Source organism: Sapajus apella, unplaced genomic scaffold (assembly GCF_009761245.1).
Source record: "Sapajus apella isolate SASKATOON/1434 unplaced genomic scaffold, GSC_monkey_1.0 scaffold40, whole genome shotgun sequence".
Lineage (NCBI taxonomy): Eukaryota > Metazoa > Chordata > Mammalia > Primates > Cebidae > Sapajus > Sapajus apella.
Window position 1 is genome coordinate 11,079,766 of NW_022436980.1, and position 72,089 is coordinate 11,151,854.

Below are 72,089 nucleotides of genomic sequence, written 5' to 3' on the forward strand. Positions count from 1 at the left end.
TTTCTCTGATTATTAGTCATATGGTTTGGCTGTGTCTACACCCAAATCTCATTTTGAACTCCTACATGCTGTGGGAGGGACCCGATGGAAGGTAATTGAATCACTGGGGCAGGTCTTTTCCATGCTGTTCTTGTGATAGTGAATAAGTCCTGCAAGATCTGATGGTTTTAAAAAAGGGAGTTCCCCTGCACAAGTTCTCTTTTTGCCTGCTGCAATCCATGTAAGGCATGACTTGCTCTTCCCTGCCTTTCACCATGTTTGTGAGGTCTCCCCAGCCACTTGGAACTATGAGTCCTTTAAACCTCTTTCTTTTGTAAATTGCCCAGTCTCAGGTATGTCTTTATCAGCAGCGTGCAAACAGACTAATAACAGTAAATTGGTATCAGCAGAGTGGGGCACTGCTTTAGATATCTCAAAATGTGGAAGCAACTTTGGAACTGGTTAACAGGCAGGGGTTGGAACAGTTTCGACAGTTGAGAAGAAGACAGGAAAATGTGGGAAAGTTTGGCACTCGATAGAGGCTTGTTGAATGGCTTTGATCAAAATGCTGATATTGACATGGACAATGAAATCTAGGCTGAGGTGGTATCAGATGGAGATGAGAAACTTGTTAGGAACTGGAGCAAAGGTGACGATTCTTGATATGTTTTAGCAAAGAGACTGGCAGCATTTTACCTCTGCCCTTGAGATCTGTGGAACTTTGAACTTGAGAGAGATTATTCAGGGTATTTGGCAGAAGAAATTTCTAAGCAGCAAAGCATTCAAGAGGTGACTTTACTGCTGTTAAAGGCATTCAGTTTTATAAGAGAAGGAGAGCATAAAAGTTTGAAAAATTTGCAGCCTAACAATGCAATAGAAAAGAAAATCCCATTTTCTGAGGAGAAATTCAACCTGGCTGCAGAAATTTGCATAAGAGACAAGAGTTGAATGTTAATCACCAAGACAATGGAGAAAATACCTCCAGGGCATGTCAGAGGTCTTCATATAGCCCCTTCCCATCACAGACCCTAAGGCCTGAGGCCTAGGAGGACAGAACAAATTTTTGGGCTAGGCTCAGGGTACCTATGCTGTGTGCAGCCTAGGGACTTGGGGCCCCGTGTTCCAGCCAGTCTAGCCATGGCTGAAAGGGGCCAACATAGAGCTCAGGCCATGGCTTCAGAGGGTGCAAACTCCAAGCCTTGGCAGTTTCCATGTGGTCTTGAGCCTATGGGTGCACATAAGTCAAGAACTGGGGTTTGGGAACCTCTGCTTAGATTTCAGAAGATGTACAGAAATGCCTGGATGCCCAGACAGAAGTTTGCTATAGGGCCAGAGCCATCATGGAGAACCTCTGCTAGGGCACTGCAGAAGGAAAATGTGGGGTCAGAGCCCACACACAGAGTCCCTACTAGGGCACTGCCTAGTGAGGCTGTGAGAAGAGGATCCCTGTCCTCCAGACCCCAGAATGGTAGATCCACCAACATCTTGCACCCTTCACCTAGAAAAGCCATAGACACTCAATGCCAGCCCATGAAAGCAGCCAGGAAGGAGGCTGTACCCTGCAAAGCCACAGAGACACAACTGCCCAAGACCATGGGAACCCACCTCTTGCATCAGCATGACCTGGATGTGAAATATGGAGTCAAAGGAGATCATTTTGGAGCTTTAAGATTTGACTGCCCTGCTGGATTTCAGACTTGCATGGGGCCTATAGCCCCTTTGCTTTGGCTAATTTCTCCCAATTGGAATGGCTATGTTTACCCATTGCCTGTACCCGCATTGTATCTAGGAAGTAACTAACTTGCTTTTGATTTTACAGGCTCATAATTGGAAGGACTTGCCTTGTTTCAAATGAGACTTTGGCCTGTGGACTTTTGAACTAACGCTGAAATGAGTTATGACTTTGGGGGTCTGTTGGGAAGGCATGACTAGTTTTGAAATGCGAGGACATGAGATTTGGGTGGTGGCAGATGTGGAATGATATCGTTTGGCTGTGTCCCCATGCAAATCTCATTTTTAACTCCCACATGTTGTGGGAGGGACCCAATGGGAGGTAATTGAATCATGAGGGCAGGTATCTCCCATGCCATTCTCAAGATCATGAATAAGTCTCATGAGATCTGATGGTTTAAATGGGGAAATTCCCTGCACAAGCTCTCTTTTTGCATGCTGCCATCTGTGTAAGGTGTGACTTGCACCTTTGCCTTCTGCCATGATTGTCAGGCCTCTCCAGCCACTTGGAACTGTACGTCCATTAAACCTCTTTCTTTTGTAAATTGCCAGGTCTCAGGTACACCTTTATCAGCAGTGTGAACACAGACTAATGCAATTAGTGATGTTGAGCATTTTTTCATATGCTTGTTGGTCACTTGCATGTCTTCTTTTGAGAAATCTCTGTTAAGGCCCTTTGTCCACTTTTAAATGGGGTTGCTTTTCTTTTCTTGTTATTTGAGTTTCTCAGATTCTGGATATTAGCCCTTTGTCAGATGCATAGTTTGCAAATATTTTCTCCCATTTTGTAGGCTATTTACTCTGCTGATTATTTCTTTTACTATGCAGAAGTTTTCTAGTTTAAGTTCCACTTATATTTGTCTTGTATTTGTTGCATTTATTTTTGAGGTCTTTGTCATAAACTTTTCACGTAGGCCAATGTCCAGAAAAATTATTCCTAGGTTTTCTTCTAGGATTTTTACAGTTTCAGGTCTTACAGTTACATCTTTAATCCATCTTGTATGATTTTTGTATATGGTGAGAGAGATGGGTCCAGTTTCATTCTTTTGCATATGGCTATTCAATTTTCCCAGCACCATTTACTGAATAGAATGTCCTTTCCCTGTTGTTTATTTCTGTTGACTGTCAGAGATCATTTGGCTGTAATTATGTAACACCTTATTTTCAATAGTCACAAAATAAAAAGGCATGTATATTTTATTAATTCCTGGTGATAAAATTTGGTTGAATAGCTAATAAATGGAGGAGTCTATGTACCTTTCTCTATGCTGAGATGCTCCTCACCTAGTAAAAGAAATATAATGATTCTTCATTGATTATAATTTACAAAAAAATTGACTTTGTTTTCTATAATTTGCATGTACTTACACTGGGCATTTGAAAGGACTCTTCTAAATAGTAGGCATAAGGTAAATACAAATACATCATTCTACATGCATAACTGAGTGGTTAAAAATGTCATTACTTAACCTTCTGTTATAGTGAATTTGCCTATACCCATTATTGAGATCCTTTGAATGAGACAGAGTGAGATATTGAAAATATTACTTAACCTGATAATTATGAAAGCAAACATAATAGTATATAATGTATAATTAAATCTCCATGTGAATTTTCTTCAATCATTAATAAAAAATTAAATTTTGTTTGTATCAGTTATCTAACATATACATGTATATATACACAGAGAAAGACAGAAAGTGAAGAAACACTTGATAAAGGAATATTCTAGATTGCAGAAACAGAACAAGTGGATTTGAACACAGCTAACGTGTAGTGTCTTTAGTCTTTTCTACCTCTTTTAAATATAAATTACCAATAATGAACAATTATACAGACTTTTCATTTCTTTCTTTTGTTGGAAACAAACTGAATGTCCTTTCTTTTTTCTTTTATTTTGTTTTGCTATTTTTATATATCTAGCACCATATATATATAGCCCCAAATTATATCATGATCAATCTAAAAATCAGCTTAACTGGTGTCATTTATTGCTATTTTCAAATTGGAAATGGTGAAATTACGATAGAGAAAACTTGAGACTGACAAAGATCCTGAATCAAATGAGGAAAACAGAAACAAAAATACTTGCTTCAACTCCAGGATATGTATCCTAAAGACTAAAATAAAAAATGCTGATTACTCTTATTTTTAATGCACTGTCATACCTGTGAACTGCCAATTACAAGTAATAATATTTAAGAGTAGATGTTTCAAATATAAAACAAATTATATATATATATCTTATTTCTACAGAAGTTTAAATTTAAAATAATTATATTAAATTTAAGCAAAGGCAAGTCAGATATTAAGTATAATATTAGATTATCTGTATTTGGATTTTATTTACCAGTAATTGAAGTAGAAAGAACACACATCAAAAAAAATCTGTTTATCACTGCATGTTCTCACTCATAGGTGGGTGTTGAACAATGAGCACACGTGGACACAGGGAGGGGAACATCACACACTGGGGTCTGTCGGGGGGAATAGGGGAGGGACAGCAGGGGGTAGAGAGGTTGGGGAGGGATAACATGGGAAGAAGTGCCAGATATAGGTAATGGGGGGATGAAGGCAGCAGACCACATTTCCATGTATGTACATTCAACAATCCTGCATGATCTGCACATGTACCCCAGAACCTAAAGTGCAATAAAATATATAAAAACTAAACTGTTTGTATACTCTCTACATTATTTGTGGGGTTTGGACTGACCTTAATAAATTAAATATTATGAATACATTGACACTTAAAATCAAGAATGAAGAAGACGTAAGCATTCCCTTGCAAATCTATGACCTTGCTTGCTTGCTTGCTTGAGAGATTCAGAAACTGTCATGGCCATGCCAATCTGAATGATGGATATGTTTAAATGTGCCAGGGAATACAGAGCAGGGTCCTTTACTGAAAGCAACAATGGCTTTACATAAAATCTGGCCTATGCAGAGTTCTCAAAACTTAGACAGGAAGAAAGATAAAGAATTCAGGTAAGTTGGTCATGGGTTTAAAGTCCTTTCTACATCTTAGTGAGAATCAGATCTTGGGCAAGTTATTTCATTGCTTTAAGCCTCGATTCCCTTTTCAGAAAAATGAGACTAATAATGCTAGAGTTGAACAGTTAAGGTAAGAAAGAGAATCACTTGGTATAGACAGAATTGCTGATTTCATTCATTGTACAACTGAGTCTTCAGGATGGAAATTTAACTGCAGCTCAATTGTTTATATGACACATGTCAAGTCAAGTCATTCCTGAGTTTCTCCATCTAATATGTCAACTCCCTCAGAAGTATAAAGTAAGAACTTCTTGGGGTAATAATCTACAGAAGAAGATTTCTATTGCATCTGACAATAGTTGCTTTTATTATTATTTATATTTTAATAGGGATTATAGTTTTTTCTTTAGGAGTTTCGTTAGGCCAAAAAATAGTCCATGAGATTTGCCAGTTGGATTTTGCGTAATTTAAAATTTATATGATTTATCCAAATCATACCTAATGACCTTCAGTAAATATCTAGGGCTATATAATTATCAGCTATCAGTAGGATATAGCAGCCCTTTGCTAATATATCCAACACTTTTAGATAGTCTCTTTTGAAAAGTTTAATTCCCTATGATAAACAAAATTATTTTCATCTCAAAATCTGAGAAACATGTGATATGCATCTAATTTTGATTCACTAACACAGTGATCAACTAACATCTCAAATCTAAATGTTGAGCATTTTACTTTTTCTTGTGTGCTTGTTTGCCTCTTTGTTTACATATTAATTCTTTTCTTCCTCATAAGTCAGAGCCATTAAATGCAACAACAACAACAACAAAAAGGAACAATTATTCGCACTAAACAAAAAGAGTTTACTCTGAGAGCTACATCGAACAGTGTATAATGTTAACTTTTCATAGTTTTCTTTTCTTTTCTTTTTATTTTTGCTGTCAAATTCCAGGCAAGCAATTAGAAGAAGAAGGATGGGAAAGAAGGCAAAAGAGCCCTGAAAGCACTTGGCTGATTTTTCATATTGAGCTCTGCTCCCTTCCTGTCTGACTCAGCAGTAGAGACCAGCTCCAGTAATGGGTCCCTGAAAAATATGAGATTCCTCAGTCACAAGTGTTACTCCACACAGCTTCATGAAGAAAAAAGGGACCAAAAGGCACCTTGGCCTGCTATACAGTTCCTTAAAGACAAGGTCCAAGACTTACCATTCATCACTGTACTCTAAGCTCCCAGTCAGGATTAGCTGTTTGTAGAATCAATTTGAATGTAATTATGTATTTTGGGAGGGTGTTAGGCAACAAGACCCTTTAAATGCCTTATTTATAAAGCATATTTTTTCCATGAACAAACTTTATCAAATCTATTGACTGTGTTAATCGATCCATGAATCTCCCCCATCAGATACATATACATTTGCTGTAATCAATTCTTTTTTCTCACTGGCTTATCCCCATCTTTAGCTTATTAATCATCTACTGTCAGATGTCCTTGCCTGTCCAGATGTTTTGGCTAGTTTCAGCTTACCTGGGATATTGCAGTGCCCAGTCTCTAAGATTATCTTTGATCCTCTCTTCCTAAATGGTACAGGAAAGTGAACCTAAGAACATTCTTCCAGTAAACTAGAGGCTGGGTTTGCTCTCTCCAGCCAACCCCTGCTACCTCTGGCTGGCTGTTTAATGACAGCATGGTCAGTAGGAACTCAGTCTTCTCCACACAGCCTTCTCCAGAAACTCACCTGCCCGACTTTCACCAATTTACCACCAAAGCTCTGAGAGAACTCTATGTCCTCCAAACTCTGTCTGGGTATTGACTTAGGGTTGAGTTTGGGGTTTGTTTGTTCAATTTGCAGCCATGTGGCTTTTGAGCAGTGGCAGTAGTAATGGGGCCAATAATGTCCCAACAAGGCAAGCTCTGAGCAGCGTCACTGCAACTCAGGTATTGAGGATTTAACGGCATCTTCTTGTTATAGGTGTTAAAGGCTACAGCATACAGTATCTGTGAGCTCCCCATCAATCTGCCATGAGACAGAAAGTGTTTCAGAAAGCTGAAGTTCAGACCTTATGCTAAGCGATTTGAGTCAGTAACTACTGACTACGTTGTTCGTATCAACAAACTCTCAACAGGCTGGTGGCCCGGAAGCACCTGCTACCACCACAGATGTCACTGCAATGGAGCATTCTGCTCAACAATTACATGTCCACAACCCAGAATGAAGTTCTCCTGCAAAAGTGACATTTTAATTAGACTTGATTCTCTTTGAGAAATAATGCAATAAGCTAAATTCTCCCTGTGCCACCTATCTTTAAAGTCATCATTCTAAGCCAAATCAACTTTTAGAAAGGAAAACAAAATTAGAGGGTTAACATTCTGATTTCAAGATTTTCTATATAAGCTGGTTATTCTAGTTAGTAAAAAAAAAAAAAAAAAAAAAAAAAGATTTATTATAAAGATACATGAATCCAGACAATATGGTATTGGCATAAAGATAGGCGCGGGGCAAAGACAATTTGGTAGAAAAAAAGAGTGTGCTCAACAAATGGTGGTAAAAGAACCGCATATCTATAAGTAAAAAAAAATAATAAACTTTAGTCTATACATCATGCCATGTACAAAAATTAAACCAAAATGGCGCATAGATATAAATACTAAACCTAAAATTGTAACAAAACTTATCTAAGAAAACATAGGAAAAAGTACTTGTAACCTTTAGCTAGCCCAAGAGTTTTTAGATATAAAATAAAATTTTATATTTTATGTATAATAATTCATTTATTCTTGCAAATATTTACATAACGTGGCATCATTAATTTCCCCATGTCTTCACAAGGCTTCATAAGAAGAGGAAGAGAAAGATCTCTCCCTCCCATGTGTACATGCCAAAGAAAGGCCATATAAAGACACAGTGAGAAAGTGGCTGTCTGACGGCCAAGAAGAGAGCCCACATCAGAAACCAAATTTGCCAGCACCCTGGTCTTGGACTTATCAGATTCCAAAATTTTGACAAAATAACTTTTCGTCCTTTAAGCTACCTAGCCAATGATATTTTGTTATGACGGCCCAAACAGACTAATACACAACCCAAATGTCCATCAACAAGTGACTGGATAAACAAATTGTTGTATGTCTACACAATGGAATACTAGACGGAAATAGAAAAAAATAAACCATCGATATATGCAAAATTATAGATGAATATATAATTAGGTTGAGCAAAAGAATCTGTCAAAATAGAGCACATGCCATATACTTCCATTTATATAAAATCTAGGAAGTCCAAAGTAAACTATGGTGATCAAAGCAGATCAGTCATTGCCTAGGAGAGAGGAATGGGGAAGAGTGGAAGTAAAGGATTACAAAGATACACGAGAAAACCTCAGGAGTGAAGAATATGTTCACCGTCCTGATTGTGGTGATGTTTTCACAAGTGTATACTTACATCGAAACTCATGAAATTTTGGCCAGCTATGGTAGCTTACACCTGTAATCCCAGCAGTTAGGAAGGCTGAGGCAGGAGGATTACTTGAGCCCAGGGGTTTGAGACCAGCCCTGCCAACACGGGGAGACCACCCTCCTACTCCCTATATCTTAAAAAATAAAAAATAAAAAAAAATAAAAAAAAAATAAAAAAAAATTTTTTTTTTACACTTTTTTGAGTTTTCTGTTTTGTTTTTTTTTTGACAGAGTCTCACTCTGTCGCCCAGGCTGGAGGGCAGTGACGTGATCTTGTCTCACTGCAACCTCCGCCTCCCGGGTTCAAGCGATGCTCCTGCCTCAGCCTCCCACATAGCTGAGATCACAGGCGTATGCCCCAACATCCAACTAATTTTTGTATTTTTAGTAAAGATGGGGTTTTGCCATGTTGGCCAGGCTGATTTCAAACTCCTGGCCTCATGTGATCTACTGGCATTGACCTCCTGAAGTGCTGGGATTACAGGTGTATGCCACGGAGCCCAGTCTAAATCTTATATTTTAAATAAGTGCAGTTTCCTCACAAAAGAAAGTAGATGAGAGAGACAGAAAGACTCCCACCATTTATTGCTAAGTGTAAAAAGCAAAGTCCAGGGTCATACTACTAATATGAATAGCAACTCAGCACTTATTTGTGGTAGATATTCTTCTAAATTATATATAATAATTCATATATTCTTGCTAATATTCACATTCACATAAAGTGGCATCATTACTTTCCCTTTTGCAAATGAGGGAACCGAGGCTGATTGCAATTACACAGCTAAAACTTGTGAATCAGGGCTGCTAGCCCTGCAGTTGGATTCTAATCTGCTCTTAGTCACCACACTTGACTGCAAGATCTTACTAAGTAAAATAACTGTGCTTGCCAGGGCAGATGTATTGGAATGGGGAAGGAGACGGAACTATGGAAAGGGTTCTGGTGAAGGGAAATTTAATACTCCCTAATGTAAATACTATTTTCTTGCTTAAATATTACAGCAATCAGCCCTGTGTCAATTGGTCCTTCTGGAAGCATATGCCAAGATGACAAGCGAGAAGTACAAGTGGTTTATTGGGTAGCAATGCCTGTGAAAGGTAAAATAAAATGAAAGATAGGTCAGGGAGAGCCTCAGATTATCAAAAAGATCAGCCTAAATCTCAGTCAACCCAGTGGGGAACTCTGAAGCAAAGAATACCCTTTAGAGGTTTTTCACCTCATGTTGAGTAGAAATGACTAGACCCTAGTAATCCTGTGATTCTGTCATTGTTGTGGACCCTCAGCCTGAATGAACGCAGGAGATCCCGAAGACACTGCAGAGGAAGAGTGTCAATTTCCCACACTCTCTGTAGGGAAATAGCAAGTTCTCTCCTAAAGGAAGATATGAACAGCTCTCCTTCGTGGCTACCACACTACCAAACGGGAAGAATATATTTTCTTACAGAGCTCTTAATGTGCAGTAGGTTGCCTAATTATTGATAAAAATGGTTGAGAAAATATCCATTTTTTTAGTATGTTTTTTCCCTTTGGGAAAAGGAAAAACAAATGATATGCCCAAGTGATACACTGAATCTTCTGCAAAAGACATTGTTTCTTTAACTCAGGAATGGAAAACCAAACATCCTATGTTCTCATTAATATGTGGGAGCTAAGCTATGAGGACACAAAGGCCTAAGAATGATACAATGGACTTTGGGGACTTGAGAGGAAGAGTGGGAGGTGGCTGAGGGATAAAAGACAACATGTATGGTGCAGTGTATACTGCCTGAGTGATGTGTGCACCAGGATCTCACTAATCACCACTAAAGAACTTATGTAACCAAACACCACCTGTACCCCAATTACTTATGGAAAAAATAAAACAAAATAATAATTTTTTTAAAAGACAGCTTCTCTATAGCTATCAAGTGTGGAAAACGACTCAACTGCCCTCTCAAATTCTACTCAAGTAGGCTTTATATGTTGCTGATTATACTATCTCAAGTAGGAAAGCTATATTGGTATTTATTTACTATTAGTATTATTACAGCACAATAACAGTTTTCATGCAAAGGGGAACAAGTCAAGGTGGAATTAAAAGTCATCAATGCAAAAGATTTCCCTTTTATTTCCAAATTCAATTGAAGTAGATATACAAGTCAGCATTCTCAAAAAGGAAATGATTTTGCTATTTTGCTACTTATCCAATCAAGAGAAAGGAGATAAATCTCCAGCATATTGAGTGAAAAAGATCTAGTGAAATACCGTGGCAGGTCAGCTGTATTTGAGAAGTGGTTGCATTACTAAGTCACATGAATAAACAACTCTTGCCCCTGGCAGGAAACAGAAGATGAAGGATAATATCAAGTACCTCTTAACTCTAACTGGAAAAAAAAAAAAAAGTCATTTTCCATAAATTTCAGTAGTTCTCACTTGATAAACTGGTACCAAAGTATTAATTCCCTATATTTGAGAAATTAAGAGATAGCACTTTTTAAATTTTACCTGGTGGCCTTTGATGGTTATATATTCTTTTCCCTATGGTTCTCTTTTTCCTTTTTCAATAAATTCTTCTCTCAGCACGTGCGCGCGTGCACACACACACACACACACACACACACACGTTCACCTATAACACTACATTTTAAACTTGTAATGTGATTATGGAAATAGATTGTGAATCAGAAGAACAAGGTTTCATAGTCACATCTGCTAGCGAATATTCTGCGTTAAGTTAGTCAACAAATTTTTCATTTAAATTGATTTTTAATTCAACCTTTGCAAATGCCCAAGTAATGATTAACTAAAATATAAATAAGCAAAGATAATGGTTCTGTGAAATGACAATGTTTTCAGCCTCCAAAACAACAGATAGAGTCTTTCTCTTCAAGTAGCATTTTGTCTTAGTCTAAGAAAAAGCAAGAACCAATAGAAAGTCTGTGGGAAAACATTAGGGAAAAGGGAAACCTCTAATGAAGAATCCTGAGCTCCTTGCCTGTTTAACTGAAGTGGCAATAGTGAGACCTCAGTTTGAAACACCTGCTGAAGATGAATTTGATTGTGCAAACATCAAAAAACAAACAAGAAGTTCAAGAATGTGAATCAGATAACACTGAGCTTTTGCTGTTTCAGACTGTGCTAAGCACTTTACTGGCATTATTCTACTTATGCCCTAACAACATCTTAGGAAGTAGGTATTAAAATCCTTATTTTAGAGATGAGAAAAATCAAACCATAAGGATTAAATACTTGACAATAAAAAACCTAGAATTTTAAAGTAGGGTTTATTTTGTTTGTTTTTAGAGGAACCATCATGTTGGCTCTCAAACCTTAGTGCCCCTCAGAACCACCTGACAGATTTATGAAAACAGACATCTGTGCCCTCGCCTTAAAGTTTCTGATTTGGTGGATGGGGCCAGAGAAGTTGCATTTCTAAATAGCTCCTAGGTAATGTTGATACTGCTAGTCTAGACACCACATTTTGAGAAGCACTGTTCTAAACCAGCAGCTCCCAGACCTTTGGATTTCAGGCAGCAATTTTTTTTAATGAAGTTTGAATGGGCAAAGAACACAAATTGACATTAAAAAAAAAAAGACATAAATGGCAATGAATATTACAAAAAAAAAAAGATTAACATCACTAATCATTAGAGAAATGCAAAGTAAAACCACAATGAAATATTACCTTACCCCAGTCAGAGTAGCTATTATTAAAAAGACAAAATAACAGATGTTGATGAAGATGCAGAGAAAAGGGAAATTTTATACACTGTTCATGAAAATGTTCACTATTGGTAGTAGCACAACATCTGTGAAAAACAGTATGGAGATTTCTCACAGAGTTAAAAATAGAGCTATCATTCAATCTAGCAGTCCCACTACTGAATATATACTCAAAGGAAAAGAAATAAATGCACCAAAAAACACATCTGCACTTATTTGTTGCAGCACTATTCACAATAGCAAATATATGGAATCAACCTAAATGTCCATCAGTGGAGGATTAAATAAAGAAAATATGATAAACATACGCAATAGAATATTATTCAGCCATTTGAAAGAATGCAATCAACAATATGGATAGAACTAGAGGTCATCATCATAAGTGAAACAAGCCAGATACAAAAAGTCAAATATTGTATTTTGTCACTCATAAATGGGCGCTAAAAGGTGTGTGCACACAGATGTACAGAGTGGAATGATAGACAATGGAGATTCCAAAGGGTGAGAGAATGGAAAGGGTAGAGGATGAGAAATTACTTAATGGGTGCAATGTACATTATTTGGGCAATGGATACCCTCTAAAGCCCTGACTTGACCCCTATGCAGTCTATGAACGTAACAAATTTGTAGTTGTACCACATAAATTTATACAAATTACAAAATTAAAAAGTTTAACAGACCATGGAGTTTTATTGTGCTTGGTTGTTACATAAATAACACAAAAAAGACAAGAAAACTGTATTCTAATACCTCTATAATTTATTTTTGTTTTTTGAAAATTAAGGCATAATTTACATATAATAAAACTTAACCTGAAAGTTTTGACAAACATATATAGTAATGTAACCAACATGACAATCAATATATAGGAGGCAGAAGCAGGGTCTCACACCTCTAATCCCAGCCCTTTGGGAGGCCAAGGCAGGCAGATCACCTGAGGTCAGAAGTTCAAGACCAGCCTGGCGAACATGGTGAGACCCCATGTCTATTAAAAATAGAAAAGTTAGCCAGGTGAGGTGGTACGCACCTGTGATCCCAGCTACTGGTGGGGAGCGGGTGAGGCTGACCCACAAGGTGGAGGTTGCAGTGAGCTGAGATCACACTGCTGTACTCCAATCTGGGTGACAGAAGGAGTCTTCTCCAAAAAAAAAAGATACAGAATGGTCACATCATTACAAAAAGTATCCCCATGACTTATAAAAAAAACAAGAAAAAAGAAACTCCCTCCTCCATCCCTAGACTATAACAACCACCAATGTTTTCTGTTTCTGTAGTCTTACTTTTTCCAAAATATCATATAAATTAAGTCAAACAGTACGTAGCCATTTGAGTCTGGCTTTTTTCCCTTAGCATAATGTATTTTCATCTATTTTGTTTTGTGTAGTTGTTTCTTTTTATTGCTAAACAATATTTCATTGCATGGATATATCACCATTTGCTTAACTAGTCCCAAGTTGAGGAGCATTTGAGTTGTTTTCACTTTTGGGCAATTACCAAAAAAAAGCTATTATAAACATTCATATACAGGTTTTTGTGTATGTACCTAAGATTAGGACTGCTAAATGACATAGTAAATTTATGTTGAACTATATAAGAAACTTCCAAACTATTTTCCAAAATGGTGGCACTATTTTACACCCTCACCAGCAATGTATGAGAGTTATTCCACATCCTCACCAAGACTTAATATTGTCAGCTTTTTATTTGTCTTGAATCCTGGCCATTCTAATATATAAATAGAAAAATCTCATTGTAGTTATCATTTTTATTTCCCTAATTACTAATGACTTCAGCATCTTTTCATGTCTTCCAACTTAGTTCTTTTTCAAAATTGTTTTGTCTATTATATCTCCTTTGTCATTCCATATAAATTCTAGAATCAACTTGTTAGTTTCTGTAAAAATATCCTGTCATAATTTTGTCATTTCATTCACTCTATTGATCAATTTGGGAAGAATTAAGATCTGAACAAAATTGGGTCTTTCAGGCCATGAATATGGCTTATCTTCCATTTATTTAGGTCTTTGATTTCTTTCATCAGTATTTTCTTGTTCTCGGCATTTAAATCTTGAATATATTTTGTAAGATTTATGTGTAAGTATTTTATATTCTTGTAGTGGTACTTGTTAAATTTCAATTTATCATTTTTCATTGCTAGCCTATCAATAGGTTAATTTTCAAAGATGTTTTAGTGCTAAAAGAGGGAATGGTGCACAGTAAACTTAATAAATATTTTTTGGTTTAGTGAATAATAAGTAAAATGAGAGAAAAACAGAATAAAAAAGCAGTATCCACTTCTAGAGAAGAACATAAACCTAAGGAAGTAAACCGTCAAGATGCCTAATTTGCATCTTGATATTAGTCAAATATCCTCTGGAGTTTATCTCGTTTCTTAGACCTTCAAATATGCACCTCATTCTTGACATTCAAGTCTCAAGTTATGTGAAACTCACTCAGACAGTCCAATCTTTGCCACCCCCTTAGTCATTTTTTGTCAGTTCACCTTGTTTTAACTGTTTCATAATGCTTTTTATTACTTGCCCTTTTCTTTTTATTGACTTATTCGATTATTTTTGGTCTTCCCTCACTAGTTTTCTTTATTGCTATATCAAAGCACTTAGAACAATGTTTGATACACAGATGGCACCAATATTTGTTTACTGAATGAAAGAAGAAGGAGATGCATGGCTACAGGAATGAGCTGGAAAAATAACCTTTTATCAAAGGGACAAAAAATAAAACCCACTCAAAAGAGAAAAAAAATATCTATCATAAGCTACTAGAAATACATTTTTTAGGTATGCAAGACCTTAATGAAAAAAATATAAAATATTGCAGGATATAAAAGATGTAAGTAAATACAATATTCATAATTGAGAGACTCAAAATCACAAAAGGTACTAATTTTTCCTTTAAAAAACTGTAAATATATTATACCTTTTAGGATCAGCCCTAGGGTGAGGAGAGTAAGGTAAGTGAGGGCCTTGGCTGGGGTGCAAAATTTTTAAGTCCACCAAAAAGCACAGACATCAAGATAAGTAATATTTTAATTCTCTGTGTTCAACAATTAAAATCAATGCAAAAAGTCAATGATTAACAAAATGTAAACATTTTCAGAAAATAATAAAAGACATGGTCGTTCCTGATTTTCCATTTCACCTCTGCCTCCAATATGGTTTGGCACAGTGCTATGACAGATCCTGTCTTTCCCAAAATTGTTGATATAGTGTTAAAGACTTTGTGCATTAAATTTTATTTTTAAAATATTGCATTAAAATATGATTTATCTCGATTACTAAGTATTTCTGGCAACTCCTTATATTTTGCACCTGAGGAAAATACCTTATTCACCTCAACTAACTCACCCTAGTTTGGGTTCAGATAATTTCTATGAAAATGACATGGGATTTTTTTTTTTAACTTACTAAACTGATCCTAAAATCTATACGTAAGAACACAGGTATTAAAATAGTCAAAAGTTGCCGGGCACGGTAGCTCATACCTGAAATCTCAGCACTTTGAGAGGACAAGTCTAGAGTCAGGCCTAGGAGTTCAAAACCAGCCTGGGCAACATAGAGTGACCCCATCTCTACAAAAATAACAAAATTACCCAGGTGTGGTGGTACTTGGCTGTGGTCCCAGCTACTTGGAAGGCTGAGGCAGGAGGACTACCTGGGCCTAGGAGGTTGAGGCCACGGTAATGTATTGCACTCCAGCTTGGAGCAAGACTTTGTCTCAAAAAATATAAATAATAATAAAAAGAACAGTCAAAAGGCATTGAAATCTAAGAGTTGGCAATCCTTGAAGAACCTAGTAATTTTTTATCAGAAGGTCACTTCCTCTCTCAGTTCACTGACTCACATATTCATCTCCTCTGAAAACACCCTCACAGACACCCAGAAACAATGCTTCACCCTTCATCTAGGCATCCCTCAATCCAGTCAAGTTGATACCCCTGAGAGGCTGCTGTTGCAAGCCTCAGAGTTCAAAAGCCAAAGAACCTGGAGTCTGAAGTCCAAAGGTAGTAGGAGTAAAAGTGTCCTGCTCTAGAAGGGAGAGAGAAAGTTGAAAGGGAAAATTCCCCTTCCTCTGCAGGATTGTTCCAGCCGGACCTCCAGTGTGAGGGCAAGTCTTCCTCTCTCAGTTCACTGGCTCACATGCTCATCTCTTCTGGAACACCCTCACAGATAACCAGAAACAATGCTTCACCCTCCATCTAGGCATCCCTCAATCCAGTCAAGTTGACACGTTAAATAAACCATCACAAGCAGCAAGGTCAAGAAAATAAACTCTGAAGTGCTGTCAATCAGCCATACAAATCACACTGGTGGCACAGAAAAGCAATGAAGGGACCTGAGTCACCCAGGAACAAGGTGGACAAAGGACTTGAAACAGTGAGCCTGGAGTCCCAGTTACTTCATTAGATAATATCAAGAAAACAAGAGATATCTTTAGAGCCATACAAGAACAAAACTATCAGTTCATAGATCAATTGAACAGAACTGCCAACTAGATTTACATCCCTCACAAATCTTCTTGTACCCACCCTTGCTACATGGTAGCTGCAGATGGTTCCTTTGGATTTGACTTGTGCTATTTTTTTCCTTCTATTCTGAATTCATTCCCATGCCTATGAGAGCCTGAATCATAGCTTCATCCCTTTTGACTTTCAGGTTTCCCCGTCACCTTCCCTAAGCAATTAACTCTACCCACTCCCTCACCTCCCACTGATAACTCTCAGTTGGTTTCTCTCTCCCAATTATAATCTTCACCTTTTCCTATTTCTAGCCCCTCACAAATAGTCAGACCCAAAGCTTTATGGCCTCAAGAGAGAGAACTGTATGTATTTTCCTATCCAGTCAGTGAAATGTAAAAATGAATTAACAGTAAAATACAAACTTATTTTTGTACTATGGGACATGAGTTACTACTAAAAAAAAAAGAATAAGACTAAACTAAAAAAAGAAAAAGGCCAATTTTATCTGCTATTACACTGAATATGAACTTGAAAAGGGATGTTAAGATATAGAATTCCTATTCATTATTTTATCAGCACCTAATGCTAATACAATTCTAAGAAGTGACCATGTACAAGTATACCAATCATCACAAAATTGAAGAAAATGTCTCTGCAGTAAAGACAGCTTTTTAAAATCTTATTTGGCCCCACCAAACCCTTTTTAAAGCCTCTTGTAAACATGAGAAAGACAAGCAGATTATGCCTTTTCTACTGTCAGATGAAACTCTGATTTTCTAAGTGTAGACACATCTCTGTCATAACCAAAGTTCTTGCATTATGAAATTTAAACCATGTTAGCAAAAACTGACACAGTTAGCACACTTACAACCGCCTATACTTGGAAAAAACAAGGTAAAAAAATGAATATTTGATGATATCTATTAATCCTCTCAGCAGTAACTTTACCAACTTTCTATATTCCCCAAAACATTAAAAATCTCATTTCTCAGTTATTACACCTTTATATCTAGTGAATCTCTCTTTGATTAAATTAACATTGTCAAACCAGTGATAGTCTGAAAAATGCAAGTTACATAGTGAGTGTAGTTACAACATAATACCCAAAAGAAATTTATTGTCCAATGTTAATTTTTTGCTTGACATAAATTGCAAGCACAAGCCACATAATATAGCCATAACTAAACATGCTGGAGGCTTTATGATGCCTTATCCACGGTGTCCTGAACACATTCTAGAGCTTATTTATCTTTTTCCCTATTTCTGATCCCCTAAAAGATGGGTTGCTTTTTTATCTTCCACTTTGGGCTGCTTCATTTGCTTGATATTATCAAGAGGAAAATGATAATGCATTCTATAGGTCACAGACTCCTTTATTTCTTACGCTCTTCTCAGAACAGAAGCCTGCACATTTTCAATTAAACAATTCCAGAATCACAAGACGAGGTAACATTGTTTATGTAGAGACTAGGCTGGGAATACTAACAAGCTTGGCTCATCAATTCATGGTAACTTGCTGCATAGCCAGTAATTCTAAAGTTCACCTTGAAGTTTGTATTGCATTTTGTCATTCTGTTTAAATGTGTGTCTTTGCCAAGGGAGAGCAATGGAACTTTTTACTTCATTCTATTAGGAATCCTTAAAGACCAAAAACTAAAGTCAGTACAAAACCACAGCTTTGTCAAATGCTAAATTTCAGTGGTATATATTTGTTTGGTCCAGAACATTTTTCTTTCTTAATTCCTTTTCTTTACTAACGCATTCTAAAATTGCATGCATATCCACTTTCTTTAAAAGGTACAAAAACTAGTCTCCCAGAAAATATTTCAATAGGGTAATATTTTAGCTTCTTCTCTAAAATACTTTTAAGGGATTTGCACTGACTAAATAATAATGGTAGCTCTATATTCTGGTAGATGGTAGATATAGCAACTTCCAAAATTATAAATATTATTCAAATTTGGCAATATGATACAGCTTTACTATTGCAAACATGTAATTTGCAATTCAATCTAACTTCCATCTTGTAAAATCCATGTCTTAGCCATATCAAATTGGCATCTTGGTGCAGGTTCTCATGCTTTTCCAGAATTTGGAATTACAAATCCATTTTCATTTATCGTAAGGCAGGTCAAATCTTCACAGAGTATAGAAATAGTAATATAAGATTACTATCTCTATAATCAAAAGTACAAAATATGTATTGGTCATTTACTATATATTATGCACAGCTCTAGGTATTAGAGCACATGACTGATGAACTAGATCCCCAAAAAAACTTTTTTTTTTTTAGTACTACAGTTAGACTGGGAGGAGGAAAGAAAATAAATACTAAGTTAACATACAGTGTGTTATATGGTATTAAGTGTCATGAAAAAAATTAAGTAGGGAAAAGGGATTAGGACCACAGGAAGAAAGACTAGATGCATTTTTAAACAGGCCAGGGAAAGAATTTCTGAGATGATACGTTTAAGTAAAAACAAAATCTGTAAAATGCACAGAAGAAGCCATACATATTTCTGAAGGAGAAGCAGAGAGCACAGCAAGGTCAATGGCCCTGAAGGGTATTTAGCATATTTGAGGAATAGCAAGCAGACCAAGGAGACTGGGATAGAATAAATGGAATAAAAGTAATAGGAAGGAAAGTCAGAAAGATAAAAGGAGGCATGGTGGGCTTAGAGCTGGCGTGTGACACATGATTTTCTATATGGATGACACCCCCTGAAGTGGTGCAGCTGTGCGTGACAACTGCAGGCAGGAGGAACTCTATAGGGCTTGGTGGGGTATTGCAATGATTGTGGCTTTTACTCTGAGTAAAATTAAAAGACACTGGGAAATTTTGAGGAATACAGTGAAATGTTCAGACTTAAAATTTAGCAGAATTACAATGGCTGCTTATATTTTTAAAAAAAAAACAGACTAAGTTGGAACAACAGAGGAAGCCAGGAATTCTAATAAGAGGTTTTTGAAACAATCCAGGCAAGAGATGATGGTGGTGTGGATAGGAGGAATAGAAGTAGAGGTCATGAGAAGATATTCAAATTTGATTATATTTTCAAGATTTGCTGAAGGTTTGACAGTAATTTGTTCTCCTAGCATCGGTTGAGTCCACTTTGTAGTAGTCCAAAACTTGTAAAAGCAGCCTTATTATGTGCCATCAAAGACCCTCAGGGACAGCTAGCCACCACCCAACTCCCCAGTGGGCTAAATACAAGCCTCACAGACCCATCCTCTGAGCCCAGAGATAGTACCACCTGAGAAGCATGCCCACTGCAGGGCCAGGATTTCAGTTTTATGAGCCCCTCCTCCAACCTTCTCAGTTTAATCGTTGTATCCTCTTCCTTTTATTCTCAACTGTAGGAGTGGCAGCTACTTTCTGCAATTACTATTCCCATATCATCATGTTCTTTTTTTGTCTATTTTCAGTTTCAAATATCTAGTCAATAATTCTTATATTGAATTCTCTCCATTAAAATAGCTGATATGGCTTCTGTCTCCTGATGACCACTGACCTTTATAAGGCATGGAAACCTTGACTTGCAGATAGTAGACTCAAAATATTTTAAATAAACAAACACACAGGGGAATTTTTTTTTTTTTGAAGAATGTACTTTAAAACAGATCCTTTAAAATAACATGCATAGCTGGGTGCAGTGGCACATACCTGTAATCAGTACTTTGGAAGGCTGAAGCAGGAAGAAATTGCTTGAGGCAAGGAGTTCAAAAATAACATAGATATTCATCACAAAGTCCTAATAAATTAACATTACATTTTTAAATAAATCTATTAAAACAAGGTAATTAAGGGAAGATGCTAAACAGAAAATTTTGAAAAATTGGAAAGCAGATAAATAGCAACTGACCTTGAAAATCTAAGAATGCTAAAACTTAAGCCCCTGGGGAAGAGAAAGCACAGAAGAAAACCAATATAAAATTTGAAGCAAAGAAATGTTTCACTAATTGGAAGGATGGGTACTTCTAAGTAATAAATTCTCTACATTTCCGTTTTGCCATATACATCCCAGACTGAGTGCTGAAGAAGCCAGTCACCTGGAAATACCAATAAGCCAAAAATGCTTCCTAAAAATTTTCCCTCTCCAGCCGAATAAGGAGGTACCTTGCATAGTAGGAAAAACAATTAGACAATAACCACTATATTCCAGCCAAACACCAGAGAGGGAGAAAAATGTAACCCCATTTGCACCCCCACCACCAAAGCCAAGTGACTAGGCTCCTACCTTCACTAAACTGTAACAAGTCACCCCTATTCTTCGGCCAGGGAAGGATCAGTGAAGACCAAGAAAAAGCTGAGACTTTCTTCATCACTGAGTGACCTTTTACTGTAGGGTCAGTAGAATAGTGGAGACCACATGGAGGGTCTTCACTTTCACCTCATCCAGAGATATTAAGATGCCCCTCCCCCTCCCTGCTGAGCTGGTGTCAGAGAAGGCCTAATGCAGAGCCAGGACAAAGTAACCTCCTCCCTGCTGAAAGTGTCAGGGAAACCATATGAGAAGCAGTAAAGAGAAATCCCTCTTACTCATAGACAGATGGTATTAGTGGATGAATAATAGAAAGCCTGATTGTCTACTCTTGCCCATTAGTAACAAAGAGCACCCCTGCCCAACTGTCAGTGGAGGTCAAGTAGGGAAGCTGAACTTTTACCCCCGCCTGACAATAATGACATGATGGCTTTCTTTCCCTTCTGGAGGTGGTCAGAGAATCCCTGCTATAGCTAAGATTTAAATAAGCTCAAAATAACCAATACTGGCAGAGCGCACTGGCTCATACCTATAATTCCAGCACTTTGGGAGGCTTAGGCTGGCGGATCACCTGAGGTCAGGAGTTCAAGACTAGACTAACCAACATGGAGAAACCACATCTCTACTAAAAATACCAAATTAGCCAGGTGTGGGGTGTGTGCCTATAATCCCAGCTGCTTGGGAGGCTGAGGAAGGAGAATCACTTGACCCTGTGAGGCAGAGGTTGCAGTGAGCAGAGACTGTGCCACTGCACTCCAGCCAACAGGAGCAAAACTCCATCTCAAAAAAAAATTAATATTTCCAGAATTCAATTTAAAAAATTACTCATCATACTAGAAAATTCTGAACTAGAATAAGAACAATCAACAGATGCCAACCCTGAGACACAGACATGGGATTATCTTGCAAGAATTTTAAAGAATGCACAATTAAAATGCTTCAACAATTATGAATATGTTGGAACAAATGAAAAATACAAAGTATTTTGTATACAAAGTATCAGCCAAGGAATAAAAAATATAAAGAAGACCAAAATGATATTTTTAGAACTAAAGTATTCAATAACTAAATTCAATAAATGTTCCCAACAGTAGAATGGAAAGGATAAAGTAAAGAATCAGTGAACTGGGAGATAGAACAATGGAAATTAACCAATTTGATCAACAGAGAGAAAGTAGAAAGACAGAGGCCTTTGGGACTATATATAACAAAAAGTTTAACATTTATGTTATGAACAACTGGAAGGAAAGGAGAAAGATGGTATGGCTGAAAAGGTATGCAAATAAAGAATGGCTGAAAGTTTCCCAAATTTGTCAAGAAAACATAAGCTTACAATTTTGAGAAGCTGAGTAGATCCCAAACAGAACAAGCCCAAAGAAATCCCACCTAGGCACATCAGAGTCAAATTCTGAAAACTACAAAATAAAGAATATCATAAAAGCAGGGAGAGAGATATGACACCTTATCTGCAGGAGAAAAATAATTCAAATGACAACAGATTTCTCATTAGAAATCACAAAGTCCAGAAGGAAGTAATGTATTTTCTAAATGCTAAAATAAAAGAAATGCAAATTCAGAGTTTTTTAGCCAGCCAAAAATATTTTTCAGAAATGAAGGGAAAAGCTATTCTCAGATGAAGAAAAACTAAAAGAATTTGTCAGCAGCAGAGTTACTGTAAAGAATGGCTAAAGTTCTCCAAACAGAAAGGTATTGATAAACTAAAAACTTTAGAACATCAGAGAGGAAGAAAGAATAACAGAAAAAGAAAAATCGTGGGTAAATATTATAGATTTTTCTCATCTGTATTTTCTAAACTTTCTTCCACAGTTAAACAAATATTATTATGCTTTATGATACATTACAAACTGTCTCAACATGTTAGAAAATAAGTAAGTTAATTATACTCTACATGAGTGAGGGTAAAGATTTCTATACTTCACTTGAACAGCAATAAACAGCAGTAGACTAAGTGATATATATTTAATGTAATGCCTTGAGCAACCATTTAAAAATCTATACAGAATACACTTAAAAACAACTTAGATAAATTAGCATGGAATTCTAAGAGATGGCCAAGTAACTATAGAAAGGGAGAGAAAAGAAAGTGGAAAAATAAGAAACAGAAAGAACAAACAGAACACAAAAGTAAAATGGCAGACTTAAGCCTTGGCTTATCAAAAATTGCACTAAATATACAAGGTTTAAATACATAAATCAAAAATTGGTAGATTCAACTATATGTTGTCTAGAAGAAACTCACTTCAGACATAATAATATAGGTAGGTGGAAATATTCAAAGATGGAAAATGATGCACCATGCAAACATTAAATAAAACAGGAATGTTTATATGAATATCAGATAAAGTAGACTTTAGGGCAAAGAAAATTACCAGGATACAGAGTAATATTACATAATGATAGAAGGAAAAATCTACCAAAAATGTATAGAAATTCTAAATATGTATGCACCAAACCACAGAACTTCAAAATACATGAGGCAAAAAACTAATAGAGAAAAAAAAAAAAAAGAAATAAAATGGATGAATCTACAGTTATAATTAAGGATGTCAACACTCTGCCCTGAAGCAAATGATAGAACTACTAGACAGAAAATCAGCAAGGATATAGAACTCAACATCATCAAATAACAGGATCAAATCAACATGTATACAACAGCCCACATAATAACAACAAAATACACACTATTTTCAAGTGTCCACAGAACATGTATCAAGATTGACCATATTCTGAACCATAAAACACACTGCAAAAATTTTTTTTAAATTAAAATTATTTTTCAGAAATGAAAGAAAAAGACATTCTCAGATGGAAAAAAAAGCTAAAAGAATTTTTCACCTGTAGAATTACCCCAAAGAATAGCTATAGAAAATCATCCCTGAAAACAATTGAGTCAAACTACAAATCAATAAGTAAAAGATAATGGGAAGATCTTCAAATACTTGAAAACTAAATATGTTTCTAAGTAATCCATGGGTCAATGAGGAAGTCCCAAGGAAAATTTTTTAAATATACTGAATTGAATAAAAATGAAAATACAACATATTAAAATTTGTGGGACAGAAATAAAGCAATGACAAGAAAAAAATTTACAGCATTAAATGCTCACATGAAAATAGAAAAAATATCACAAGTCAATAATCTAACTTTCTGCCTCAAGAAACTAAAAGAGAAGAGCAAAATGAACTCAAAGTCAGCCAAAGAAAGATAATAAGAAAACAGCAGAAATGAATAAAATTGAAAACAAAAAAAAGACAAAAATGATGAAACTGAAACCTGTTTTTTGAAAGCTTTTCTGTAAATGACAAATATTTAGCAAGAATTTCAAAGAAAAAGACACAAATTAGCACTCAGAAAGAATATAGGTACTACTACAAACCCTGCAGACATCAAAAGAATAAAGGAATACTGTGAACAATTACCCACACATAAATTTGACAACTTAGATAAAATAGACCGTTTTCTCAAAACACACAATCTACCACAAATCATGCAAAGTGAAATTAATAATGTGAACAGGCTCATGACTATTAAGAATTTTAAAACCCTTCAAAAAGGCATATCCAGGCCCAAAAGGTTTCAAAGGGGAATACAACATTTAAATTAAAATTAACACTAAGTCTACACAATTTCTTCTGGAAAATAGATAAGAAGGCAACATGGCCCAATTCATTTTGTGAAGCCAGTGTAACCCTTCCAAAACTATTCCAAAGATAGTACAGAAAATGAAAACTACAGACCAATATTCCTCAAGAATATACTTGCAAGTAGACTTCAGCAACATGTAAAAAGAATTTTATAAGACCATGTTGGATATTTATTGCAGGGAGGCAAAGCTAGCTCAATATTAGAAAATATAGTGTAGGCTGGGCTCAGTGGCTCATGCCTGTAATCCCAGCACTTTGGGAAGACAAGGGGGACAAATCACTTGAGGTCAGGAGTTCAAGACCAGACTGCTCGGCATGGTGAAACCCCATCTCTACTAAAAATACAAAAATTAGCCAGGCATGGTGGCACATGCTTGTAGTTCTAGCTACTCAAGAGGCTAAGGCAGGAGGATTGCTTGAACCTGGGAGGCAGAGGTTGCAGTGAGTCGAGATTGCGCCACTGCACTCCAGCCTGGGTGACAGAGCAAGACTCCATCGAACAGAAGACAAGAAGCGAAGGGAGGGGAGGGGAGGGGAAGGGAGAAAATTTAGTATAATCCACCATATTAACAGGCTGTAAAGAAAAACACAATCACATCAATTGCTGGAGAATAAGCATTTGACAAAATTCAACATCTATTCAAAATTAAAACTTTGAGAAAATTAAGCATAGAGGGGTCCTTCCTCAACTTGATTAAGGACATCTACAGCTAACATCACATTTAATCATGAAAGACTGAAAGCTTTCCTCCAAGAGTGCCACAAGGCAAGGATGTTTACTCTCATCACTTCTATTCATCATAATTATGAAACTCTCATTCATGTAATAAGGCAAATAAATGAAAGAAAAGGCATACAAATAGAAAAGGAAATATAAAATTGTCCCTATTTGCAGATGACATAATCATCTATGTATAAAACTCAAAGGAATCTATTGACTATTTAGTGATTTCAGCAAGGTTGCAGGATGTAAAATCAACATTAAAAATTAATTATATTTTTATATACTAGCAGTAAACACATGGACATCAAAATTAAAAGTAAATGCCACTTACAATTGCTTTTAAAAAACAAATTCTTAGGTGTATATTTAACAAATCACATACAGGATCTAAATGCAGAAAAGTCACAAAATTCTGATGAAAGAAATCAACCAAGACCTAAATAAATGGGAAAGCATTTTCATGTTTTAGTCAGGTTCTCCAGAGAAGAAAAATTAATAGAGTAGAATAGAATGAATAGAAGACTGATTGACAGATTAGAGAGAGAGAGAGAGAGAGAGAGAGATATTTAAAAATATATTTCAGAGGAGATCTATTATATAAATTGGCTCACATAATTATAGAGGCTGAGAAGTTCCATTATTTGCCAGCTGAAGAGCCATGAAAAGTCAATAGTGTAAGTTTCAATCCAATTCTGAAGATCTGAGAACCAGGAGCACAGATGTCTGAAGGCAGGAGAAAATAGATAACCCAGCTTAAATATTGATAGTGAATCCACTCTCCCTCCACCTTTTTCCTCTACTCAGGCACTCAATGGATTGAATAACACCCATCCACATTGGTGACAATAGTTTTCTTTACTCATTCTGCCTGTTTAAATGTTAGTCTCTTCCAGAAACACCTTACAAACACACCTAGAAATAATATTTCAGCAGCTCTCTGGGCATGCCTTAGCTCAGTAAAGTTGATACATAAAATTAACCATCATGCTGTATCATGGATTGGAAGACAACATAGTAAAGATGTACATACTGATAGACATTTATCATAATTCCTGTCAAAATCTCAGCAGGATATTTTTGTAGATATATACAAGATTATTCTAAAATATGTGGAATGGTAATGGAACTTGGATATATAAAACAATTTTGAAACAGAATAAGGTGGGAAGAGTTATTTTATCAAAGTTTATTATATAGCCACAATAATCAATACTGTGTGGTTTTCACAGATGTATAGACACATAGATCAAGGGAACATCATAGAAAACCCAGAAATAGACCCATACAAGTGCAGCAAACTGACGATAAACAAAGGCGTGTTAGTGTTTTCACATTGCTATAAAGAACTACCTGCAACTGGGTAATTTATAAAGAAAAGATGTGTAGTTGACTCACACTTCCACAGACTTAACAGGAAGCATGACTGGGAAACCTCAGGAAACCTAAATTCAAGGCAGAAGCTGAAGGGCAAGCACACACATCTTCACAGTAATGGAGTAGGAGAGAGAGAGCAAAGGGGGAAATGTCACAAACTTTCAAACAACCGTAACTCATGAGAACCCACTCACTGTCATGACAAGAGCAACAGGGAAGTCTACCCCCATGATTCAATCGCATCACACCAGGCTCCTCCAACAATGAAATCAAGATGAAAACTAGAAAATTTTTTGAACTGAATAATAATAGTGACACAACGAATCAAAACCTCATATCAAAATCTACAGGTGCTAAGGGGAAAGCCCAGGGCATCAAATGCCTATATCAAAAAGTCTGAAAGAGCACAAATAGACAACCTAAGGTCACACACACCTCAAGGAACTAGAGAAACAAGAACAAATCAAACCCAAGCCTAGCAGAAGAAAAAAATAACAAAGACCAGAGCAGAGCTAAATGAAATTAAAACAAAAAAATACAAAAGATAAATAAAACAAAAAGCTGGTTCTTTGAAAAGATAAATAAAATTGATAGAACATTAGTGATATTAACCAAGAAGAGAGAAGATCCAAATAAGCTAAATTTGAAATGAAACAGGAGATAATACCACCCATACCACAGAAATACAAAAGATCATTCAAGGCTACTATGAACACCTTTATGTGTAAAAAGCAGAAAATCTAGAGGAGATGGATAGCGTGCTGGAAATATACATCCCTCCTAGATTAAATCACAAAGAAACAGAAATTGAACAAACCAATAACAAGTAGAGAAATTGAAACTAATAAATTGCCAACAAAAACAATGTCCAGGACCAGATGGATTCACAGCTCGATACTATTAGACAATTAAAGTAGAATTGCTACCAATCCTACTGAAACTATTCTAAAAGAAGAGGAGGGATCCTCCCTAAATCATTCTATGAAGCCAGTATCACCCTAATAACAAAACCAGGAAAGGACATAATGAAAAAAGAAACTACAGATCAAAATCCCTGATAAACATAGATGCAAAAATCCTCAACAAAATACTAACAAACCAAATCCAACAGCATATCAAAAAGATAATACATCATGAGCAAGCGGATTTCACACCAAGAGTGCAGGGATGGTTTAACATAAACAAGTCAAAAAATGTGGTACATTACATAAACAGAATTAAAAGCAAATATTTTATGATCATCCCCACGGATGCAGAAAAAGCATTTGACAAAATCCAGCACTGCTTTATGATTAAAATCCTCAGCAAAATTGGCATAGAAGAAGCATATCTCAAAGGAATAAAAGTCATCTATGACAAACGCATAGCCAACATCATACTGAACAGGGAAAAGTTGAAAGCAATTCCCTTGAGAACTGAAACAAAACAAGGATGCCCAGTTTCATCACTTATATTCATTGTAGTATTGGAAGTCCTAGCCAGAGCAATCAGGCAAGAGAAAAAAATAAAGAGCATCCAAATTGGAAAAGAAAAAGTCACACTGTCACCATTCACAGATATGACTGTATACCAAGAAAACCCTAAAGACTCATCCAAAATGTTCCTAGATCTGATAAATGAACTCAGTAAGGTTTCAAGAATCAAAATCAGTGTACACAAATCAGTAGTACGTCTGCACCAAGAACAACCAAGCTGAGAATCAAAGCAAGAACTCAATGTTTTTTACAACCGCAAAAACAAATAAAATACTTAGGAACATACTTAACCAAGGAAGTGAGAGATCTGCACAAGGAAAACTACAACACACTGCTGAAAGAAATCATAGAAGATGCAAAGTAATCGAAACATATCCCACGCTCCTGAATGGGTAGAATTACTGTGAAAATAACAATACTGCCAGAAGTAGTCTACAGATTCAATGTAATTCTCATCAAAATACCACCATTATTTTCAAAGAGCTAGAAAAAAAATCCAAAATTCATAGTGAACCATAAAAGTGCCTGCATAGCCAAAGCAACGCTAACCAAAAAGAACAAATTTGGAGACATCACATTACCTGACTTCAAGCTATACTACAAGGCTATAGTTACTGAAGCAATATGGTATTGGTATAAAAATTGACAATGAATACCAATGGAACAGAATAGGCAACCCAGAAATAAATGCAAATACTTACAGCCAACTGATCTTCAACAAAGAATACAAAAACATAAAGTGGAGAAACAGCCTATTTAATAAATGGTGCTGGGATAATTGGCAAGCTATATATAGACGAATGAAACTGAATCCTCATCTCCCACCTAATACAAAGATCAACTCAAGATGGATCAAAGATTTAAATCTAAGGCTTGAAACCTTAAAAATTCTAGAAGATAACATCAGAAAAACTCTTCTAGACATTGGCTTAGGAAAAGACTTTATGAACAAGAACCCAAAAGCAAATGGATAAATAAATGGGACCTAATTAAACTAAGAAGCTTCTGCACAGCAAAGAAAATAATCAGCAGAATAAACAGACAACGCACAGAGCGGTAGAAAATTTTCACAAACTATGCATCTGACAAAGGACTATTATCAGAGTCTATAAGAAATTCAAACTAATCAACAATAAAAAAGCAAATAATCCTCTTAAAAGGTGGGCAAAGGACATGAATAGACAATTCTCATAAGAAGATACACAAATGGCCAGCAAACATAAGAAAAAAATGGCTCAACATCACTAATAACCAGGGAAATGCAAATAAATCAAAACCACAATGTGATACCACCTTACTCCCTAATATATATACGGACAGCCCCCATCCCATCAGTTGAAGTCTCGAATAAAACAAGAAGTCTGATGCTCCTCTACATAGGAGAGAATAGAACTAGTGTCCTTATAAAATAGGCCCAAAGGAGACCCCTTGCCTTTCCATCTTGTGAGGTTAGAGTGAGAAGACAACTGTAGCTGAGAAAGCTGGCCCTCACCACACACAATCTTCTGGTGACTTGATCTTGGACTTCTCAGTCTCCAGACTGTGAGAAATTAATTTCAGTTGTTTATAAGACTCCTGGTCTATGGTTGTTTATCATAGCTGTCTGAACAAACAAAGGCACTCAACAAACAACTTCTGGTTTTAATTTAACTTTCCATGTACAACTTTCCACCTTGAAAAATGCTCCCTCTTCAGGCTAAGTATTTTAGGCTGTGTGTCAGATTACGTAGATACTTGTTATTTTTGTCTAGCTGGCAATCATTCAGCCTTCTTTTGAAGAGAACATTTTCATTTCCCTCAGTTCATGTTTGTGGAAATATTATGCATCTTTCCAGATATAGGAATAGGAATGTGATTTAGGCCTAGATAAGGCAAAGCTACTCTGATTAGTTTCATGATGAATGTGATCAAATCTAGATCAGTGAGAATCAGCCACAGGAGATGTGCTGGAACCATTTGCAAATATTTGGAATGAGACATGCTCATCCTGATAGAGTTGCTAAACTGCTAGAAGATAAGCCTGAAGTTCTATATAGCCAATTTTGCCATACTTACTTGCCAAAGAGCAAAGCTAATGCAGGTGAAAACAATGCCAGAAGACAGGTTAGAATCTGTGCCACCAAATCTAAATAACTGAGTCTATTTGTCTCTAAAGATAGCACTGCTCTTTCTCATTATAAAAGCCAGCCATTTTTATCTTATTTTGTTTTGTTTTGCATAAACCAGCTTGAGTTGGGCTTTTGTAATTTTCCATAGAAAAAGATCTGAGTCATGCAAATGGAAAATTTAAAAAATAAAGCCTGAACCTCCACGGGGTCACGTTCCTCTGGTTTATGCACTGGTCTCTGTGAACCTAGTTAATGAGCTTATTCTTGGAGTGCTAACAGCTTGTGTTTTTTAGTGTACAGAAATGAGGACCAAACCCTGGACTAGGATAAATTTACCAATCCAAATGCTGGTTTTGAAGCTGTGCAGCATATAAATTAAAAGCAGAATAAAGCCTTAGCATTACATTTTTGCTTACGTGTTTACTTAATGAGGGTTCTTTTTTTTTTTTTTTTTTTTTGAGACGGAGTTTCGCTCTTGTTACCCAGGCTGGAGTGCAATAGCGCGATCTCAGCTCACCGCAACCTCCGCCTCCTGGGTTCAGGCAATTCTCCTGCCTCAGCCTCCTGAGTAGCTGGGATTGCAGGCACGCGCCACCATGCCCAGCTAAAATGAGGGTTCTTAGGCAGGCAAATTATTTAACTTCTGTAAGTCTCAGTGCCCACATCTGTGCAAAGGGTCTAGCAATTCCACTTCTAGTACCCTATACATATACATCTGTATATTATGCTTATTTCATATATTACTCTCAATAATTCACATGTAATAGTTTGTATTTTTTATCCCTGCATGTGTGCACATGTGTATTTCTATGTGTAATGAACATGTGTGTATATATATTTGTGTGTGTATATATAAATTTGACTTTGTGTGTATCTGTGCAAATCTATATATATCCTATATAGAATCTATATTGAAGAACAGTATCATGTTAAAATATTTTTAATAATCAAAACTTATTAAAAATTTATTATGTAAATATTTGTGTCTAAGTGCTGGGTCATTTAACTTTCAAGACAACATTGAGTTAAGAATTGCATAGGTGAGGAAGCTAAAACTCAAAGCACATTAAGAAGTTTGACTGACATCATACAATTCAAGGGTACCAAAGTCATGATTTGACTCAGTTTTATGAAAAGTTAAAATCACTTATTCTCACCTAAACTTCTATGCTGCTTTCTTAATAAAGCAATATAAACAATACAGAGAAAACTGAGGACCTGTCTTTTCATGCAAATGGAATCTACTAAATAAACAACTTAGTTAAAAAGTAAATTTTCATGCCTAAGGGATTATCTGTGTCTTCTGCATGCGAATGCCTCTGACCTGAGTATTAAACAATGGAATTCTATAAGATTGACAGGAATAGAGTGATCATCACTTTTCCAAAACTACCCATTGCACTTTGGCAGATATTTATGTTTTCTCAAACAGGAGAATGCCCAGAAGCATAGGCATGAATCTAAATGCATAGGGCTTTTAGCAGAAATCTTAGGGGGGCAACTTTACAAGTGCCTGAAATAATGACCAAAGCAATTTTAAAACTGTATTCAAATAATAGTTGTGAACACAGTCAAACTGTTCCACTAAGATGCAAAGAAAAGGTAATTACCTGTAAAACACATAAAATGTATATTGTTTACTCATCATTAACTGTGAACACCTTTATGCTAATGAATAGAATAAGACGTGCTCCCAGCAATAAGGTGACATAAACATCCAGAGTGAGTCAGGGGGGCACAAAGACCTCTCAGATGAGTAAATGACATCCCAGTGACCTTGAAAAATCCCTTTTACCAGCCACAGACTTCAGTCACCTGTGGAAGCAATAAATTATGCCAGAAAACCCAAATAGGCATTGCAGATTGCTTTACAAACATGATCTTATCTTAAACAGCCTCTAGCGAGGTGACAGAAAACCTCACTGTAGGTGAAGAAACAGAGTATCAAGGAAGAAGATAAATGACAAGACCCAACAGAACAGTCAAAGCCCCAGTTCTCTGAAACTCAAAAATATTTTGCCATTATTGCTACTTCTCCAAAGTTTCTATCATGTGGGGTTCCTTTAAGTTCTTCATTTATAATGTTAAGAAAGCATTTCTGGAAACCTTTTCAATTATTGAAGTATAGTCTTGCTTTTACCTTCTATTCATTTTTCCTCCTCCACATTCTCAGGGAAGCACAGAAGTTAACTAATGTTTATGGGATCCTGCACTGTGCCAGGCAACTCATATGAATTATATATAGAAACACGTGTTCTCAATAAACCTTTTAGTACTTTTCTTCTTTTATATCCAATGTTCCCTCCTAGAAGCAGAAATTATCAGAGGAACTGTTGCACTAACTGTAAGCAGAGTAAAAGGGCAATACCAGTCACTCCTGATCCTGACAGTTTTCTTTTTTATGTGGTAGCTTTAGTCAATTCTGAAAAGAATTTTGAGAATAAAAGAGTCTGTGATTTTTATCAGGGACTTTTACTGAGCTCATGGTAACTTCAGTAATGGAGAAAGAACTAGGCTGCCAATAACAGCACAAACAATGTCAATGAAGTAATTATAGATGATGGATGGAAAGATGGACAGATAAGCACAGATAGATGATAGACAGGCAAAATAGACATGAGGGGCTCTTCCCAGGTCCACAAGGGGCAGAGTTGTAAAGGCAGGAGTTTCCTGGCTCCACCCCTCCACCCATAAAGTAAAGTTCTTTGTCTGGGTTTCCTGCCCTTGTGGTAGGTGGAAAAATCCTGGTAGGCTCCTTTTTCCAAAAAGCCTGCCAAAAGCTCCAGGAGGAGGGGGCTCTTTTGTGAACCAAGCTGCCAATCCGGTATCAGAGTCAAAGGTCAATCACTCCAAAGGAACTTTAAAAGAACTCCTCTCAATGGACAAGAACATGAATGGGGAGGGAATAACTCAATGGTTAAAATCCAGCTGTGGCCTCCCTATAAGGATTCCTTCTTTCGATCCCCTCCCATGGCAGCATAGAAGCTGTCTCTCCTTCTCTCTCTTTCCCTCTCTCTCTCTCTCTCTCTGTCTAATAAATCACTCTCTGCAAAACTCTTTGGGTTCACTATACTTATTGGAAATGCAAACTCACCGTGCCTCCCAGACCACTTTCCCCATTCTTCCAGGTAAGAGAGGCCAAGGACTTCCATTCTGGGAGCAACTTCCAGATGCCTCCGCTCCCTCCCCTGGTTACAGATAGATGATTGATTGATTGATTGATAGATCGATAGATTAGACAGACAGGATAATTTCTACTTTCAATCCTCTTTTTTTCTATCTAAACATTTCTAAATGTTAATGCAGGAAACATTATAGTGAGGCAAAGATTTTCTCTTTCAAAGGTACCAATGGAAGGTTAAACTTGAAATTAAAATACATTTCTCTAGCAGGGTGGTGAAATTAGAACACTTTTCCAATTGTCCAGTGCAAGCTCAAGTGAGAACTGGACTTAATTCCAATTTCTGATTCATATCTAAAATGTTTCATATGTATGCCCTAAAACATTTCTTGCTAAATCAGCAAACTACCTTTGATTTTAGTAGCTGGTAAGAGAGAAAATATACCAAAATGTTTATGAGCACAAATGCTTGAATCAACTGCCTGAAGTTCAACTCTTGACTCTACCATTGGGTAGCTATGTGATTTAACACAATATTTAATCTTTTATGCCCCAAACTCCTTATCTATAAAATGCAGATAATGGGAGTATCTACCTTATGAGTTGTTTAAGGATAAAATAAATTTTAAAAGGATAAAATAAATTTTACATTTTAGTAGATAATAGCTAATATGATTATTACCAAATTTCAAGATGTTAAAATCTGATTTTATAGATGTTAGCTAATATGATTATGATTAGATGTTAGCTAATAGGTTAGCTGATTAGTAGATGTTAGCTAATATGATTATTACCAATTATGTAATATGTAGTAGGTTCTCAGTAAAGGGAAACTATGATTATTCTAATATAAATGTGCTCCTTTATGCAGAAAAATAATGATCAATGAAAGACTGATCAATATAAAAGAGAGCCTGTAGCAGGTCCTGTGCCATGTGGCTCAGATTCCCTTCAGGACCAAAGCACTCTTGAACTAGGTTGCCTAGAACATGGGTCATATAACACATTCAATAGCAGAAGGGTGAAGAGCATATGTAGAACTGAATCTAAAGGTGCTAGAACAAGGGGTGTTGGAACATAAAGTTGGGTAAGAGAGAGTTTATCAATATGGGAGTACTATCCTGTGATGAAAGATTTAACATCCTGCAAGAACACTGGGAGATGGTCTAACATGACACTCAGATGGCTTGAGATGCACAAGAAAGGGATACATTAGATGAATTAGAATACTAGAAATTCTTCATTCAGGAACAGACTGACTCAGTATGTGAGTACAAGTTGAAAACTGATAGCTACTACATCTCACTCAGAGATGACTTTGGGAAAAAAAAAAAAACAGAAAATAAAATTTCTTACAATGGGCAGAGCTTCAGCAGGTGTACCCAGCCATCTGCTTTATGTGGAATGAAAAGTGACCCATATATACATGTGGTTTCATGAGCAATGGCAAAGGCCTTTACTGGTTAATCAATACACAGAAGGAAAAAAAAACCAGGAAGTCTGGTACAGGGAAGTTCAGAAAAGAGGTATGTGGATTGACATAGAGGAATGAACACAATGTGTGAAAATCTTTGTATTGCATGGTAATATGCTTATGAATCATTATATATTCTGACACACAGATGATCCCCTGAAGCATGCTTCGTACTGCCCTGCTCAATGTGAAGAACAGTCTTACTTTCCTCAGGTTCACTCACCTATTTCATTGCTGAGGGTACTTCCTTATAAATCTCCTGTGTACAAATCTCTCTCACAGCATTTGTTTCTCAAAACATCCAGTCCAAGAAAGGGCCAAATAAAACATGTATAACTTAAAAGGAAAGACAATGGAAATTTTATGTGAAAGATAATTAATACTTTCATCATAAAGTGTGTATTTTAAGACCTTGAGCATGAACATTTTAAAGAAGATTGAAGCAAATGGCTAAAATTATCACCACCACCCACCCCACACCTGCTAACCATACAGACATACACTCACAGACATACCCACACACATGTACTACTCATTCTTTGGAACACAAAAGGACAGAACACTAGGCTTTCTTACAAAATCAGATTTAAGGCTGGAAAAAAGTCAGAATAGAAAGAATCTAGAATATGTATAATATACATATCAGCAAATAAATGATTAAACACATTATTTGTATCTATATGATAAAATACTACGCCACAAATGAAAACTTGCTTAGAAAAGTTAAATAATGTGTAATTATAAAGTTTGACATATTAAAAAGTGAATAAAATACAAAACAAATGTGGTATACCACCTTACACTCATTATGATGGCTATTATCAAAAAACAGAAAACAACAAGTGTTAACAAAGATGTGGAGAAATTGGAATTTTTATGCATTGCTGTTAGAAATGTAAAATGATGCAGATGCTGCAGAAAATGATGTTTTCCCAAAAATTAAACACAAAATTGTGATACGATCCAATAATTCTGCTTCTAGATATATATACAATGAAACTGGAAGCAGGGACTCAAACAGATCTTTGTGCAGCGATGTTCATAGCACTATTATTCACAATAAGCAAAGGGCGAAAACATCCAATATTGTCCCAGATAAATAAACAAAATATGGTATGCAATACTCTATGTATGTGTGTCTGTGTGTGTATATATATATAAAATACACACACACACACTATCATCTTACTATAGAAAAGATAAAAAGTGATATTTAGGCCAGGCATGGCAGCTCTCACACCTGTAATCCTAGCACTTTGGGAGGCCAAGGCAGGAGGATTGCTCGAGCCCAGGAGTTGAAGACCAGCCTGGGCAACACAGTGAGACCCTGACTCTTAAAAAAAAAAAAAAAAGTTGAAATTTAGATACATGCAACAAGGATGAACCTTGAAGACATTAAATGAAGTGAAATGAGACAGACACAAAGTAAATATTGCATGGTTTCACTCCTAAGAGATACCTAGAATAGTCAAATTCATAAAATAGGGGCAAAGAGGGCATTTTTATTTAATGAGTATAGAATTTAAGTATGGATGATTTAAAAGTTCTGCAGATGAATAGCGGTGAGGGTTACTCAACAATGTGAATGTATTAATGGCTCTAAAATGTAAAAAATGGTAAATTTTATATTATTATATATGGCCACAATAGAAAAATTAATAAAAAGAAAACAAAGAGAAACAAAATGTGGTATACTAGAATACCATTTAAAATATATCTATACCTAGGTACTGAAGGGAGCGTCTATTGTACATGATTGTCCACTACACTATCCTTTCCTTTGTCAGATAAAATCACATTTTTTTTTCTTTTCAGGACTTACAGTTCTATTCCTTTTGCTGAGACTATTATCCCCTTCTCTTGCTAATCTAAGATGAAGGTATTCAAACTTTTCCTTCTGGAAATGTGAATTCAGAGTAGGGTTAAAAATACTGAATATTCCATCAAGGATTCTAAATACTTCCTCTACTTTATGTGTATCAATAAGAAGAAGCCTGAAAGAACTTTAATAGGAAAGATTAAAAACCTTTGGTAGGAGGGATTAAGAATTATTTTCTTTCAATATGGGACATATACACCATAGAATACTAAACAGTCATAAAAAGAATGAAGTCATGTCCTTTGCAGCAACATGAATACAGCTGGAGGCCATTATCCTAAGTGAACTAATGCAGAAACAGAAAATGAAATCAAATACTGCAGTTCTCTTATAAGTGGGAACTAAAAAATGGGTACATATGGACACAAAAATGGAAACAATAGGCACTGGGGACTTCAAAAGAAGAGAGGGTTGAGGCAAGAACTGAACAATTACATATTGGATACTATGTTCACTATTTGAATGAGGGGTTCAATAGGAGCCCAAACCCCAGCATCATGTAATGTATTCATGTAACAAACCTGCACATGTACCTCCTAAATCTAAAATTTTTAAAGTTTTTAGTAGAATTATTTAAATGCAATACTTCAAACTATAAAAATTCTTGAAGACAATCTAGGAAATACTCTTCTCGACATCAGCCTTGGCAAGGAATTTCTGGCTAAGTCACGAAAACCAACTGCAACAAAAACAAAAATAGAGAAGTGAGACTTAATTAGACTAAAGAGCTGCTGCACAGCAAAAGAAATAGAGCAAAAAGACAGACTACAGAATTGGAGAAGATAGTCACAAAAATCTTTGGGCGTATAAGAACTATGGAGAACTTAAGCACATCAACAAGCAAAAAACAAATGACCCCATTTAAAAAAAAAAAAAAAAGGGCAAAGAACATGAACATACACTTCTCAAAAAAAGACATACAGTGGCCAACAAACGTGAAAAAAATGCTCAGCACAGCTAATCATCGGAGAAATGCTAGTCAAAACCATAATAAGATACAATTTCACACCAGTCAGAATTGCTACTATCAAAAGGTCAGAAAACAGCAGATGTTGGCAAGGATGCAAGGAAAAGGGAATGCTTATAAACTGTTGGTAGGAATGTAAATTAGTCCAGCCACTATGGAAAGCAATCTAGAGATTTCTCAAAGAACTTAAAACAGCCAGGATGAAGTAGCTCACGCCTATAATCCCAACACTTTGAGAGGTCGAGGCAGGTGGATCATTTGAGGTCATGAGTTCAAGACCAGCCTTGCCAACATGGTGAAACCCCATCTCTACTAAAAAAAATTAAAATTAAAATTAACTGGGCATGGTGGTGCATGCATGTAATCTCAGCTACTCAGGAGGCTGAGGCAGGAGAAATCACTTGACCTGGGAGGCAGAGGTTGCAGTGAGGGAAGATCGTGCCACTGCACTCCAGCCTGGGCAACAAGCCTAAGACTCCGTCTCAAAAAAAAAAAAAAAAGAACTTAAAACAGAGCTACCATTCAACCCAGCAATCCCATTACTGGGTATATACCCAAAGGAATATAAATAATTCTGCCAAAAGACACATGCACTTCTATATTCATCGCTGTGTTATTCACAATAGCAAAGATATTGAATCAACCTGGCACTCAATGGTGAATTGGATAAAGAAAATATGCTACATATAAATCATGGAATACTACACAGCCATAAAAAAGAATGAAATCATGTGCTTTGCAGCAACATGAACAGAGCTAGAGGACATAATCCTAAACAAATTAGTGCAAGAACAGAAAATCAAATGCTACATGTTCTCGCTTACAAGTGAAAGCTAAGCATTAGGCACACATGGACATAGATGTGGGAACAACAGACACTGTGGACTACTAGAAGGCGGGTTTAAAAAATACCTATCAGATACTATGCTCACTACCAGGGTGAAAGGATTCGTACTCCAAACCTCGACACCACACAACATCCCATGTAATAAATATTCACATGTACCTCTGTATCTAAAATAAAAGTTGAAAATTTTTTAAGTAAATAAATTATCTTTCTTTCATCCTTTTTCTATTTTCCAAATTTCTACATAAAAAGTATGGCCTGAATTGTGTAAATGCACACATAGATACACATACGTGCTTATATACATAATGCAAAAATATGATAAAATATTAACTGGTTTTCGGGAAATTACAGATGCATTGGATTTAACCTCTTCTATGATTTCTAAGCTTTTTACAGTTCAAATTTTCTTTCTATAATCAAAAATACAACCATAAAAAATATTTTGAGATAATTCAGGAATTTACTTCCCAAAAAGAAAGCATTAGGAACAAAGATTCCTAATATTTTATATGCAACCAGAACAGAAATGGATTTTAAAAACAAAATCCATCATTTGACTGGGTGGCATGAGGCCCCCCCCTTGCAGTAAACACATCATCCCATTCCAATTTTATTGTCAGTTTAATCATTAAGAAAATCTTTAGGAAGTCCCAGGGAGTTTATACTGACATTTCAAGAGGTCTCTTCAGGAAAGAAACACTTTTAATTCCTTTGATAAAAGTTTTTATTGTTTGATATAAAAGTTTTCATTGTTTGCTAAATGATAAAATTTTCATTGATAAAAGAAGTTTTCATCATTTGCTTTTCAAAGTGCTTTCTTTCATATTGTTATATTATCACGACTCAGTGATGTAATACAAGCATTTTTATCCCTATTGTATAAATGAAGAAACTAGGTCTGAGATTAAGAAAATTGCTCAGGGTGATTGCTTCACAGGCTTTGCCTACAACCTAGGTATCAATTCTTCATTAAGACAACAAATATATATATATCTCCACCCTCCCCTTCCTTTCTTCTTTCCTTTCTTCAACAACCACATGTTGAGTACCTACTCAGTGTCAGATTCTAACTGCTGGAAACGCAAAGATTTTACTGTGATTTCTAAGACAGAAGAGGTTCTCTTAAAGGGCACACAGGCCCATAATTCAATATGGGAAAAGGGAAAGTGAAAACAGCACCATGACTTGATTAAGGGCTCTAATGAAGATAAGAGGAGGATGCTGTGAGGGCAATCAACTCTGCTATTACTCTGCTCCCAATTAGGGTTGTTAGCTATTAGCAGTAGGACCGACACGGAGTATTTGTACAAAAATGTATTCTTTAACAAAACAAATATTTTGGGGCACCTACACTATAAAGAATATGACACCTAATTTAAAGCTTCTGTCTTCTAACAAAACTTCCATGACTAATCTCTAAAAAGACAAAGCCTATAAAAACATCAGTTAAGAACAAAATATATATTAGAATGCAAAAATTGAAAATATTTATAGTAGAGAAACAATGTAATTTTTTTTAAAAAGATAGCCGAGGTAAGATGAGCTGAATGCTAGCCCCAATTTAATCACTTAAAACTGGGTAACCAAAGACGAATTATTTAATTTCCTGGGCCTCAATTTCCTGGCCTGTAAAATGAGGATTAGAAAAAAATACTATGAGTCTTCATTACTATCTTTCTTAGATTCTACCTGCATCATTTTGGCTTACTGCATTAATAGAATTAAGTAGGGTATCTCAGATTTTGTAATAACTCAGATTATCTTTGTATCTGCAGCTGTCAGTTTTGCTACTGGAGAGATGAACTAAATGTACTTAGAGAAGATAAAAAAGGTTTTCTCATGAATAATACTAGGACATCCTCAGCAAGTACGAGATTAATAATCTTAGAAAATGAGAACAATCAAAACTTCTGTTTTGGGCCTCTGAGACTTACGGGCTTCTGGTGAGATTCAGCACATTACCAACTGTGGTGGCTATGGGATAAAACTCTTTTGCTTGAGAAAAGCAGAAGGAAAAGCAAATGGGACTTTTTCTTGCACCTTAGGTACCAGCTCAGACACATGGTGATACAGTACCAAGTAGGCTCTTAGGGTCCCTGATTCCAAGAGTTGACTCAGGGATGGCATTTCTGGACCTTCCCTGGGCCAGAAGGGAGACCACTGCCCTGAAGGGTGAGTCCCAGGCCAGGCAGCATACACCATGAGCTGACTTAAGAGCCCTTGGGCCTTCAGTAAACATCACAGGTAGTCTGGCAGTACACCCTGTGGCCTGTGATGGCAGTGGCTATGGGATGAGGCACCTCTGCCTTTGGAGGGGAGGAGGAAGAGTGGGAAGGACTGTGTCTTGTGTGAGCCCAGCCACTGTACAATAGAACACCTGGTAGACATCTAAGATTGTTGGCTCTAGTCCCTGACTGCTGAACCCACTGACTTCTGGAGGCACGAAGCGACTGGAAGAACTTGCCATCTTAAAGGGAAAGACAGAGGCCTGGCTGGCTTTGCCACCTGCTAATTGTAGAGCCCCAGGGCCTTGAGAGTATATAGGCAAGTATCCAGGCAGCGGTTACAGCAGGACTTGGGCAAGACTCAATGCTGTGATGGCTTCAGGTCTGATCCAGCACAGTCATAGTGGTGGTGGCCCGAGGGATGCTTGTGTCACTCCATCCCCAGCTCTAGGTGGCTCAGAACAGAAAGAGAGATAGAGAGACTCTCTTTGGAAGAAAGTAAAGAAACAGAACAAGAATTTCTGCCTGGTAATCCAGAGAATTTTCCCAGATGTTGTTCAAGACCATCAAGGAGGTACCTCTATGAGTCTGCAAGAACGACAGCATTACTAGGCTTGGGGTGCCCCCTAAAGCACACACAGTGTAGATCACAATACCAACATCCTTTCAAATATCTGGAAAGCCTTCCCAAGAAGAACAGCTACAATAAGCCCAGACAGTGAAAACTACAGTAAATACCTAACTCTCCAATGGCCAGACACCAAACAACATCTACTAGCACCAACACCACATGGGAAAACATGACTTCACCAAATAAACTAAATAAGGCATCAGGGACCAATCCTGGAGAAACAGAGACAGAAAATTTTCAGACAGAAAATTCAAAATAGCTGTGCTGAGGAAACTCAAAGAAATTCAAGACAACAAAGAGAAAAAATTCAGAATTCTATCAGATATATTAAACAAAGAGACTGAAACCATTAAATAGAATCAAGTAGAAATTCTAGAGCTGAAAAATGCAGCTGACATACCAAAGAATGCATCAGAGTCTTTTAATAGCAGAATTGATCAAGCAGAAGAAAGGATTAATGAGCTTGAAGACAGGATATTTAAAAATACACGGTGAGAGGAGACAAAAGAAAAATAATAAAATAACAATAAAGCATGCCTACAGGATTTGCAAAGTAACTTCCAAAGGGCAAATTTAAGAGTTACTGACCTTTAAGAGGAGGTAGAGAAAGAGACAGGAGTAGAGTTTATTCAAAGGGATAATAATAAATTTTGGGGGGGTTTCATTTTTATGAAAGAAGACAAAAAACACAAAAGTACGCACAGTGTTTATTAATAATAATGATTTTAGTGTTAGAAACAAAGAGGTTTTTTGAGTATTTTTAGTTTTTTACAGTGACAAATACGATACATAATTTTGAGATTTGAAATGTATTTCTCCTTAAATCTCTGCTATATTCCCTGCAGCTGAGTTTTAGGCATATTATTTAGCAAAATAATCCAAGTCTTCATTTCACTTGTTGAACTAAAGAGATAAAAATGTTAGTTGTTTCCATTATAAGTAGTTTTCTTCATCACAATCTGCATTTCTTAAAATCAATTAAGTCCTTTTAAAACTCTTTCTACCCTCTATGCTCTGAATCTTTTTTTTTTTTTTTTTTTTTTTGAGACAGAGTCTCACTCTGTTGTCCAGACTGGAGTGCAATGGTGCAATCCAGCTCACTGCAACTTCCACCTTCCAGGTTCAAACTATTCTCCTGCCTCAGCCTCCCAAGTAGCTGAGATTATAGGTGATCACCACCATGCCCAGCTAGTTTTTGTATTTTTAGTAGAGACAGGGCTTCACCATGTTGATCAGGCTGGTTTCAAACTCCTGACCTCATGTGATCCATCCCCCTCGGCCTCCCAAATTGCTGGGATTACAGGTGTGAGCCACTGTGCCCAGCCCCCGAATCTTTAATACCCCAAAGAAAGGTAGAAAATGCTAAAAAGGTTTCAAAGAGATGTCTTTTACTGCTGAATTAATGTATAGGGATTCTTCAAAACACCCCCCACTCCCCCTTGCAGTATGGAAAAACCAGGAGCCAAAACATGTGGCTTTTGTCCTCCTGGAATCCTCCACTATCTAGTCATGTGACCTTGGGGAAACTCACACAGCTATCTGATTCTCAATCTTCTCTTCTGTATAAAATATTAAATAAACCCTATCAAATCAGTGAAAGGATTCTATGAAAATGATGTATGCTAAAGTGTGCTATAGAATCTAAAGTGCTAATCAAAATTAAAACATAGAATAACATATTTGTTAAGAGAAGTTTTCTGGTTTTTCCTCCACAAAACAATATATTTCATACATCAGCGAGCTCAGAATAAAAACCTTTTAGGGATGATGAGGTATTATACACAAATGATCCTTGGCTTGTGTTGCAAAGTGTGTTCTGTTGAAATGTTGATACTGGAAAACAAATTACATTTATAAGCCTCTTAAAACCTAAACTTATAATTATATTATAGTGTTTGCATACTTTGTAAAATTTATGTATAGAAACACATTTAAATTGTTTAGCAATCTAACACAATTATTCAGGTAATTATTATTGAACTGAGACTCTTAAATTACTAGTGCAATTAAGGTTATTTATGTAAGAATAAATCTTGGTACAGGAGGATATTTGTCCTTTTTTGTTTCTTCATTTTTAAAATGTTTTTGACCAGAACATAATAAGAATACAAAATTATTTATTTCTCAACAACGATAAATAAGTGGGAATGATTTAAGGCAAAGTGGTGATTCAAACTTCTCACTGCTCTTTGGATATAAAAATGCAGTGAGAAGAATGCAGTTACCTTTCTTCATTGCTCTATGCTGTAGGTAATATTTCTGAGGATGACTTGTTGCTGTTTTTTCACTGTATTTTTCTGGAAAATCTTTTTGTAGCATTTGTTTACAATGATCCCCAAGTTGCATCATACATGCGATTTTGTTACTCAGAAAAAGAGGGATCCTTCTATAAATCCATCTTAGACAGGGATTTCAGGGCTAGCTCTGAAAATTGTGGTTTAACCCCCTCATACTGTGGTTCAAAAATCCAGAAAAAAAAAATTACCTCAAAGTCTTTCTCGGATCATTTCTTTGTTTTTCCATTTTCTGGGTAAAACCCATTCTTCCACTACTAGGGACTCCACCTCATTAGTTTTGAGTACCTCCTTGATATTTTTGCTCAATGATACAAAATTCCCCATTTCCCAAGAAACAACTACTAGGGCTGAAACAAAAATTTTATTGCACTATCTGCCTTGCTTTATTTTTAATAAAAGTTCTTACAACTAGAAAATTCTTTAAACTAGAACTATTTTATCAGTTTAGAACATAGTGCATCCAGCTCTCCAAAAATAGATACTAAAGTTAAGAAATAAATCTATCCAGTAATGCCTTCTCCCCCAAAAACAGACTTGAGGAAAATATAGCACAGAGATTTAAACTTACAGAATTACCAAGGTTTAACCCATGGAGTCTCTACAGTATTCTGAAAGTCTTGGTGGTGCCATATGGCTGTCCTGATTAATAAGAAGATGCAGAAAGCCATTGTGTCAAATTCAGGGATACTTAACATTATTTAAGTTAGCTACTGAAAATGTGCTATACCTTCCCAAGAGAGATTTGCATTGGAGAAACTGTGAGGGTCAGGAATCACAGGCAGATCCTTCCTTATTTTATTAAAATCGAATTACTGGGTCATTTGTTTATCCTTGAGCCAATCATTTCAGCAGAAAAAAAAAAAGAACAATAGACAATGCTAAAAGAATAAATCTCCTAATAAAAAAGGGCAAAGTAAGTATAAAATGAGTATAAAATAATAATGTTATGATAATTGTCATGTTGTTCTTTTTTGTATCTAGGTCATTCTAGGTTTCTAATTATTTGTCACTTTCAATTGTGTACATCAGACAACATGCAATGAGCAAATACCCAATACTACGCATTACTTAGAGATTGCTCCTTTCTGCCCTAGTCCATAAATAATATTCTCTCAACTCTGAGGCAGAGAAGACTCATTGGAATTATGTTCCAGAAACTAAAGTAGGATCTAAGGAACCAGCTTTAACAGTACTCCTTCCAGGAACTCCAATAAAGCTAGGAAGGGACCCTGCAGGTTCCACAGCCTAATGAGGTCTTCATTCACTCACACTGACAGAGATCTTCTACATTATTCATGCATTAACCTGCTGAATGTATCACAAGTACTAAGTACTTTTAAGTACTAAGAAAGATGCAACAGTATTCAGCCTATTTACAGTATACAGATGATGTCTAATAAATATTTCTTGACTTCCAAAAGCTTACAAGAATTAAAAACGGTAAGATACTCGAATGAGCTAAGTAAAAGTAAAAAGTAGGATATTGAGGCAGTGATATTATGCAGTATTGCATGAGAGAGCACAGGCTTATACTGATATTGAAATTTGTTATAAAACTATAGTAATAAAAATAGTGTGTCATTTACACAAGACTAACCAAATAGATGAGTGGTGCAGAATAGAGAACAATGTTACAAATAAATCAACTGAATAAAAACAGCAAGACCATACCAGTTTCACCAAACAGACTAAGTGCTTGACAATACCAACTGTTGGCAAAAATGGTGAGAAAAGGAAACCCTTATACACAGGAAGTAGAAAAATTATAATAGCCCCTAGCAGAGCAAGTTGGCAGTATCTAGAGAAACTGAAAATACTCAAACCATATGACCCAAGAATTCAACTTCTCAGTTTTTATCCTATAGAAATTTTCACACAGTTCCTCACTCTGAAACTCTGCACAAAGAGACATAAAAATATGCTCAATTAATCACTGTTATAACAAGGCATTAAGAAAATGTAATGGTTGATCAAAGAACGGTGTTAAGACAAAGAGGACCATAGATTTACAATTTTAAATAAAACTTGGTTATTTACTAAAAACTGCACTGCAGGAATGAAGGAAGGACATATTTACGATCCAGAGACTGGGCAAACACTATATACCTCAGTTCCTTAGTATATCAAAATCATAGACTTCCTTCAGTATATGAGCACTTCCTTAAAAAGCCCTCCAAGAATTTACTTGGGTTTTCAGGGGAATTGAAGCCTTCTGACATTCACATAGACCTGATGATACTCAGTAGGGAGAGGAGAGTAGACTTCATCAAAATATTTTAGCAATCTTCAAATGGCTGTCAGAAAGATATGCTGGTAAGATGTATTTAAAAAGGGATTGGACTGTCTTTTCAGTAAAACATAAGTACCTATCGTTTGATAACATTTCTCTAATTACTAACAGTTAATAATTATTTAATAAAGAAGATTTCTCATTAGTGGACAAATAAAATATGATATATGCCAGGCGCGGTGGCTCACGCCTGTATTCCCAGCACTTTAGGAGGCCAAGGCAGATGGATCACCTGAGGTCAGGAGTTCGAGACCACCCTGGCCAACATGGTGAAACCCCATCTCTATTAAAAATAGAAAATTTTAGCCAGGCATGGTCGTGCATGCATGTAATACCAGCTACTCGGGAGGCTGAGGCAGGAGAATTGCTTGAACCCAGGAGGCAGAGGTTTCAGTGAGCTAAGATCATGCCACTGCACTCCAGCCTGGACAAGAGTAAAACTCCGCCTCAAAAAAAGAAAATGATATATATTTAAAGTAGTTCCATGAATGAAATTGATGTATATGTATCAGCATGGAGGTAGATCTACAAAATGGATATAAGTAAAATAAATGGTAGCAAAAAGATATGTGTTGTATAATACATATATTGTTTAAAAAAATAAGGACTAAGGTTTTAGGCTGCATATAAATGTAGTAAAATGAACTAACAGGATATACAGTAAATTCATCATAAAGATTGTTTGAGGATAAAAGAAAGAATTGCCTTTTGTTTATTAAAGAACACCTGAATTACCTGTTGAGACATAGTAGTAGAGGATATTTGCTGGATGGTATAAGCAATCAGGCCTTTAATGAGGGCTATCTTTATGGAAACAAAAACAAAGTTTAATGCTTGGAGCAGACTATAAACCCAGGTTTCTAGTCCAGGAGACAGTAAGTTGAGATGATTTCTAGACATTGAGATCTCAGTGTTTTTAGATGGTAGAGTGAAGACAGCAGGGGCTACCCAATGGAGTTCCCAGTTTACAGTTTGAATGTTTGTGATAATGACATAGGTATCAGTGTCACGGTTATAGCTATTTTCTGGAGCAGAGTTTGGAAGATGTGGGAGTTCCTGTGACATTTTTTAGTGGCCCATGGAGTAGCAGCTCCTGGAACAAATGTTGCTCATACATGGTTTGTTGTAGTGATGAATTCTTTGAAGTTTATACCACATCGCCTGGCTTCAGTGTGGAGGGCTTTCTCAGATCCTGGGGAAAGGGTAGATACGACGCAAACTGAGTCCTTATAATGATCTGGGAAGTCAAGTTTTAGTTCTCAGTGATGCCAAGTCAGGAGGGAGAGAGGAAAATTGGAAATATCAATTTGGAGAGTTATAACTAGATATTGAAGGAAACTAGAAAAATTGAAAATTTGGTTAGGCCTGAAAAAAATGTGTAAAATGGATGGATCAGTTCAATTTATGGGTAGATAATAAAACCTTAAAGGCAGTAAGTAGAATTATAATCTGATAATCACAAGGGCATTAACCTCCTTTTTGATGAAAGATAATCAAAGTAATATTTTTCTAAAATATATTTTTCTCATTAAATTTGGCCTGATTATTTAGATAAGTTAAACAAGAATAGTCATTGACCATATAGGCCTATTTAGACATGCTTTATGAAAATTTTTATTTTAAAAAATCTCAAGCTGGACTTTTAAAATTTTCTTGAGACTATGAAGCCAAGCCACGAAGTTATCACCAGTCTTCATCTGTAGTATCTATAAATTTGAGTGAATCTCAATCTTCTTGAGTGGATACTCTAAGGTTCTTGGGCCTGCCAGGAAGTGAACTTTCTTACTCACCTGTAAAGCTAAGAAACCTGTAAATCAGGTACCAGGTTAGGAAACCTGTAAGCCAGGTATGAGGCTAGTTTTTTTGAGAGTGCTTTGTAGGCAGACTTAATAAAGTTAACCATAGTTCCTTAAAACTGTGCAATTATGATACGGATGGGATGCAGGGAAATGCTGGGTAGAAGAGGGCAGGATCCCTGGTGAGGGCTCCATCCTCAAGCCTGGACCCACTGCCCAAAGTGAGAACTAGTTCTGTTTTCCTAGCCAAATGTTGCCTTTTGGCCAGCCACACTCCCTATTCAGCATCCATAGGAGTCCGAAACCTCAGACTCAAACCATACATACACACAGAAGAGATAAGTATCTGGACATCAGGAGGAGAAGCAGCAGCTTCACATCAGAGACTACAGAGAGGAGTTCAGCAGGAGATGGCAGGACCCCAAGGGAAGATTATCTTCCCACTACACCCACTTTCAGGCTCCCTGTCCCTCTGGAGCCACTTCCACTGCTCAGTAAAGTCCTTCACATTCACCACTCTTCAGTTTATTTATGTGACCTGATTCTTCCTGAATGCTGGGCAAGAACTCAGGCACTAAGAGGGCAGGGTGTAAAAGGCTGTCAACCTGACCCTCCACTGAGCTAGTTATCACTTAGCCCTCCATGGATGGCAAACACTAAAACAGCACTGATTGTAACACCACCCTGTGGGACTCCAAGGGTCGCAGACAACCCCTCCTGGACCCCAGAGCTAAAAGAGCATTGTCACAAGCTTGGGAGCTGTCGTGGGCCAGCACAAAGCCTCTTTCCTCCAGAGAGGGTCAACCAGCCAGTCCCAGCTTTCATTTGCTCTGTTTCCTGCACAGGTCTGCTTGCATGCTCCCTCTCCTGCAAGGGGTTGGAGAGCTGTGGGAAAACTCTCTCTGCAATGTGAGGCTATAACAAGAAAATGAACATTTGCAAACCAGGAAGACTGCCCTAACCAGATACTGAGTCGGCCAGCACCTTTGTCGTGGACTTCCCAGCATCCAGAACTGTGAGAAATAAATGTTTATATAGTGTAAGACATCAAGTCTACGGTAATTTTTTTTTTTTGAGACAGAGTCTTGTTCTGTCACCCAGGCTGGAGTGGTGGCACAACCTCCACCTCCTGGGTTCAAGCAATTTTCCTACCTTAGCCTTCTTAGTAGCTGGGACAACAGGTGCTCGCCATCAGGCCTGGCTAATTTTTTTTTTTATTTTTAGTAGAGACAGGGTTTCTCTATGTTGGTCAGGCTGGTCTCAAACTCCTGAGCTGAGGTGATCCACCCACCTAGGCCTCCCAAACTGCTGGGATTACAGCCATGAACCACCATGCCCACCCAAGTCTATGGTAATTTGTTATAACAGCCCAAACTGACTAAAATGGCAATTTTATGAGCTCTTCAGCTTTTTTCTTAGAGTTTTGGAAAACTTGATTATTGGTATAATCTCAAAATTACTTAGGCAATGCCATCAGAACTCCAAAATATCTAATATAGTCCTTTTCCATGGGTTTCTGAGAGAGTTTTCTTCACATAAAGACAAGCGTTCTGTACCTGTAAGGACTCTTAGGAAAGCATGAGAGCAAAATAACTATCTGTGGATGACAAAAGACAGGATGGCTATAGTTGAAGATGTAATGAAAGTTCATTATAAGGGGGGGATCCCAAGATTGCCGAATCAGAGGCAGCTCCAGAAGGCAGCTCCCAGCAAGTGATGCAGAAGCCAAGTGGTCTCCACAATTCCAAATGAGGTACCAGGTTCGTTTTGTCGGTCTGGTTGGACAGTGGGTATAAACCAAATAGGGCAAGCTGAGGCAAGGCAGAGTATTGCCTACCCAGGAGGTGAGTGCAACTGACTGGGCGACTGGGGGATCTCCCCCTCTGGGACTTCGGTTTGGATACAGGGCTCCACCCAAGCCCTCTACAACCCACAGAACAGGAGATCTTCACAGGGCTGAAAAGCCTCAGCAAGCTGCCTGAACGGGGCAGAACAGCAACTTCAGCTGGTGCCAGGGCTGTTAGCCTAGATCTAGACGGAAGCACAGGCTGATGTGAAAGCCAGAAAGCCAGCTGGATGGAGCCACATGCCCCCCTAGAAAGAAGAGGAACTGAAAACAGGGAAACAGCCCATACGGCAAGACGGGTTCCCCCCACCCCCACGCCGCACAAAGCCAAGCAGGCTAAAAAACTCTCACTACAGAGTTTTGCACCCAGAACATCAGTTAGAGAGCGACCGGGAATGATCGAGCTTTGCAGGGGGAAAGGCAGCTGCCATTGCAAAAGCTGGCCTAATTTTCCTGAGTAAATAAAAGATGCAGCAGCTCCACTGAATCTGTGGCAGCCCAGCAGCGACTCTGCAGGCAGACAAAGGAAAGGCCACCTTCCCAAGCAGCTACCTGAGGTCAAAACTATACAAATCCAAGAAGATGCAAAGAAACCAGAGCAAGAAGAATGAAACCATCAGAAACCAGAATGGCTTTCACCCACTACGAGGTAACAAGTCCTCACCAGCAAGGGAACAAAGCCGGACAGAGAACGAATTTGACAAACTGACAGACGCAGGCCTCAAAAGGTGGGTGATAACAAACTTCTCTGAGTTAAAGGAGTATGTTTTATCCCAAAGCAAAGAAACTAAAAACCTTGAAAAAAAGGTTAGAAGAAATGCTAGCAGCTTAGAGAAGAAAAAAAAACAACTTGATGAGGCTGAAAAACACAGCACAAGAACTTCGAGAAGCATACGCATATTTCAATAGCCGAATCAACCAAGCAGAAGAAAGGGTATCAGAGACTGAATATCAGCTCAATGAAATAAAACAAGAAGGCAAGAAAGAGAATAAAGAGTGAAAAGAAATGAACAAAACCTTCAAGAAATATGGGATTATATGAAAAGACCTAATCTACACTTGATCAGTGTACTGGAAGATGATGGGAAGAATGAATCCAAGCTGGAAAACACTCTTCAGGATATTATCCAGGAGAACTTCTCTAACCCAGCAAGGCAGGCAAACATTCAAATACAGGAAATAGAGAGAATGTCGCAATGATACTCCTCTAGAAGAGCAACCCCAAGGCACATAATTGTCAGATTCACAAGGGTTGAAATGAAGGAAAAAATACTAAGGGCAGCCAGAGAGAAAGGTTGGGTGACCCACAAAGGGAAGCACATCAGACTCACAGTGGATCTCTTGGCAGAAACCCTACAAGCCAGAAGAGAGTGTGGGCCAATATACAATATCATTTAAAAAAAGAATTTTCAACCCAGAATTTCATATCCAGCTGAACTAACCTTCATAAGTGATGAAGAAATAAAATACTTTACAGACAAGCAATTGCTGAGAGATTTTGTCACTACCAGACCTGCCCTACAAGAGCTCCTAAAGGAAGCACTAAACATGGAAAGGAAAAACCAGTACCAGCCACTGCAAAAAAGAACCAAATGGTAAATACCAATGATGCAATGAAGAAATTATACCAACCAAACGGCAAAACAACCAACCAGTAATAAAATGCAGGATCAAATTCACACATAACAACATTAACATTAAATGTAAATGGCCTAAGTGCCCCAATCAAAAGACAGACTGGCAAATTGGATAAAAACCCAAGAACCATCAGTCTGCTGTGTTCAGGAGACCCATCTCATGTGCAAAGACACACATAGACTCAAAATAAAGGGATATAAGATTTATCAAGCAAACGGAGAGGAAAAAAAGCAGGTGTGGCAATCCTAGTCACTGATAAAACAGACTTTAAACCACCAAAAATCAAAAAAGACAAAGAAGGGCATTACATAATGGTAAAAGGATCAATACAACAAGAAGTACTAACTATTCTAAATATATGTGCACCCAATGCAATAGCACCCAAATACATAAAGCAAGTCCTTAATGACCTACAAAGAGACTTAGACTCCCACACAATAATAGTGGGAGACTTTAACACTCCTCTGTCAATATTAGACAGATCAACAAGACAGAAAATCAACAAGGAAATCCAAGACTTGAACGCAGATCTGGACCAAGTGAACTTAATAGACATTTACAGAACTCCCAACCCCAAATCCACAGGATACACATTCTACTCAGCACCACATCGAACTTACTCTAAAATCGACCACATAATTGGAAGTAAATCACTCCTCAGCAAATGCAAAAGAACAGAAATCATAACAAACAGTCTCTCAGACCACAGTGCAATCAAATTAGAACTCAGGATTAAGAAACTAACACAAAACCACACAACTTCATGGAAAATGAACAACTGACTCCTGAATACTGACTAGATAAACAATGAAATGAAGGCAGAAATAAAGATGTTCTTCGAAACCAATGAGAATGAAGACACAACATACCTGAATCTCTGGGACATATTTAAGCAGTGTCTAGATGGAAATTCATAACAATAAATGTCCAGATGAGGAGCAAGGAAAGGGTTAAAATTGACACCCTATCATCAAAATTGAAAGAGTTAGAGGTGCAAGATAAAAAAAAAAAAAACTCAAAACCCAGCAGAAGACAGGAAATAACTAAGATCAGAGCCGAACTGAAGGAGATGGAGACACAAAAAATCCTTCAAAAAAAAAATCAGTGAATCCAGGAGCTGGTTTTTTGAAAAGATCAAGAAAATATATAGACCAATAACCAGACTAATAAAAAAGAAAAGAGAGAAGAATCAAATACACACAATAAAATATGATAAAGGGGACATCACCACCAATTCCACAGAAATACAAACTACTATCAGCGATTACTACAAACAATTACATGCACACAAACCAGTAAATCTGGAAGAAATGGATAAATTCCTATACACTTGCATTCTCCCAAGACTAAACCAGGAAGAAGTTGAAACCTGAATAGACCTATAACAAGGGGTAAAGTTGGGGCAGCAATTAATAGCCTACCAACTAAAAAAAGCCCTGGTCTAGATGGGTTTGTAGCCAAATTCTACCAGACATACAAAGAGGAGCTGGTACCATTCCTTCTGAAACTATTCCAAACAATAGAAAAAGAGGGAATCCTTCCCAAATCATTTTATGAGATCAACATCATCTTAATACCAAAACCAGGCAGAGACACAACAAAAAAAGAAAACTTCAGGCCAATAGCCTTGATGAACATAGATGCAAAAATCTTCAATAAAATACTGGTAAACAGAATGCAACAGCAAATCAAAAAGCTTATTCATCATGATCAAGTAGGCTTCATCCCAGGGTTGCAAGGCTGACTCAACATACGCAAGTCTAGAAACATAATCCATCACATAAACAGAACCAAAGACAAAAACCACATGATTATCTCAATTGATGCAGAGAAGGCCTTCAATAAAATTCAACAGACCTTTATGCTAAAAACCCCCAATAAACTAGGTATCGATGGAACATATCACAAGATAATAAAAGCTATTTACAACAAACCCACAACCAATGCCATACTGAATGGGCAAAAACTGGAAACATTCCCTCTGAAATCTGGCACAAGACAAGGATGTCCTCTCTCACCACTCTCTTTCAATATAATACTGGAAGTTCTAGCCAGAGCAATCAGGCAAGAAAAAGCAAAAAAAAAAAGGATATTCAGTTAGGAAAAGAGGAAGCCAAATTGTCTCTATCTGAAGATGACATGATTGTACATTTACAAGACCCCATTGTCTCAGTCCAAAATCTCCTGAAACAAATAAGGAACATCAGCAAAGTCTCAGGATATAAAAATCAATGTGCAGAAATCACAAGCATTTCTATATACCAATAACAGACAAACAGAGAGCCAAATCAAAAGTGAACTCCCATTCACAATTGCTACAAAGAGAAAAAAATATCTAGGAATACAACTAACAAAGGATATAAAGGACCTCTTCAAGAACTACTAACAACTGCTCAATGAAATAAGAGAGGACACAAACAGATGGAAAAACATTCCATGCTCATGATTGGGAGGAATCAACATCATGAAAATGGCCATACTGCCCAAAGTAATTTATAGATTCAACACTATCCCCATCAAGCTACCAATGACCTTCTTCACAGAACTGGAAAAAAACACATCAAACTTCATATGGAACCAAAAGAGAGCCCGCATAGCCAAAACAATCCCAAGCAAAAAGAATAAAGCTGTAGGAATCATTTTATACTACAAGGCCTGGCTTCAAATTATACTACAAGGCTACAGTAATCAAAACAGCATGGTACTTGTACCAAAGCAGAGACAGACCAATGGAACAGAACAGAGGCCTCAGAAGCAACACCACACAACTACAATCAACTGATCTTTGACAAACACGACAAAAACAAGCAGTGGGGAAAGGATTCCTTGTTTAATAAATGGTGTTGGGAAAGCTGGCTAGCCATATGCAGAAAGCAGAAACTGGACCCCTTCTTGACACCTTACACTAAAATTAACTCCAGATGGATTAAAGACTTAAACATAAGACCTAACACCATAAAAACCCTAGAAGAAAACATAGGCAAAACCATCCAGGACATAGGCATAGGCAAGGACTTCCTGACCAAAACACCAAAAGCATTGACAACAAAAGCCAAAATAGACAAATGGGACCTAATCAAACTCCACAGCTTCTGCAGAGCAAAATAAACAGTCATTAGAATGAATCGGCAACCAACAGAATGGGAAAAAATTTTGCAATCTACCCATCCAACAAAGAGCTCATATCCAGAATCTACGAAGAACTAAAACAGGTTTACAAGAAAAAAACAAACAAGCTGGGCGCGGTGGCTCACGCCTATAATCCCAGCACTTTGGGAGGCCGAGGCGGGTGGATCATGAGGTCAAGAGATCAAGACCATCCTGGTCAACAAGGTGAAACCCTGTCTCTACTAAAAATACAAAAATTAGCTGGGCATGATGGTGCGTGCCTGTAGTCCCAGCTACTCGGGAGGCTGAGGCAGGAGAATTGCCTGAACCCAGGAGGCAGAGGTTGCAGTAAGCCGAGATTGCGCCATTGCACTCCAGTCTGGGCAACAACAGCGAAACTCCGTCTCCAAAAAAAAAAAAAAAAAAAAAAAAAAAAAAAAAACCCATTCAAAACTGGGCGAGGGATATGAACAGACACTTTACAAAAGAAGAAATCTATGAGGCCAACAAACATATAAAAAAATGCTCATCATCACTGGTCATTAGAGAAATGCAAATCAAAAACACATTGAGATACCATTTCACACCAGTTAGAATGGCGATCATTAAAAAATCTGGAGACAACAGATGCTGAAGAGGATATGGAGAAATAAGAACAATTTTACACTGTTGATGGGAGTGCAAATTAGCGCAACCATTGTAGAAGACAGTGTGGTGATGCCTCAACAACCTAGAAATAGAAATTCCATTTGACACAGGAATCCCATTACTGGGTATATACCCAAAGAATTATAAATTGTTCTATTATAAAGACGTATGCACATTTATGTTCACTGTAGCACTGTTTACAATAGCAAAGACCTGGAACCAAACCATATGTCCATCAGTGATAGACTGGATATAGAAAATGTGATACATATACACCATGGAATAATATGTAGCCATAAAAAAAGAGTTTGTGTCCTTCATAGGGACATGGATGAATTTAGAAACCATCATTCTCAGCAAACTGACACAAGAATAGAAAACCAAACACTGCATGTTATCACTCATAGGCAGGTGTTGAACAATTAGAACATGTGGACACAGGGAGGGGAGTATCACATATGGCAGTCAGTTGTGGAGGGCTAGGGGATGGAGAGCAGGGGGTAGGGAGGGTGGGGTGGGATAATGAGGGGAGAAATAACAGATATAGGTGATGGGGAGATGAAGGCAGCAAACCACCTTGCCATGTATGTACCTATGCAACAATCCTGCATGATCTGCACATGTACCCCAGAACCCAAAGTACAATTATAAGAAAAGTTCATTATAGGAATACAATTGATGAGGAAATTTGGTTGCTTTGTGACATGTTATTTTAAGTAATAACTAAAATTTTAACCAATAACATTATATGAGGACATATCTTAAATAGGAAGAACACTGATGATTTATAGGAACTTTATATTCCTTCTGAAATATCTCTTCTTTGATAATGCTTCCCATGGGATTTAGTGAAAAAAATAATAAAAAACCTAAATAGTCTAGCGTATCCCTTTTAGCAAGGTAAGAAAACAAATCCTTTATGTTTTCCAGGGGCTCTCTGGGAAACTTCAAGTTCACTTCAAAATCCAGAAAACTTTACTTAAAATTTGATTCAGGGAAGTTGTCAAAAATGTCAAAAGATTTGAATATTCAATTAAAGATTATAGGTAATTGTGAAAAAATAATTATCTATTTAACATAATGGTTATAAAATACCTCAAATATAAATATAGGAGATAACATGAAAGAATCTGTTCTCTTAAAAAATCGAGGACATGATAAAAAACAACACAGCATAGAAAACTATTTTGAAAAGACACAGAATCCTTGTTTTCCAGGCTAAACAGAAACCTTTTATCATCTCTTTTATTTATTTATTTTTAAGACTAGAACTCCTGGGCTCAAGTGATCCAACTAGTTCAGCCTCCCAGAGTGCTAGGATTAACAAGCATGAGCCTCCATGCTCAGTTATAATTTCTTATTAAGAATAGATTGATAAGCCAAGAAACTTTATCGTTTTAACAGAGATAAAAACCAAACCCTAGTCTTGTGTCAATACATTTTCCTAATTTAAAAAACAAAAAAAAATCCTGGGCATAGTGGCTCACCCCTGTAATCCCAGCACTTGGAGAAGCAAAGGAGGGCAGAACACCTGAGGTCAGGAGTTCAAGACCAGCCTCACCAACATGATAAAATCCCGCCTCTACTAAAAATACAAAAAAATTAGTTGGGTGGGGTGGCACACACCTGTAGTAGTCCCAGTTACTCAGAAGGCTGAGGCAGGAAATTGCTTGAATCTGGGAGGCATGCAGTGAGCTGAAATCACACCACTACACTCCAGCCTGGGTAACAGAGGGAGACTCCATCTCAAAAACATAAATAATAAATAAATTTTTAAAATCTGTCCAGGCACAATGGCTCACACTGGTAATCCAGCAATTTGGGAGGCCAAAGCAGGAGGATTACTTGGGGCCAGGAGTTCAAGGCTACAGGAAGCTATAATCATGCCACTGCACTCCAGCCTAGGTGACAGAGTGAGACCCGACCTTTGAGAAAAAAAAGAAAAAAAATCTTTTTTTCCAGATGCAAGCCTATTCGAATGAAAAAATAAATCTTATAAATAAATCTATTTAATCTTAGTCAGTTTTTAACTCACAAAATTAAATTCCTTTTTTGCATATTTTCTACAACTTCCTTATTCATTCAGATTCTATCCTATGCTTTCCTTTTTTCTCATTCCACTTTAGGTCAAAATTACTCTGCTTTTTTCCTTAACAAAAACGCATTCTACATTCCTTGCATACTTTTCATATAAAAACACATTGTACGTTACTCCCATACCTTATATACAAAGTTGTTTTTTTCAATATTACAATTTCTAGGGGTTTTATTTTTATGTATTGATTACAAGGTTTAACTATTTTCACTAATGGTCAAAATATTTTCTAAAACTGTTTGGTTTATTGTCCAATCTTTCTTAACTTTTTCTTTTTAGTTTATCAAATAGTTTTATTCCAATGTAAAAGGCATCCAGATTATCTAGACCACCATACAACCAGAGGCTAAAATTCCAGATTTCATAAAGTTAAATAAATTTAAATGATATTGAATATAATCATTTACTTACTAGTATTTTTATTTTTTAATTTGTTTTTTAATTGACATAATAATTATATATATATGGGGTATGTAGTGATGTTGTGATACATACAAAGTATAGTGATCAGATCAGGGTAATTAGCGTACACATCATCTCAAACATTTATCATTTATTTCTGTTAGAAATGTTTAATATCCTCCTTTAGCTATTTGAAACTACATAATATATTATTGTTAATTATAGTCATCCTACGGTGCTGTAGAGCACTAGAATTTATTTATCCTATTTAGCTGTAAGTTTGTATCCTTTAACAAATCTTTCCCTCTCCCTCTTCTTCCCTTCCCCCTTTACTTCCCATCCTCCAGTATGTTCTGTTCTAATTTTCACTTCTATCAGATCAGTGCTTTTTAGCTCCTACATATGAATAAGAATATCCACATTGCCACAAATAACAGGATTTCATTCTTTTTCACAGATGAATAGTAGTCTGTTAACTATATATCACATTTTCTTTATGTGTTCATCTGTTGTTGGATACCTAGGTTGATTCTGTATCTTGGATATTATAAATGGTGCTACAATGAGAGTGCAGTATTTCCTTTCCTTTGGATAAATGCCCAGAAGAGGGATTGCTGTAGTTCTATTTATAGATTCTTGAGGCACCTCCACACTGCTCTACATAGTGGCTGTACTAGTGTATATTCCCACCACCAGTGTTTAAGAGTTTCCTTTTCTCCACATCCTTGCCAGCATTTGTTATTTTTTGTATTTTTTATGATAGCTACCCTAACTGGAATGAGATGATACATTATTGTGACTGTGACTCACATTTCCCTGAAGATTAATAATGTTGAATATTTTTCATATTTTTTGGCCATTCATATATGTCTGTTCAAATCATTTGCCCATCTTTTAATACAATTGTGTTTGTGTATGTGTGTGTGTGTGTGTGTGTGTTGTTTGTTTTTGTTTCGGTTTTTATTGTTGAGAAGTTTATGTTCTTGTATATTCTGGACACAAATCCCTGTTGGATAAATAGTTTGCAATTTTTTTTCTCATTCAACGAGTTGTCTTTTAGTTGTCTGTTAGTTGTTTCACTTGCCCTGAAGAAGCTTTTTAGTTTGATATATTCTCATCTATTTTTGCTTTTGCAGACTGTGCTTTTGAGGTCTTATGCACAAAATCTTTTCCCAGGCCAATGTTCCAAAGCATTTACCCTATGTTTTCTACTAGTAGTTTTACAGTTTTTAGTCTTACATTTAGGACTTTGATTCATTTTGAGTTTTCTTTAGGGTGAGAGGTGGGGGTCTAGTTTCCAAACTCTTCTGCATATGTATATTCAGTCTTCCAAGCAACATTCACTGAAGAAATTGTATTTTCCCCAATGAGCGTTCTCGGAGGTTCTATCAAAATCAGTTATAACTTGATCACCTTTGGGAAGAAAAAAAAAAAGAGGTGAAATTACAGGCAGATGGAAGGTAAGACTAGATTGCAGCTCCAACTTGGACAGACAGAGCAGTGTGTGGAGATTCACATTGGGAATTTTTGCTCCAGAAAGACTGTAGGAATAAATCCAGAAACCAGAGAGTACCCAGAGACCCCCTGAAGAAAGCAGACTGCTCCTGAAATGATGTGCTGGTACCCACAGATGACAGATCCACAGATGGTTCACATCATAGGACTCTGTGCAGACAACCCCCAGTGCCAGTCTGGAGCCAGGCAGACTTGCTGGGTGACTAGATCCAGAAGATAGGTAACAACCACTACAGCTCGGCTCATAGGAAGCCACATCTTTAGGAAAAGGGGAATAGTACTACATCAAGAGAACACCTCATTGGACAAAAGAATCTGAACAACAGCCTTCAGCCCTAGAACTTCCCTCTGACAAAGCCTATCAAATGAGAAGGAACTAGAAAACCAACTCTGGTAATATGACAAAACAAAATTCTTTAACACCTCCAAAAAATCATACTAGCTCACCAGTTTCTTCTTGGACTCAAACCAAGAAGAAACCCTGATTTACCTGAAAAAGAATTCAGGAGGTTAGTTATTAAGCTAATCAGGGAGGCACTAGAAAAAGGCAATCCCATGGAAGGAAATCCAAAAAAAAAAACAGTATAAGAAATGAAGAGAGTAACTTTCAAGGAAATATGAGGAGGGAGACCCAGGCATTTGGGATTCCCTCCCCCTCTGTCATCCACTGTGCATCTCAATAGAAGAGAGAGCAAGCCAGCTGGCACCTCCTGAATCTCCTTCCTGAAAACAACAGGCTAGGCCTTGGGGAAACTCTCCAGAAGGCACTATTTTTACTTAAAACAAGATACCAGAAACCTTTTCACATGTGAGTCCTAAAACTGTAAACTGGAACCATTTCATATATGATTCCTGAAACTGTAAACAGAGACCTTTTCACCTGTGAGTCCCCTAAAACTGTAAACCAGAACCCTTTCATATGTGATTCCTGAAACTGTAAACAGAAACCTTTTCACATGTGAGTCCTAAAACTATGAACCTAAGATTCTTCCACGTGTAACATCTAAAGTATAAGCCTATATAAAGGCTGAACCTCCCTTTGTTAGACAAGCTTGGCTGTTAGGCACCTATGCCACCTTGCTCCCAGCTGAAATAAATTCCTTCCTCCTGTATTCGGTGTCTAAGAGATCCTTTCCCGCGGCCACTCCTGCTATAATAGCATAAATAAGAAACAATCAAAACCTCAAGAAATAATGGACACAATTATAGAAATGCAAAACACTCAGGAAAGTCTCAGCAATAGCATGGAAGAAGTAGAAGAAAAAAAAATCAGAGCTAGAAGACAAGGTCTTCAAATTAACCCAATCCAACAAAGACAAAGAAAAAAGAGTAAGAAAATGTGAGCAAAGCCTCCAAAAAGTCTGCGATTAGGTTAAATGACCAAACCTAAGAATAATCAGTATTCCTGAGGAAGAAGAGATATCTATAAGCTTGGAAAACGTATTTGGGGGAATAATGGAAGTAATTCCCCAGCTTTGCTAGACACCTAGACATCCAAATACAAGAAGCTCAAAGAACACCTGGGAAATTCACTGCAAAAAGATCATCACCTAGGCACATTGTCATCAGGTTGTCTAAGATAAGATGAAGGAAAGAATCTTAAAAACTGCAAGACAAAAGTACCAGGTAACTTATAAATGAAAACCTGTCAGATCCACAGCAGATTTCTTAGCAGAAACCCTAGAAGCTAGAAGGGATTAGGGCCCTACCTTCAGCCTCTTTAAACAAAACAATTATCAGCCAAGAAATTTGTATCCAGTGAAACTAAGCTTCATATATAAAGGAAAGATACAGTATTTTCAGACAAACAAACGTTGAGAGAATTCTCCACTACCAAGCCACCGCTAAACCAACTGCTAAAAGGAGCTCTAAATCTTAAAAGAAATCCTGGAAACACATCAAAACAGAACCTCTTTAAAGCATAAATCTCATAGGACCTATGAAACAAAAATACAATTTGAAAAAACAAAAATGAAACACAAAAAAAACCAAGGTATACAGGCAAAAAACAGCACAGTGAATGGAATGGTATCTTACATCACAATACTACCATTGAATGCAAATGGCCTCAATACTCCACTTAAAAGATACAAATGGGAGAATGGATGAGAATTTACCAACCATCTGCTGCCTCCAAGAGATTTACCTAACACATAAGTACTCACATAAACTTAAGGTAGAGGGGTGGAAAAAGGCATTTCAGGTAAATGCACAACAAAAGCAAGCAGGAGTGAGTATTCTTATATCAGACAAAACAAACTTTAAAGTAACAGCAGTTAAAAAAGACAAAGAGGGACATTATATAATGATAAAAGGCCTTGTCCAGCAGGAATTCTAAATGTATATTCACCTAACACTGAAGCTTCCAAAATTACTAATATACCTAAGAAATGAGATAGCAACACAGTAATAGTGGGGGACCACTCCACTCACAGCACCAGACAGGTCATCAAGACAGAAAGTCAACAAAGAAACAATGGATATAAGCTATACCCTGGGACAAATGGGCCTAATGACAATATACAGAACATTTCATCTGTCAACCACAGAATATACATTCTATTCAACAGTGCATGGAACTTTCTCCCAGATAGACCTTATGATAGGCCACAAAACAAGCCCCAATAAACTCAAGGAAATTGAAATTATATCAAGCACTCTCTCAGATCACAGTGGAATAAAACTAAAATCAAATCCAGAAGAAATCTTTAAAACAATGCAAATACATGGACATTAAATAAACTGCTCCTGAATGATCATTGGTTCTAAAAGGCAATCAAGATGAAAATTTAAAAATTATTGAAATGAAACGACAATTGTAACAAAATCTTTCACAACCTCTGGGACACAGCAAAGGCAGTGCTAAGAAGAAAGTTCATATCCCTAAATGCTGTCAAAAAGTCTGAAAGGCCATAAACAGACAATCTGACTTCACCCCTCTAGAAACTAGAAAAACAAGAATAAACCAAACTCAAACTCAGTACAAGAAAGGAGATAACCCAAGATCAGAGCAGAACTGAATGAAATTGAAACAAAAAATATACAAAAGATAAATGAAACAAAAAGTTGGTTCTTTGAAAGAACAAACTGACAGACCATTAGCAACATTAACCAAGAAAAGAAGACAGAAAATCCGAATAAGCGCAATTAGAAACAAAATGGGAGATATTACAACTGACACCACAGAAATTAAATAAATTATTCAAACCTACTATGAACACCATTACACACATCGACTAGAAAACCTAGAATAGATGGAGAAATTTTGGGAAAGGTACAACCCTTCTAGCTGAAACCAGGAAATATTAGGCACTCTGAACAGACCAATAACAAGCAGTGAAATAATTTTTAAATTACCAAAAAAAAAAAAAAGTTCTGGACCAGATGGATTCACTGCAGAATTTTACCAGACATTCAAAGAATTGGTACCAATCCTTTTAACATTATTCCACAAGACAGAGAAAGAAGAAACGCTACCTAAATCATTCTATTAAGCCAGTGTCACCATATTACCAAAACCAGAAAAGGACATAACAAAAAAAGAAAACTACAGACCGATATCCTTGATGAACATAGATGCAAAAATCCTTAACAAAATACAAGCTAACAGGTCCAACAACATATCAAAAAAATAATCCACCATGATCAAGTGGGTTTCATACCAAAGATGAAAAGATGGCTTAACACAGACAAGTCAATAAATGTGGTACACCACATAAACAGAATTTAAAACAAAAATAACAAAATCACCTCAATAGATGCAGAAAAAGCATTCAAAAAATCCAGCATCCCTTTATGATTAAAACTCTCAGCAAAATCAGCATACAAGGAACATAACTCAGTATCATAAAAGCCATCTATAACAAACCCACAGCCAACATAATAATGAACAAGGAAAAGTTCAAAGCATTCCACCTGAGAAATGGAACAAGACAAAGATGTCCACTCTCACCACTTCTATTCAACATAGTACTCAAAGTCCTAGCCAGGGCAATCAGACAAGAGAAAGAAATAAAGGGCATCCAAATCGGTAAAGAGGAAATCAAACTGTTGCTTTTGGCTGAGGATATGATCATTTACCTTGAAAACCCTAAAGACTCCTCCAGAAGGCTTCCAGAACTAATAAAAGAATTCACCAAAGTTTCCAGATACAAAATTAATGTACACACATCAGTAGCTCTTCTACACACCAATAGCAACCAAGCTGAGAATCAAATCAAGAACTCAACCCTTTTTGCAATAGCTGGAAAAAAAAAAAGACTTTAAAAATACACCTAACCAAGGAGGTAAAAGACCTTTACAAGGAAAACTACAGAACACTGCTGAAAGAAATCATAGATGACACAAACAAATGGAAACACATCCCATCCTCATGGATGGGTAGAATCAATATTATGAAAATGACCATACTACCAAAAGCAATCTACAAATTCAATGCAATTGCCATCAAAATACCACAATCATTCTTCACAGAATTAGAAAAAAACAACTGTCAAATTCATATGAAACCAAAAAAGAGCCTGCATAGCCAAAGAAAGACTAAGCAAAAAGAACAAATCTGGAGGCATCACATAACCTGATTTCAAACTATACTATAAGGCCACAATTACCCAAACAGCATGGTACTGGTATAAAAATAGGCACCTACCAATGGAACAAAACAGAGAACACAGAAATAAACCTAAATATTTACCAACTGATCTTTAACAAATCATAAAAAAAAAATAAAGTGGGGAAAGGATGCCCTATTCAACAAATGGTGCTGAGATAATTGACTAGCCATATGTAGGAGAATGAAACTGGATTCCCATCTATCAACTTATACAAAAATCAATTCAAGATGGATTAAGGACTTAAATCTAAGATCTGAAACTAAAAATTCTAGAAGATAACATTGGAAAAACCCTTCTAGACCCTGGCTTAGGCAAGGATTTCATGATCAAGAACCCAAAATCAAATGCAATAGAAACAAAAATGGCTGAAACCAAATTAAAGAGCTTTGCATGGCAAAAGGAACAGTTAGCAGAGTAAACAGACAACCCACAGAATGGGAGAAAATCTTTACAATCTATACATCTAACAAAGCTAATAACAAGAAACTATGGTGAACCCAAAAAATCAGTAAGAAAAAGACAAACAATCCCATCAAAAAGTGGGCTAAGGACTTGAATAGGCAATTATCAAAAGATATAGAAATGGCCAACAAGCTTATGAAAAAATGCTCAACATCATTAATGATTGGGGAGATGCAAATCAAAACCACAAGGCAATACCACCTTATTAATGAAAGAATGGTCAAAATTAAAAAAAATCAAAAAACAGTAGATGCTGGCATGGATGTGGTGAACAGAGAACACTTCTCCACTGCTGGTGGGAGTTTAAACTAGTATAGCCTCTATGGAAAACAGTGTGGAGATTCCTTAAAGAACTAAAAGTAGAACTATCATTTGATCCAGCAACCCCACTACCCAGAGGAAAAGAAGTCATTTTTCAAAAAAGGTACTTGCATACACGTTTATAGCAGCACAATTCACAAGTGCAAAATTGTGGAACCAACCCATATGCCCCTCAATCAATGAATGAATAAAGTAACTGTGGTATATATACATGGAATACTGTGGTGTGTGTGTGTGTGTGTGTGTGTGTATGTATATATATGGAATTCTCTCTCTCTCTCTCTCGCCATATATATATATATATATATATATATATATATATATATATAAAATAGAATACTATGCAGCCATAAAAAGGAATTAATTAACAGCATTTGCAGTGACCTGGATGAGATTAGAGACTATTATTCTAAGTGAAGTAAGTCAGGAATGGAAAAACAAATATCATATGTTCTCACTGATATGTAGGAGCTAAGCTATGAGGATGCAAAGGCATAAGAATGATGCAATGGACTTTGGAGACTTGGGGGGAAAAATGGGAAGGGGGAAGGGATAGAAGACTACAAATATGGTGCAGTGTATACTGCTTGGTGATAGGTGCATCAAATCTCACAAATCACCACTAAAGAACTTATGTAACCAAATACCACCTGTACTCCAATAACTTATGGAGAGATTTTAAATATTTAAAAAGTAGAAAAAAATAAAAATAATTAAAAGTAGAACTACCATTGATCCAGCAATCCCACTACTTGTAACTACCCAGAGGAAAAGAAGTCATTATAAGAAAAAGATACTTGCATACGTATATTTATTGCAGCAGGACTCACAATTGTAAAACCATGGAACCAACCCAAATGCCCATCAATCAACGAGTGGATAAAGCAGCTATGGTATAGATATATGATGAAATACTACTTAGCCATAAAAAGGAGTTGATGGCATTCGCAGCAACCTGAATGAGATTGGAGATTATTATCCCAAGTGAAGTAACTCAGGAGTGGAAAACCAATCATATGTTCTCACTTATAAGTGGGAGCTAAGCTATGAGGATGCAAGGGCATAAGAATTACCCAATGAACTTTGGGGACTCAGCAGGAAGAAAAGAGAAGGGGTGAGGGATAAAAGACTACAAATAGGGTGCAGTGTATACTGCTCAAGTGATGAGTGCACCAAAGTTTCACAAATCACCACAAAAGAACTTATTCATGTAAACGAATACCACCTGTTGTTTCCCAATAATCTATGGGAATTTTTTTTTTTTTTTTTAAACGGAGTTTCGCTCTTGTTACCCAGGCTGGAGTGCAATGGCGCGATCTCGACTCACCGCAACCTCCGCCTCCTGGGTTCAGGCAATTCTCCTGCCTCAGCCTCCTGAGTAGCTGGGATTACAGGCACGCACCACCATGCCCAGCTAATTTTTTGTATTTTTAGTAGAGACGGGGTTTCACCATGTTGAGCAGGATGGTCTCGATCTCCTGACCTCGTCATCCACCCACCTCGGCCTCCCAAAGTGCTGGGATTACAGGCTTGAGCCACCGCGCCCGGCGGGAGTTTTTTTTTAAAAAATTATTTAGGTATAAATATGTGGGTTAATTTCTCCATACTATTCCATTGGTCAGTATACCTGTTTTTATGACTACTTACTTGTATTTTTTGAGAATATTCATTAGCATTTATTAATCTTTAATTAAGTCCTTGAATAGGCAGGGTGTGGTGGCTCACACCTGTAATCCCAGCACTTTGGAATGCCAAGACAGGCGGATCACCTGAGGTCAGGAGTTCAAGGCCAGCCTGGCCAAGATGGTGAAACCCTGTCTTAAAAAAGAAAAGAAAAAAAAGTCCTTGAATAATGATTTTATTATTTACACCTTGAATTTCTATTGTCTTCATTAATTGTTCCTTAATTCTTTACTTCTTGATTTTATTTGCAGAAAATGAGAGGTTTTTGAAATAAATTTGTAATAAAATGCCTATATTATCCAAGTGTTTTTTATTTTTTAAATATACCATATTTACCTAGAATTGAGTCACATATATTTCTGAAAAAGACAAGTATTTTCAACAAAGTTTTGGTGTGGTATTTTTAGAAAAATGTTGAATGAGAGCCGGGCGCGGTGGCTTATGCCTGTAATCCCAGCACTTTGGGAGGCTGAGGCGGGTGGATCACGAGGTCAAGAGAGCGAGACCATCCTGGTCAACACGGTGAAACCCCGTCTCTACTAAAAATACAAAACATTAGCTGGGCATGGTGGTGCGTGCCTGTAATCCCAGCTACTCAGGAGGCTGAGGCAGGAGAATTGCCTGAACCCAGGAGGCGGAGGTTGCGGTGAGCCGAGATCGCGCCATTGCACTCCAGCCTGGGTAACAAGAGCGAAACTCCGTCTCAAAAAAAAAAAGAAAAATGTTGAATGTGTGCTTCAAAATAACCTCTATTCAATGTAGGATAAAATAACTTTCTCTATCAAATATAATATTTTAGATGTTTATAAATTATCAATTAAAAAAAGCATTACAGTTATAATGTACATATCCAAACCCATCATGAAAACTGCTTTTTAAAATTTTTATAAATTCAAACACATCAAATTTTAATGGATTTTGCTTCAATCTATAAATACTAAGCTACATGTCAATACACATTTAAAGTTTGATATTTTTAAATAGATACTTCCATTTAAAAGTGGCATACATAAAGGCTTTGGCTTCTACATGAGAACATGGTACTAAAAATGCTACAGTCATCTAAGAATCATGAAGGGGAGGCCAGAAGAATCTCAGAGAACTATGTCTGAGTTCTGATGATGTTAAGTCAGACCCATTTTGGAACAAGTTAATTCCAGATTTCTTGTGAAGTGACATAATGCCTATCTTTTGTATTTACTTTGGGATTTTTTTTAGGATATTTTGAAGTCTGGCAGTGTAATACCTCCAGCAGAGTAATACCTCCAGCTTTGTTCTTTTTGCTCAGAATTGCTTTGTTATTTGAGGTCTTTTCTGTTTCCGTAGAAATGTTAGAATTTTTTTCTATTTTTGTAACGAATGTCACTGGTATTTTGATAGGGATTGCATTGAGTCTATAGATTCTTTTGGGTAGCACTGTCATTTTGATAATACTAATTCTTCAATTCATGAGCATGGAATGTCTTTCCATTTGTTTGTATCCTCTTTAATTTCTTTCATAGATGTTTTATAGTTTTCTTTGTGGAGGTTTTTTACCACCCTGGATAAATTTATTCTAAAGTGGTTTTAATTTTTTTGGAGCTGTTGTAAGTGGGGCTGCCTTCTTGATTTTCAACTAGTCCACTGTTCATGTATAGAAACCCTACTGATGGTATTAATGAATTTATTTTTTAGTTGACAGGCATTTGTATGTATTCACAAGATACATAGTGTTTTGATACATATAGTGTGTAGTGATCAGATCAGTGTAATTAACACTCATTATCTCAAATATTTAACATTACTTTGTGTTGGAATACTTCACTGTTAATTTTGGTATTTTGCTACTTGCAATGAATACCATTCTTTTTTTTTTTTTTTTTTTGAGACGGAGTTTCGCTCTTGTTACCCAGGCTGGAGTGCAATGGTGCAATCTCGGCTCACTGCAACCTCCGCCTCCTGGGTTCAGGCAATTCTCCTGCCTCAGCCTCCTGAGTAGCTGGGACTACAGACACGCGCCACCATGCCCAGCTAATTTTTTGTAGTTTTAGTAGAGACGGGGTTTCACCATGTTGACCAGGATGGTCTCGATCTCTTGACCTTGTGATCCACCCGCCTCGGCCTCCCAAAGTGCTGGGATTACAGGCTTGAGCCACCGCGCCCGGCATGAATACCATTCTTAAATGACATAATAACCTTGCAATGTTTTCTTGGAAGGTAACACTTACTCTACTGACTCAACAATTAGTTAAAAGAGAAAATATTGAGGGGGAAGTGGTTAATAAAACTTCTTTAAAAAAAATTTTAGAAAATACAGGCATATACTGCACACAGTGACTCACGCCTGTAATCCTAGCACTTTGGGAGGCTGAAGCGCGCAGATCACTTGAGGCCAGGGGTTCAAGACCAGCTTGGCCAACAAGGTGAAACCCTATCTCTACTAAAAATACAAAAATTAGCTGTGTATGATGCCACATGCCTGTAATTCCAGCTACTCAGGAAACTGAGGCACATTAATGGCCTGAACCCAGAAGGCAGAGGTTGCAGTGAACCAAGATTGCACCACTGCACTTCAGCCTGGGCAACAGAGAACCGTCTGTCTCAAAAACAAACAATAACCCAAAAAAGGATAAAAGTTTGAAGCTAGCAGAAGTTAGTTCATGAGGTTTAAGAAAATAAGCCATTTGTATACCACAAAGGTGCAAGGTAAAGTAGCAAATGCTGATGTAGAATCTGCAGCAAGTTATCTAGAAAGTCTTGCTAAAATAATTGCTGGAACTGGCTGCAATAAACAATGGATTTTCACTGTAGATAAAAGATCATTCTGTTGGAAGAAAATGCCATTTAGGACTTTCATGGCTAGAGAGAAGTCAATGCCTGCTTTCAAAGCTTCAAATGACAGGCTAATTCTCTTGTTAGAGGTTAATGAAGCTGGTGACTTCAAGTTGAAACCAATGTTCATTTACTGTTCTAAAAATCCTAAAGCCATTAAGAAATATCCTAAATCTACTCTACCTATAATCTATGAATGGAATAACAAAACCTAGATGACAGCACATCCGTTTACATCATGGTTTACTGAGTATTTTAAGCCCATTGTGGAAAACTACTGCTTATTAAAAAAAAGATTCCTTTCAAAATATTAAGGTTGATTGACAATGTAACTGGCCACTAAAGAGCTCTGATAGATATGTGCAAGCAGATTAATGTTTTTATGCCTGCTAACACCACATCTATTCTTCAGCCCATGGATCAAGAGGTAATTTTTACTTTCCAGTTTTATTATTTAAGAAATATATTTCAGGCCGGGCGCAGCGGCTCAAGCCTGTAATCCCAGCACTTTGGGAGGCCGAGGCGGGTGGATCAAGAGGTCAAGAGATCGAGACCATCCTGGTCAACACGGTGAAACCCCGTCTCTACTAAAAATACAAAACATTAGCTGGGCATGGTGGCGCGTGCCTGTAATCCCAGCGACTCAGGAGGCTGGGGCAGGAGAATTGCCTGAACCCGGGAGGCGGAGGTTGCGGTGAGCCGAGATCGCGCCATAGCACTCCAGCCTGGGTAACAAGAGTGAAACTCCGTCTCAAAAAAAAGAAAAAAAAAAAGAAATATATTTCATAAGGTTATAGCTGACATAAATAGTGATTCCTTCAATGGATCTGTGCAAAATAAATTGTGAACTTTTTAGAAAGGATTCATAATTCTAGATGCCATTAAAAATATTCATGATTTGTGGGAAGAGGTCAAAATGCCAACATTAACAGGAGTTTGGGTTCCAACCCTCATGAATGACTTTGAGAGGTCCAAGACTTCAAAAGAGGAAATCATGGCAGATTGGGTAGTGATAGCAAGAGAACTAGAATTGGAAGTGGACCCTAAAGATGTAACTGAACTGCTGCAATATCATGATAAAGCTAGAACAGATAAAGAGTTGCTTCTAAAAAAGCAGTTTCTTGAGACAAAATCAATTCCTGGCAAAAATTCAGTGAACATTGTTAAAATGACAACAAAAAATTTAGAATATTACATAAACTTAGTTGATAAAGTAATGGCAGGGTTTGAAAGGATTGACTCTAATTTTGCAAAATGTTCTACTGTATGTAAAACAGTATTAAACAGCATCTCAAATCTTTCATGAAGGGAAGAATAAATAGATGTAGAAAACTTGATTTTCTATTTTAAGATACCACAGCCACCACAACCTTTGGCAACCACCACCACCCTGATCAGTCAACAGCCATCAACATCAAGGTAAGAGCCTTCACCAGCAAAAAGATTACAACTTGCTGAAGGCTCAAATGATCAGTAGCGTTTTTTAGCAATAAAGTTTTTCATATGGTATGTATATATTTTTTAAACATATGTATATTGCACACTTAACAGACTATAATATAGTGTAAACATAACTTTATATGCATTGGGAAACAAAAAAATAGTGGAACTTGCTTTATTGCAATTTATCTTTATTTTGGTGGTCATGAACTGACCCTGCAGTATCTCTAAGATATGCTTTGTATGAATAGAAAGAAACTTCTTTAAAGTTATCTTCTAGAAGAATTATATTTAATGAAAGATCAGAACCATTCTTGTTTGGGTTGAAACAATATAGAAATACCCACTGTCAGTAGTACTCACATCATTATATTATAGATTCTAGCCACTACAGTTATAATTGAGGTATAAATACTAGAAATAAATAGACCAGACTAATTATTTTCAGATGATTTGACAAAAACAAATACTCAAAAAATCTGGAATAACTGCCATGAGACTGCAAAACCACAGGTTCTGCTAACTTAAATACTACATGTTTGACAATATTTTCTTTTTCACTCCACAAATATATATTTTTTATCATGTGTTAGTCATCATGCTGAGTTTCAAGGGAAGCAACATAGCAACCTTTGACATTTATGAAATTGTATCTACTGTGAGAGACAAACATTAATCAAATATTTATGCTGACATAAATCACAGAGTGTGACAAATTCTTTTTTTTTTTTTTTTTTTTTTTTTGAGATAGAGTTTCACTCTGTCACCCAGGCTGGGAGTGCAGTGGGGTGATCTCGGCTCACTGCAACCTCTGCCCCCCAGGTTCAAGTGATTCTCCTGCCTCAGCTTCCTTCATAGCTGGGATTACAGGCACCTGCCACTGCACCTGGCTAATTTCTGTGGTTTTTAGTAGAGGTAGGGTTTCACCATCTTGGCCAGGCTGCTCTTGAAGCCCTGACCTCATGATCCACCCACCTCGGCCTCCCAAAGTGCTGGGATTACATGTGTGAGCCACCATGCCTGGCCAATAAATCCTCTTAATGGAATAAATAGCAACTTATGGGGAAGTCCAACTTAATCTAAAGAACTGGAAAAAAAATAACTTTTCAAGACATTTAAGAATGATGAAAAGTTAATTAGATGAGACAAAGAAAGGAGGGAAAATGTTTCCAAAAGAAAAACATATGCAGTAGCACTCAGAGAGCATAGGCCATTACAGACACTGAAAGATGGTCAGTGTTGTTGAGAGACATTTCTCCATAAAAGGTATTATAGATTACTTGAATCAACTCTTTTGCTGGACTATCTTTCCAAAATATTTTCGTAGCAAACAACCTTGGAAGATACATAGTTTCTCCCTCTGGGGCAAAGTGCAGAATAATAAATATAACATTTTCCTCCAGGGTAAAGTTTGGACAAGTTTGCTAGTTGCCTGCTTTTCAGAATAGATCCTAACTGTGACACAGATCCACTGAGTGTACAGCATCCACCTGAGTCTCCTCCATATCATTCTCATGGGACTCGGGGTGTCAAGAGAACCATGTGAATATTAATCTGCCTCTTGTGCCATGCACAGTAATATTCTTTGTCTCTGACCCAGAGGTTTTGTGTCTTCTGGCAGCATCTGTGAAATTGTGGCAACTACATTGTTAGCTTTCAAGTAGCATAAAATCTTTTCCCCTCTGGAATTTGTGACAAGTAGGAACACAGCAAAGACAGCTTGGGAGAGAATTTCAAAATATGAATCTAGAAAAGAAAGCAGGATTTTATGATACATGGTCAGAAGTAATATTGCAAATATTGAACAACCATTCTAACACAGGCACTAACTAATGTAAATGAGCTCAAGACAACTGGACGAACCATAAATGAGCCAATATGGTTTTAGAGTTTCATACCAGCTGAATATCACACACAGTCTGGAATATTTTATCTTAAGAAAACTAAAAAATCATGATAAAACCTTTAGCTAGGAGGTGGTACTGGCAGATCTGGGTTTTTTAGACGATTATTCTGATGGCAACTAAATGTAATTTGT

The 72,089-nt window shown here is 36.8% G+C and overlaps 1 long non-coding RNA gene across 1 annotated transcript; it reads left to right on the forward strand.

Annotated features, from left to right (window-relative positions):
• The first annotated feature begins 36,864 nt into the window (after positions 1 to 36,864).
• On the forward strand, positions 36,865 to 53,834 carry LOC116565342. The gene is made up of 3 exons (XR_004275396.1): positions 36,865 to 36,969; positions 47,527 to 47,530; positions 53,824 to 53,834. It is a non-coding gene; the product is annotated as an uncharacterized LOC116565342 (long non-coding RNA).
• Positions 53,835 to 72,089: the final 18,255 nt, after the last annotated feature.